General features: G+C 39.8%; 1 protein-coding gene across 1 annotated transcript; it reads left to right on the top strand.

Moving 5' to 3' along the window:
* Positions 1-13,279: 13,279 nt before the first annotated feature.
* Positions 13,280-69,137, top strand: LOC134349902 (nuclear factor NF-kappa-B p105 subunit-like). The gene is made up of 13 exons (XM_063054864.1): positions 13,280-13,521; positions 23,646-23,727; positions 30,712-30,802; positions 31,414-31,454; positions 38,436-38,534; positions 39,638-39,786; positions 45,759-45,913; positions 51,009-51,167; positions 54,346-54,450; positions 54,973-55,064; positions 63,259-63,397; positions 64,322-64,432; positions 68,995-69,137. The coding sequence occupies exons 1-13, from the start codon at positions 13,280-13,282 to the stop codon at positions 69,135-69,137; spliced, it is 1,608 nt and encodes a 535-aa protein (XP_062910934.1).
* The last annotated feature ends 2,952 nt before the right edge of the window (positions 69,138-72,089 follow it).

The raw sequence follows: 72,089 nt of genomic DNA, 5'->3' as shown, positions 1-72,089 counted from the left end.
ATTTGCTGGAATTCAGAAGAATGAGGGGTAACACCATTGAAACCTATCAAATAATGAAAGGCCTTGATAGAATGGCTATGGAGAGGATGTTTCCTATGGTGGGAGAGTCTAAGACCACAGACACAAATAGAGTGGTGTCCTTTTAGAACAGAGATGAGGAGGAATTTCTTTAGCCAGAGGGTGGTGAATCTGTGGAATTCTTTGCCACAGGCAGCTGTGGAGGTGAAGTCTTTATGTGTATTTAAGGCAGAGGTTGATAGATTCTTGATTAGTCAGAGCAGGAAAGGGTATGAGGAGAAAGCACGAGATAGGGGCTGAAAGGAAAACTGGATCAGCCATGATGAAATGGCAGAGCAGACACAATGGGCTAAATGGCCTAATTCTGCTCCTATGTCTTATGGTCTTATTAGTGGCCCAAATCTGCTCACAATGTTCCAAATGAGGTCTCACCAGTGCCTTATAAAGCATCAACATTACATTCTTGCTTTTATATTCTAGTCCTCTTGGAAATGAACACTGATGTCACATTTGTCTTCCTCATCACCAACTCAATGTGCAAAGCTACCTTTAGGGAATTCTGCAGAAAGACTCCCAAGTCCCTCTGTACCTCAGATTTTTGAATTTTCTGCCCATTTAGAGAATAGTCCAAGTAATTAAAATATAACATAAAAAGAAGTTGTCCCAACACTGACCACTGCCGAAACACCACTAGTCGCCAGCAGTCAGTCAGAAAAGGTTCCCCTTATTTCCAATCTTTGCTTCCTGCCAATCACCCAGTGCTCTCTCCATGCGAGCATTTTTTCTGTAATACCATGGACTCTTGCTAAGCAGGCTCACGTGTGGCGTCTTGTCAAAGGGCTTCTGAAAATCAAAGTACACGACTTCTACCAATTCTCGTCTACCTTACTTGTTATTTCAAAGTTCAAAGCTTCAAATTTCAAAGTACATTTACTATTAAAGTATATATCCTATATACAACCTTGAGATTTGTCAGGCAGCCACAAAACAAGAAAGCCAATATAACCCATTAAAAAAAAGAAGACTAGCAAACACCCAATGTGCAGAAAAAATGTGCAAACAATAGAAGTAGCATTCATTACACAACATCCAATCCAGAATAACTGATCCCTCGGTGGGCTTAACTACAAGCTGCTTTAAAAAGCCATCTCTAGGCATTCTACAGATTCTCTCTCTTAGGATCCAGCACCAACCTGATTATTCTAATCTACTTGCATCTTAAAATCCCCCATAACTATTGTAACATTGCTCTTTTGATGTGCCTTTTCTATCTCCTGTTGTAATTTGTGGCCAACACCCTGACCACTCTATATAACTCCCATCAGGATCTTTTTATTCCTGCAGTTTCGTGGCTTTACCACAAGGATTCGACATCTTCAGATCTTATGTCACCCCCTTGTGAAGGATTTGATTTCATTTTTTTCCAACAGAACCATGCCACCCTGTATGCCTACTGCCTGTCCTTTCATTACATTGTGTATCCTTGGATGTTAAGCTCCCAAATATGATCTTCTCTCAGCCATGACTTAGTGATGCCCACTATGTCATACCTGCCAATCTCTAACTGCGTTACAAGATCATTTACCTTATTCTGTATACTGTATGCATTCAAATATAACACCTTCAATCCTGTAATCATCACCCTGTTCAGCATTTTCCCCCTGTTACTCTGCAATTCATCGCACTGACTGCTACTTTGTCCTAGCATCTGCCTGTTCTACCTGACAGTCTCACTACACTCTGCCTCTGCTTCACACCAACCACCCCATCCTCACCCCTATCACTCCAGATCCCATTCCCCTGCCAAAGTTGTTTAATTCCTCCCCAGTAGTTCTAGCAAACCTGCTCACAAAGACACTGTGTCCCCTCATGTTTTGGTGTAACTTGTCCCTTTTGTACAGATCATACCTTCCCTAGAAGTTGTGGTAACTTCTACTTTGAAAAAGGCACCCTCAACAACTTCAAAGTTGCTGGTGAACGCAGCAGGCCAGGCAGCATCTCTAGGAAGAGGTACAGTTGACGTTGACCCTGACGAAGGGTCTCGGCCTGAAACAGCGACTGTATCTCTTCCTAGAGATGCTGCCTGGCCTGCTGCGTTCACCAGCAACTTTGATGTGTGTTGCTTGAATTTCCAGCATCTGCATAATTCCTGTTGTTTACACTCAACAACTTCATGCCCAAAGAAACAACTTTATCTCAAACCTCAAAATTGCTATGTATATACAGAGGCTTTCACAACCCGTACGGCATGGCAAGATCACTATATACAAAGCACACCGGAAGTAAAAAGAATGGAAGTGACCCCCCCACCCCAATTATATTAATTAGTATTAACTTACTTTTAATAATGCTCACATTACAACAGAAGTGATTCCAATGATTAAGAAATCTGAAGCCTTGCCCCCTGCACCAGTTTCCCAGTCATTCTTACTCTGACTGGTGTGTTGCACAGGCTGCAAGACAGAGATTACTACCCTGGAGGTCCTGCTTTCCAGCTGTCCACCTAGCTCCCTAAATTCTCCCTTCAGGCCCTCCTCCGTTTTCCTAGCTATGTCATCAGTGCTGATATGTACCAAGGCTGCTCCCCCTGCCGTGGACCCGATCCAAGCCAGACAACATACTATCTGGTTGTCTCTTTTGCGCCCATAGAATCTTGTATCTACTCTCCTAACTCTGGATTCCCCAGTCACTACCGCAGTCCTCTTCGCCCCCCCCCCGCTCCCCCGCTTCCCTTCACAGACACAGCATCAGACTTAGTGCCAGAGACCCAGTTGATGTGCCCGGTAGGTCACTCCCCATCAACAGTATACAAAACAGTACACTTATTATTGAGCGAAAGGTGCCCCATACTGGCTGCCCCTTTCCTTTCCCTCTCCCGACAGTCACCCTGCTGAGGACCTTGTGAACCCCATAGATTCTGCCACAGGTGGGCAGGAGGTGCCCCTTGGGCAAGGTGGGTGCTCATTTGAGAGGTGGCGAGCTCTTTGCCCCACTTACATTAATCCTGTTGTTCTCATTGCCATTCTGAATGCTCTTCCTCCATTTTGATGATCTTGGGTCAGTTATTCCCATGAACTAGTGGAGATATTAGAGCTTTTCAAGGAGGGCTTGAGATCCTTAAATCTTTGCCTCTGCCCACCTGGCAGTGATGGCCATGGCAAACCTCGCTGTAGGGTGTCTGTTTTGGAAATCTGGTATCAAGATGTGAATGAAGTAGCCTGCTATCATCAACATATTTACACCAAACCTGAAGGTACAAATGTGGCCCAGAAGCTATTTCACACTGACTTTAAAAAGCTCTGTCCCGCATCACACAGAGAAATAGACGAGTCTCGTGGGCAACTTCAATGTGAGGATTAGAAAGCACACAATGGTGTGATTGGCAACGATGGGAAATGGGAAGCTCACTCTTACAGAAATCACCTTGTTAGAAGCTGCACTCTGCTTTGACAAATAGGCCAATTACAGCAAAATCACTGTGCAGTTCCAATTCCAGTTTTCACGTGGACTTCAACACTTTGGCTAATGCCTCTCTTGACCTTGTACAGCTAAGTATATTGGATGCTTTCATCATTGCTAGGTACACTAACTATTCACGCATTAGTTAATTGATTTTTATTATCATAATCGAATAGCCCTCCACACACTAGGTGGCACTCTTCCAAACTTAAGGGTCAGCCAGACAGTGTTGACGAGACACGTGCTGTGAGAAGGGAAGTGGAGTGGGAGCAGGGGGAAGAGACAGAAAGAGGAGGAGGACCGACTGTCCGTGACCAATCTCTCTAACAACAGTCAGAACAAATACAATTCTGGTTCCCAATCCATCAACAATAACTTCCCTCGGTTGCAATGACAAACAAATCCATCAAGTACTGAGAAACATCAGCAAATTAGCCTTGTGTATTTTTAGTACCTGCTCTGCGCTTGCCTTTGCCTCTCCTCTATCCTGCTGTTGCAGTGGCTGCAGCGTGGGTGGTAGAACACTGTTAGCTTTCAGTGGCAGGACTGCAGATGGCCCTGTGATGCTGCTGTAAGCAAGCTTTGTCATGGCACGTGAACCTCAGCATACCAGACTACAGTTGTATGCAGGTGATGGGGTTAGTACGCAGAGCAGGGTGCAACAATGCTGATAGTTTTGCGGTATTATATCAGTCACTGTCTTTAATCACCCAAGTCATTGAAATTCAGTGCTTTAGTTCCTGATCTCTACTGTCTTCTCTCAGCACTTTCTGAGGGTGTCTAGAGAATGTTCTGGTCCATGCAGAAACCAGATTTTCACCTCTCCATTCCCTGTAGCAAGGCACCAAAACTCATGGTCTCTTGTGCATGATCATTTTTTGATTTTGCCCTGGTCAATATCAGCTGATGGACCCCTTTCAGAACCTGCAGTCATAGTTCCTACAGAAGGGTGCAGACTGATTTAAGCAGCATGGGCTAGTCTCTGCTCATGAAGTAGAAGCCCCTGTGGCGATGTCAAGCCCAAGAGGTTAAGTAGGATGACCCAACTCAGAGAACAGTTAATTTTGAACACTGACTCATTACCAGGAAGTCAGCAGCAGAAATTTCTATGTGCTGTTTGCATTGGGTCAACAGGGCACAGAGTAATCATGCATTGAAATCCTCACACTAGTTTTGTGATGCTCATTAGTGTGTATGTGGAACTCATAAAGCTTTTGAAATAGATTTGAACCTCTGCAGATCCTGCCATGTCACTCGCTGCTGGACTTACGACTTCAAATCTGGGCTGTGGAGTTTAGGGGCAGACAGTCTGAGTTTATGTATGGTCTTAGTTTGTTCACATAGTCCCAAGTGTTGCCAACAACATTCTTTTTGATATTCATTGCAATGGTGTGTCTTTAGGGGCTGGCAAACTAGAGCTCACCAACACTACTTAAAGGCAACACTGCAGGTCGGGCAGCATCTGTGGAAACGATCAGTCAACGTTTCGGGCCGGAACCCTTCGTCAGGACGTGTTGCTTTGATCCCAGCATCTGCCCAGTATTTTGTGTTAACTACTTTAAGGCAGCCAGTAATACCTAAAAGGAGCTGTACTTTGGCCATGACTTTTTGAAAAATTTGGAGGACCACCGTCCAGCTTCACTGGCATCTTGAACAAATACATAAATGCTGGTAGAACTCAGCCAATTAAGCAGAATCTGTGGGAAGACAAACCAGTTAGCACTTCAGGCTGAAAACCTTTTTATCAGAACTAAGAAAGCGAAAATGCAAGTTGACCTAAGTAGCAGAGAAAGCACCTTAGTGGCACTTTAGTCTTCCTGGTTTAACAGAATGATTCTGCTCATCCAGGTAGCCAGAAAAACTCCAAGGCAACATTACGTTGCCAGTGAGAGGAGGTTATGAAAGAAGTTGCTTCTGATTGGTTGATTCCAAGTCAAATCGTGTTTACTCTCATGTACTCTACAGTGAGGTACAGGTGCAATGAGAAAACTTGCTGTCAGCAGCATAGCAGGCATAGAGGCTCAGACAATACACTGAACATTAATTATACTAGACAGTGAAAAAAATATGCAAAGCCAGGCATTAGTATCATGGTGTGCTGGCAATGACTGAACCCAGGTGTGGAGGAACAACAGACTTTCACGTAGAGACAGAAACAAGAGCTTATACATCAGAATTCCAACAGAATATCAGTGACTCAACCAAGCGACACTGCAAGACAAGTCATTCTCAGAACAAAGACCCCACATTAAGCTCTTAGTGGGAGTCCACTTTAAATAATCACAGATTATGGAAAACCCGCGCCAGTTGAAATAAAATTTGCATGATTGAACAGAAAGCACAAGGGCTTAACGACTCTAGTTAACCCAATGATTAACGAGTTCAGGTACTCTAGAAAACTCAGAGCCCACACTCTACAGCAGGCCCACAGATCTCATGACACGTTATTGCAAGAAGTGGTCTATGGTGTTCTCTTGCTGAAGTGGGATTTGGGTTGTGCATGTCAATTCAAGAACCTAATGACTTGAGGAAAGTTCATAGACCTGGTGGTGTGGAAGTTCAGGCTCTGTACCTCCTAGCTGATTATAGCAGCAAGAAAAATGCCACCTTCTTGGGGCAGTACTTCCTCCTGATGCTTTAAATGGTGGGAGGGCTGTGCCCAAATATTTCCCTGAACATTACTACAAAACTAAAAGAAATTCAATGACCTCAACTGTTTTCCTCATAAAAACCAAAACTCTCAGCTTTTCTCCTTTCCACTGACACCATTACCACCTCCAGTCACATTATCTCAAAAGTTTTGTTAGAGACCCTGTGCCATATTTTACTCCAATAGCTTCTCCTTATGTATCCAGAATCAGGATCAGGATCAGGATTAATATCATTGATATATATCGTGGCATTTGATGTTTTGTGGCAGCAGTACATTGCAATACATAATAATAAAATTATAATTTACAATAAGGAGTATATATATTTTAAAAATTAAAATAAGTAATGCATTAAAGATAGATAAAAATTTCTGAGGTAGTGTTCCAGGCTTCATTGTCCATTCAGAAATCTTATGGTGGAGGAGAAGAAGCTATTCCTGAAACACTGAGTGTATGTCTTCATGCTGCTGTACCTCTCCTTGATGTTAGTGATGAGAAGAGGGCATGTCCTATTTGATGGGGGTCCTAAATGATGGATGCCATCTTTTTGAACCATCGCCTTTGAAGGTGTCATTAATGTTGTGGAAGCTGGTACCCATGATCACTGAGTTTACAACTTTCTGCAGCTTTTTTCAATCCTGTACAGTGACCCCTCCATACCAGAAGGTGATACAACAAGTTAGAATACTCTCAACAGTACATCTGTAGCATTCTACGAGTGTCTTTGGTGACATATTAATTCTCCTCAAACTCCTTATGAAATATTACTCCTAATGAAATCCTTCTTTGTAATTGCACCAATAAGTTGGGCTCAGGGTAGATCCTCAGAGATGCTGACATCCAGTAACTTGAAACTGCTCACCCTTTCCACTTCTGATCCCTCGGTGAGGACTGGTGTGTGTTCCCTCGACTTCTCTTTCCTGAAATGCACACACCCCATCTCCTAACTTCCAGCGCTTCTTATCTTACACACAAGGTATGGACTATTTGACCATTACATGCAAACTCACTAGACAGCTCAAAGGATGTCATGTACACATTTCTTGCATGAGAAGTTTGCTTGAATTGTGATGAGAAAGGGCAAGTTCAGCTTCCAAGAGAGGAAAATGGACTAATGATGGACAGAATGGATTCATCCTATATGAGTGACAATGCCAGAGGGTGTGTTGTATAGTTCTTTTTTCATGCTTCTGGTCTCTTGGAGAAGATGTGTTTGAGGTGTAAAACAAGGATTTAATATATTAAAATAGTGTACTTATAGACCTTTTTTTAAGTGTCTCAGATGTGTTTCAATACCAATAGAATTAATTACAATGGAATAATCTTGTTAAGATTGCTGAAGCAACTGCATTAAGGCCAAGAACCAAAGCACAAAGGCGATTTAAGTCAGAAATAATACTAACTGCAAAGAATGTGCTTGAACAAAATTATGTTTAAAGCATGCACAACATAAAAGTCAGGGTGCTGACTGATTCTATGGGATGGTGGTGTGATTTTGGAATCTGACAGATAGCCTGGATTCAGAACAAGCATATTGCATCTATCACAAACATGTTATTGAGGATTGGATTTGAAACAATTGGGGCAAGAACTCTGATTAGGGGATAGACAGAACAAAGAGGCATTTGAAATATCCAAAGAGCTAAACTGTTGACATTTGTGACAGAATTCTGAACATTAGTACAAAGGTACTATTCAAGGAGTAGAGGTGATATGAGAGAATAAACAAAAACCATGAACAATAGATCAATTGGCAAAAAGGGCTGATAATAAATTAAACATATTAAGTTTTTTTGGAAGTGGAAGCAACTGGGAGTTGGGAATTGGCAGTGAAAATTAGAGGACTATATGGCATACCCATAGTAGTTTGTTATAGCTGCAAGCAAGTCTCCTGCGTTAAGAATAAATAGACAAATTGTACAATGCATCCGAGTTGGGACTTGCATAATACTTCAAACTAGGTTATTCTGTGCATAAGACAAAAGCCACAGGAGACATCACTGTGGATCATTAGTTATATTTAATGGTGAATTCTCTTTAATGTGCTGCAAGATGTCAACCAGAGATGTCTGAGGAGATTTTAAAGTTAAGGTGAGTAAAATATAACTGTGTATACACAAACATTTTGAATAGTGTCCAAATTAATGCCTGAAATCATCTCTCCAGGATGCAGTAGTGTTTCTGGGAGGCAGGTTAAGGATAAGATGCAAAAGTCAGGTGGGTAATGAGTTTGATTACTTAAGCTTCTGTGCCAAAAGGGTTATGAGGTTACCCTTGCCTTGAATAAAGATATCACAGGTACAGGATCAGATTGAGCTTCTGCTGTGAAGTAATTGAAATTGGAATTGGTTTATTATTGTCACATGTACTGAGATACAGTGAAAAGCTGGTCTTGCATACGGTTCATATACAACAGATCAGACCATTACGTAATGCATTGAGGAGGAACAAGGTAAAACAACACACACAAAATACTGGATCAGCTCAGCAGATCAGGCAGCACCTATGGAGAGGAATAAAGGGTTGATGTTTCGTGCCGAGACCCTTCAACAGGACTGGAAAAGAAGGGGGAAGAAGTCACAATAAGAATGTGGGGGGTGGAGGGAGAGGGAAGGATACAAGGTGATAGGTGAAACCAGGTGAGGGGGTAGTTAGGTGGGTGGGAGAGGGAGAATGAAGTGAGAAACTGGGAGGTGATTAGTGGAGAAGGTTAAGGACTGAAGAAAAATGAATCTGATAGGAGAGGAGTGTGGACCATGGGAGAACTGGAAGGAGAAGGGGCACCAAATGGAGGTGATGCATTCGAGGAGAAGAGAAGGGGTATGAGGAGAGACAGAATGGGGAATGGAAAAAGAAAGCATAGGGAGGAAAGCTAGAACAATGCAGAATAAAGTATAACAGCTACAGAGAAAGTGCAGTGCAAGTAAACAATAAAATGCAATATCATAATGAGATAATTTATGTGATGAAGTTCAATTTATCATTCTAGGGAACTAACTAAAAAGTCCTATAAAAGCAGAATAGAAACCATCCTTGAGCCTGGTGGTATGTGCTTTCAGGCTTTTATAGCTTCAGTCCGATGGAAGAGAGGAGAGGAAGTATGTAGCAACAGTCTTAGGTTGACTTGGTGATTTGGAACCTGGAAGAAACGGGGTGTTGAGTATTTACCTTGACTGCAGATAATGACGACCTCACTCAGCAATAAAAAGACTGATGGCAACTTTATGAGAAGCTGTCCAATGATTCTCCCACCTCCCCCAAGGCAAGCAGGTCACAGGCAGTGGCATGCGTTATGTGGAAGATAGAATGGCAACTGGGAAAACATGGCAGCAATGACCATATGGGATCCTCATGTGGATTATGACATCAATAAATCAGATGGAAATGTACCTCCCTCTGTGAAAAGTCTACAGTTTCCTGAAAGTGGCAACAAAGGTAAATAGGGTGGTGCAGGAATCATATGGCACGTTTGCCTTCATAGATCAGGGCAGAAAATATAAGAACTGGAATGTTATGTTTCACTCTACTTTATCCAAACTTCTGCAGTTCTGGTCACCACATTAAGAAAAGAATGAGATTGCACTGGGGAGAGGTCAGAGCAAGTTCATCAGGGTGCTGCTTGAATTGGAGGACTTTAGTTATAGAGAGAGAATGGATAGACTGTGCTTGTTTTTCTCAGAGCAACGGAGTCTGAGCGGTGACATGATAGAGGTACAGTATATAAGATTATAAGAGGCACAACTAACGTAGATGATCAAAATTTTTTCCCACTGTGGGGCATCAAAACAAGAGGGAATGTGGTTAAGGTAAGTGGAGGAGTTTTAAAGAGGATTTGAGGGGTAAATGTTTTACAAGGTGAGAGGTTGATAACTGGAATTCGCTGCCAGTGGAGGTGATGGAATCAAATACAATCACTGGTTAATAAATATTCAGAGAAACACTTAAGGTAGAGGAGGATATGGCCTTTAAGGCAGACTAAAGGTAAGGGGGTCAGCATTGACACAGTGAGCTGATGGCCCTGTTCCTGAACAGAACAGAGTACTGATCAGCACTCAACTAGTTTCTAATGTTTAGATATGAGATCGGGAAGGGAAGCCGTAAACCTGCCCTCCATCTCCCCCACCCCCCGCCCCCACTGCTTTCAGTAGCATGAGCTGTTTCCTCAAGAGCTTCACAGACAAGTGCACACATGCAATCTGACCTTGCAGGGCATTTTCCGGCCTGTGTCCAACAGCTAGGATTTCTAGCGAACTAGAATTGTTGACTACAGGCATTTCAATGTTGTCTTCATTATTTGAAAGATAGTGATATAAAGCTTGTAAATTTACCTCTGCTTTCCCCAGTGTTACAAAACCACTTTTCTCTTGTTTAACTAACAATCTACTAGATGTAGATATAATTATTGCCATACAAATTCTTTTGGCAATAGATGGTGCAGACTAGACACAGAGACATAGATTCATAGAATTGTACAGCAGAGACGAGGGCCATTAGGCAGCTTGTTCCATAATTTCACAACCCTCTGAGTGAAGAAGTTTCCTCTCATGTTCCCCTTAAACTTATCAGCTTTTATCTTTAACTCATGACCTCTAGTTGTAGTTCCATCCAATCTCAGTCTACCCTAGCTATACCCCTCATAATTTTGTATATCTCGGTCAAACCTCCCCTCAATCTTCTATGTTCCAATACATAAAGTCCCATTTTTTCCACATTACATACGTATATTTCCTTGCCTTGCCTATTTGGGCAGCACAATAGTGTAGCAGTTGGCACAATGCTTTTCAGTGCCAGCTGTACGATCGAGGTTCAATTCCCACCGCTGTCTGTAAGGAGTTTGTACGTTCTCTCCATGACTCCGTGGGCTTCTTCCAGGTGCTCTGATTTCTTCCCACATTCTAAAGATGTACAGTTAGACAGTGAGTTGTGGGCGACAGTAGTGGGCTGCCCGGCATAATCCTTGTTGATTTTATTGGCCTCATCAGCGATGATGATGAGATGGTGGAGGTAGAGTGGCTTGTAAAACGGTGCAGACATATCGATGCAATTACAAAGCACGCGTGACAGTGGCTATATCTCATGAGGAGTTCGAGGAGAATTCGTACGTCACCAAAGACCCTCACAAATTTCTACGGATGTACCATGTAGAGCATTCTAACTGGCTGCATGGCCATCTGGTATGGAGGGCCTACTGCACAGGATCTAGAAAAGCTGCGGAAAGTTGTAAACTCAGCCATCTCCATCATGGGTAATAGCTTCATCAGCATCCAGTACACTTTCAAAAAGAGATTCCTGAAAACGGTGGCATCCATTATTATGGACCTCCAGCAGCCAGGACATGCCCTCTTCTCATTGTTACCATCAAGGAGGTACAGGAGCCTGAAGACACACAGTCAATGTTTCATGAAGCTTCTTACCCTCCACCATCAGATTTCTGAATGGACAATGAACCCATGTACACTTCCTCAGTATGTTTCCCTCTCTTTTATTTCAAAAGTTTCAAAAGTACAATTTAATGTCAGAAAAATGTATACAATATACATCCTGAAATGCTTTTTCTTTGCGGCCATCCACAAAAACAGAGGAGTGCCCCAAAGAATGAATGACAGTTAAATGTTAGAACCCCAAAGTCCCCTCCCTCCCACGCGTAAGTGCCAGCAAGTACAATCCCACCTCTCCCCACCAGCAAAAAAAAAAGCATCAGCACCCATCACCAAGCACTCAAACGTGAGTAAAAGCAACAGTAAAGACTACTGCAAAGACTGCATTGTTCACCTGGCATTCCATATACCACAGGCTCTCTCTCTCTCTCCCTAATAAGGGAGAAAGGGATGTGTCCATTTCACAGCGAGATGGGAGTCATAACAAACAACTCTCTGGTTTACGATGTTAAAAGTTCATTGATCTCAAGTCTCTGGGCACATAGCCAAAGATGTTCCAGTTCCCACAACTCACCCATCCATGACACTGATCTTCGATCCGCCGGTCTCCGGAGCCCCGAGATCCTAGGCCTCCAAACGTGAGCCGAACCCCTTGGCATGCTGAACAATGGCCAGCTGTGAAACCATGAAAGCAGGACCTATTTCAGCAAAGAACCGAAGTCTGCGTGTAACTCTAGGTCAAGGTCTTCAAAATACCCTGAAAGGGAAAAGTAGGGATATTAAAGATGGAAATAGAGCTGTTTCTGAAGATGCAAGCAAAGAGGTCACCGTTTAGCACCACCATCACTTCGCTCCGCCTCTGCCTTTGCACTACATACTTAATTTATTATTATATATTTTTCTCCTTGTAACTTATTTTTATTACCATGTATTGAAATATACTGCAGCCAAAAAACAACAAATATTTTGACACATGCTGATGATATTAAACCTGAATCTGATTCTCTGAAACTCAACAAACTACCCATCAAAAACCTTGCAGCATTCTGGGAAAAATTCTACATAATTCCTGCCATGGTCCAGAGATATGTAGTAAAACTATTTTACGGAGAAAAAATAAGCTTAGAGGCTACTGGTACTTTGAATGATGTGTGTTTAAATCAAAAGTTCACTTGAATCAATAACTTCCAGCATTTCCTTGCTCCCGAGCCTTAAAGTTTAAAAGTTTCCTTGAAGTGGCTCTGATTGTATTTAGTTCTCCTGCCCATTCAGCCCTTAACAGGAAGTCTTATTTTATGTATGAACTAATTTGAAGTGTTTGAATGCTCTAAGTCTTAACATGTTGGATGAGATTTCATAGCTTTGAGTTTGCTTTGATTTACACATAGGCAAAGGGAGAGAAAGAGAGATTTGAGTGGTTACATAAAAGCTACTATATCTACGTTGGGAGAAAGTGTATATTGGTCCCATGTTCTTTTGTAAAACCTCCAGGATCTGCAAGTTTGTCTTACAACATCAGACTTCACCACAGCGTGACAACCACTGGAAGTAGGCATTATGGCAGGGTGCACCATCTCCCCATTGGCCTTTACTATGGCAATGGAGCTCATTATCAGAGCCTCAAAATGGGTTGCAGGAGGAAAAGGGCTACGGGTTGGTTAATGGTTACCACCGATACGAGCCCATATGGACGATATAGCGATACTGACGACAACTGTCCCCTGCACCAAGAGACTTCTGGAAAAGCTTCATCAAAACATCACATGGGCGAGAATGAAGATCAAGCCCAGTAAATGCAGAAGCATCTCCATTGTCAAAGGTCAAGTCACGGATAAAAGATTTCATATTGACGGAACACCTGTCCCAACTGTTTCAGAAATGCCAGTGAAGAGCTTGGGCCGATGGTATGATGCTGAGCTCAAGGACACCGAGCAGTTTAAACAATTGAAAAAGGATACCATCATGTACATAGCTCGCATCAACAAGTCCTGGCTTCCAGGAAAACTCAAGCTGTGGTGCTTCCAGTTCGGCATACTCCCAAGACTCATGTGGCCTCTAACAGTGTATGAAATCCCCATCAGCAAAGCTGAATTCTCGAATGAATGATCAGCACACATGTAAAACAGTGGCTTGGACTTCCACGATGCTTAAGTCCTGTTGGACTGTATGGGAATGGCAAATTGGAATTACCAATTGCAAGTCTTGTGGAAGAATTCAAATGCACCAAAGCAAGATTGGTCATGATCCTCAATGAATTTCGGCCTGAAACGTCGACTGTACCTCTTCCTAGAGATGCTGCCTGGCCTGCTGCGTTCACCAGCAACTTTGATGTGTGTTGCTTGAATTTCCAGCATCTGCAGAATTCCTGTTGTTGTGACAAAGTCTGGTGGTATTAATGTGAAGGAAAGTTGCAGAATTGTATATTTTAATGTTTAGTGTCTCTTTAAGAAGGCCATGTTATCGTGAGAGCTCTCCAAGACTCCATATTCTTTATCTTTTATTCTTTTGCATGTGCTTTAATGTTCTCATTTACTGTGGCTATTACTTTAATTTTACAATTCTACAAAGAAGGAATGCAGAAACCTGTATTTAGTCTTTCTCCCTTCTGTGAAAAGCATGTACTCCTTAGTTCCTGAAAATGATCCCTCAGTTTAAAAATATGGCACTTTAATTAATAACATTTGTTATCTGAATTAGTTTTGGAAGAGATAAAAGAGATAAAAATCAGTAACTGGATTCAACAATGGCCATGTGCAGTTCAGGTTAATGTTGTGAACTCTATGAGATTCCCATGCATAAAAATTGGCACCTAATTAACAACTTGAATAGACATATTAGGAAATAATTTGGGAACAACAGGGATTTAATCTTAAACATTGTCTTCCAGAACAGGAATATTTCCTTGTCTTAGATTAACAAAGGTATTAACTTTGGCTCCTGATGTTTGTATTTAGATCATTACTAAAGGCTTTATGTAAATTTGGAAGGTTGAAAATCAGTATAAAAGAATGATTTTATTGCATTGTAGTGATAATCTACAAGATAAAATGCTGCTAATATGATACTCCTGTAAAGAAGTTAACTCTTTCCATTAGAAGTTTTTTTTGTTCAAGTTTAAACAATATTCTCCCAAAAGTGACAAATTCTATTTCTTGGGCAATCCTTCAGGACTGAGGATGATTTATCTACTTCCATTCCAATTTTATGGGATCAGAGATGACTGATGATGCCAGTGAAAGGACCACAAATTCTTCTATATGTGGGGCAGGTGCTGGCCTAAAAGACAGTTAGCTGGGTAGTTTGTGTTCCCAATAGTTGATCTCAAGCTTCTCAATACCATCCAGAACTTTGCTGCTCCATTTCTAGCATCCAGAAGTCAGTGGAGATATTGTATTTCTTTAAGTTAATCTATGGGTTTTGAAGAAACGATCGTAACGGATTGTAAGCTTCTGAAATGCAAGTGTTGCAAAGGAATCAAGCAGCTTTAAGGCTTGAAGATCTTTTCTGCAAATTAAAGTAGGGCAAATTATGAGGGTATTAGGCAGGAACTATGAGGTGTTAACTGGGAGCATCTTTTCTCTAACGAATCCACATCAGACGTGTGGAGGGTGTTTAAAGGAAGGTATGTTCCTGTTAGAATAAAAGATGAGAATGGAAAGATAAGAGAACCTAGGATGTCCAGAGAGGTGATGAATTTGGTCAAGAAGAAGAAGGAAAAATATGCAAAGCTTCAGAAGTTACAATCAAACAAAGCACATGATGAGTATAAAAAAGCCAGGAAAACACTAAAGAAGAGAATTAGGAAAGCCAGGAAGGGCCATGAAAAGTCCTTGGCAAGTAGGAATAAGGGGAATTCCAAGGAATTCTATATATGCATCAAGCAAGGGTTTCTTGGAATGTATGCAGGATGGTTTTTTGAACCAACATATCGAGGAACCAACTAAAGAACAGGCCATTCTAGACTGGGTATTGAGCAATGAGGAAGGGTTAATTAGCAATCTTGTCGTGAGAGGCCCCTTGGGTAAGAGTGACCATAATATGGTGGAATTCTTCATTAAGATGGAGAGTGACATAGTTAATTCAGAAACAAAGGATCTGAACTTAAAGAAGGGTAACTTTGAAGGTATGAGACGTGAATTAGCTAAGATAGACTGGCAAATGATACTTAAATGGTTGACGGTGGATATGCAATGGCAAGCATTTAAAGATCGCATGTATGAACTACAACAATTGTTCATCCCAGTTTGGCAAAAGAATAAATCAGGGAAGGTAGTGCACCCATGGCTGACAAGGGAAATTAGGGATAGTATCAATTCCAAAGAAGAAACTTACAAATTAGCCAGAAAAAGCGGCTCAGCTGAGGACTGGGAGAAATTCAGAGTCCAGCAGAGGAGAACAAAGGGCTTAATTAGGAAAGGGAAAAAATATCATGAGAGAAAACTGGCAGGGAACATAAAAACTGACAGTCAAAGCTATTATAGATATGTAAAAAGAAAAAGATTGGTTAAGACAAATGTAGGTCCCCTACAGAAAGAAACAGGTGAATTGATTATGGGGAACAAGGACATGGCAGACCAATTGAATAATTTCTTTGGTTCTGTCTTCACTAAGGAGGACATAAATAATCTTCTGGAAATAGTAGGGGACAGAGGGTCTAGTGAGATGGAGGAACTGAGTGAAATACATGTTAGTAGGGAAGTGGTGTTAGGTAAATTGAAGGGATTAAAGGCAGATATATCCCCAGGGCCAGATGGTCTGCATCCCAGAGTGCTTAAGGAAGTAACCCAAGAAATAGTGGATGCAATAGTGATAATTTTTCAAAGCTCTTTAGATTCTGGACTAGTTTCTGACGATTGGAGGGTGGCTAATGTAACCCCGCTTTTTAAAAAAGGGGGGAGAGAGAAACCAGGGAATTATAGACCGGTTAGCCTAATGTCGGTGGTGGGGAAAATGCTAGAGTCAGTTATCAAAGATGTGATAACAGCACATTTGGAAAGCGGTGAAATCATCGGACAAAGTCAGCATGGATTTGTGAAAGGAAAATCATGTCTGACGAATCTCATAGAATTTTTTGAGGATGTAACTAGTAGAGTGGATAGGGGAGAACCAGTGGATGTGGTATATTTGGATTTTCAAAAGGCTTTTGACAAGGTCCCACATAGAAGATTAGTGTGCAATCTTAAAGCACAATGTATTGGGGGTAAGGTATTGATGTGGGTGGAGAATTGGTTGGCAGACAGGAAGCAAAGAGTGGGAATAAACGGGACCTTTTCAGAATGGCAGGCAGTGACTAGTGGGGTACCGCAAGGCTCAGTGCTGGGACCCCAGTTGTTTACAATATATATCAATGACTTAGATGAGGGAATTAAATGCAGCATCTCCAAGTTTGCGGATGACAAGAAGCTGGTTGGTAGTGTTAGCTGTGAGGAGGATGCTAAGAGGATGCAGGGTGACTTGGATAGGTTAGGTGAGTGGTCAAATTCATGGCAGATGCAATTTAATATGGATAAATGTGAGGTTATCCACTTTGGTGGCAAAAACAGGAAAACAGATTATTATCCGAATGGTGGCCGATTAGGAAAAGGGGAGATGCAATCAGGCCTGGGTGTCATTATACACCAGTCATTGAAAGTGGGCATGTAGGTACAGCAGGCAGTGAAAAAGGTGAATGATATGCTGGCATTCATAGCAAGAGGATTCAAGTACAGGAGCAGGGAGGTACTACTGCAGTTGTACAAGGCCTTGGTGAGCCCACACTTGGGGTATTGTGTGCAGTTTTGGTCCCCTAATCTGAGGAAAGACATTCTTGCCATAGAGGGAGTACAAAGAAAGTTCACCAGATTGATTCCTGGGCTGGCAGGACTTTCATATGATGAAAGACTGGATCAACTAGGCTTATACTCGTTGGAATTTAGAAGATTGAGGGGGGATCTTATTGAAACGTATAAAATCCTAAAGGGATTGGACAGGATAGATGCAGGAAGATTGTTCCCGATGTTGGGGAAGTCCAGAAGGAGAGGTCACAGGTTGAGGATAGAGGGGAAGCCTTTTAGGACCGAGATTAGGAAAAACTTCTTACACACAGAGAGTGGTGAATCTGTGGAATTCTCTGCCACAGGAAACAGTTGAGGCCAGTTCATTGGCTATATTTAAGAAGGGAGTTAGATATGGCCCTTGTGGCTAAAGGGGTCAGGGGTTATGGAGGGAAGGCAGGTACAGGGTTCTGAGTTGGATGATCAGCCATGATCATACTGAAGGGCAGTGCAGGCTCGAAGGGCCGAATGGCCTACTCCTGCACCTATTTTCTATGTTTCTATAAGAGGATAACTAGAGAGAGGGTAGGATCAATCAAGGATAAAGGTGGGAACCTTTGCTTAGATGCAGAGAATGTGAGTGAGTACTTTGCTTCAGTACTTACCAAGGAAAAGGATACGGAGCACCAAGAGATCAGTGCTGAGTGTATAAATGCATTGGGGCATTTAGAGGTCAGGGAGGATGAAATGTTGGGTGGGTAAGTCCCCAAGGCCTGATGGGATTTACCCCAGGTTATTAAAGGGGGTAAGAGGTGAGATTGACCAGTATCTTCATGTCCTCACTAGCCATAGGCAAGGCCCAGGAAGTATGGCGAGTGGCTAATGTTCTATCTCTATTTAAGGAGGGAACAAGGGAAGATCCTGGGAACTATAGATTGGTGAGTCTCATGTCAGTTGTAAGGAAATTGCTGGAGAAAATTCTGAGGGATGGGATATATGAGCATTTGGAAACTCACGGCCTAGTTAGGATGAGCCAGCATGGCTTTGTGTGTGGCAGGTTATGCCTTACCAAATTGATTGAGTTTTTTGTCAAGGTGATAAGAGAGGTTGATGAGGGTGGGGTAGTGGATGTTGTCTACATGAATTTTAGTAAGACTTTAGACAAAATCCCTTATGGGAGGCTAAACCAAAAGATTAAGATGCATAGGGTCCGCTATGAATTGGCTGTTTGAATACAGGACTGGCTTATGCACAAAGCACAGAGGGTAGTGGTTCAAGGGTCTTATCTGAGCTGGAGTTCTGTAATTAATAGTATTCTGTAGTGATCTGTGCTGGGACCTCTGCTGTTTGTGATGTATATAAATGATTTTGATGAAAATGTAGATGGGTAGGTTCTTAAAATTGTGGATGATACCTAGATTGGTGGAGTTGTGGATGGTGTAGATGACTGGCAAAGAATGCAGCACGATACAGATCAGTTGCAGATATGGGCTGAGAAATAGTAGATGGAGTTTAACCCTGATGAATGTGAGGTGTTGCACCTCATGAGGAGTTAGTACACTGTATTAACAGTATTGGGATCCAAGTTCATAGCTCTTTGAAAGTGGCTACATAGGTTGACAGGGTGTATAAGAAGGCTTATGGAATGCTTGCTTTTAGTAGTTGAGGCATCGAGTTCAAAAGTGAGGAGGTTGCAACTTTATAAAACTCTGGTTATGCCACATCTAGAGAATTGCGTACAGTTTTGGCTGCCCCACTATAGGAAGGATGTTGAGGCTTTGGAGTGAGTGCAGAAGAGGTTTACCAGGATTCTGCCTGGTTTAGGAGGTATGCGCTATCACAAGAGCCTGGATAAACTTGGATTGCTTTCTCTGGAGCACCGGAGGTGGAGAGGAGATCTGATCGACGTTGACAAGATTATGAGAGGCATAGATAGAGTGGACAGAGATTGTCCGTTTCTCAGGGTTGAAATGTCTAGTACCAGAGGGCATGCATTGAAGGTGAGAGGGGGTAGGTTCAAGGGTGATATGAGGGGTAAGTTTTTGCTCAGAGAGTCATGGATGCCAGGAATGCGCTGCCTAGTATGGTGGTAGAGGCAAATACATTAGAGTCTTTTAAGAGACGTTTGGATAGGCACATGGATGTAAAGAAGTTAGAAGGATATGGACATGGTGTGGGTAGGAAGGATTAGTGTTTGGATGTTTTTGATTCGCTTCTTAGCTGGTTCGGCACAACATTGTGGGCCGAATGGCCTGTTCCTGTGCTGTAATGTTCTACTTCAATGTTCCATACACCATTGTAGCAATTGAACAAGACTGTTTCTACTAGAGACTTGACTTGAGGTTGTTTGGTACTTCCTGGAGTAAGATATACAAAAAAATATATATCTGAAGTGAAAGGGAACAATCAAACCTTGAATGCAATTTTTTAAAGTGCATTCATAGGCTTTCATTGGAGAAGCAAAACAGATGATTAACAAGACTCTTAAATACATTAATAGGTCTTCTGGAATGTAAAAATGAATACTAGTGCAACATATAAGATTTCTTAGATTTAAGTAATCAAATAAGACTTTTATTGCTTTATAGAAATATTGTACTTGATTGCAAAGTTTTTCCAGAGCTCCTGAATATGATAAAATGGCAAATTCAGAATAAAATCAAATGGGAATTTCATTTATTTTTTCAAGAGGAAAGTTAATCCATTAATCAGGAGGTCTTTCAAGTGTTTTTCCATCTGATTAAATTACCTGAATATTGCAGTATATATCACCTACAGAAAATGCATTTAATTTTGAAGTTAACATCAAGAAAAATGAAATTAGATATGATTAATTATTCTCTCTCAGGAAGTCTGTGTCTTTATCAATGAACATTATAAGGGAACAGCATTTGATGACCTGCCACTGCCCGAGATGTGCACTGAAGTCTGAAAAGACTTTTCAGTCATTTGAAGATTGCTTGAAAATTGAAGTTTGACTTTCACTGGATGACACTTGTTTGATGCAACTGGGAGTGCCCATGCTGTGACATATTCCATATACATCACTCTACCTTTATTATCACCCTAGCTAATCTAACCTGCACAAATGCGATTGCAGAATGGTATGCTTGGAGCAGCACCAGACATACCTCAAATTAAAGAGGTACCAGCCTAGTGAAGGAGCAAAAACAGAACTATATACATGCTAAACAAAAACAGAATGCAATAGGCACGCCTAAGAGATTTGCAACCAATTGATCTGATCAAATCTCCTCACTTGCCACACCTAGTCAGGAACAGTGCTGGTGAATTAAAAAGCTATCAGGAGACTCCGCGGCATTCCCATCCTCAACAATGGCAGAACCTAACAGTGGAAGGCTAGATATGGCAGAAGCATTTCCAATCAATAGATTCAATAGGTATATTTAATGTCAGAGAATGGTATACAATATTTATCCTGAAATTCTTTTTCTTTGCAAACATCCACAAAAACATTGCCCCATTTGAAAGAATGACAGTTAAGCTTTAGAACCCCAAAGCCCCTCCAACTCCATCCCCCACGGACAAGCAACAGCAAAGCAACGAGCCCCTCCCACCAGCATAAAAACATCGACATCCTCCATCGAGCACTCAAGCGTGCAGCAAAGCATCAATAAAGACACAGACTTGCAGTGCTCCAAAGACTACTCGTTCACCCAGTCATTCGACATGCCACAGGCTCTCTCTCTCTTCCTAATAAGAGAAAAAAGATGTCTCCATTTCACAGTGAGAGGGGAGACATAACAAACAACTTGCTGATTTATGATGTTAAAAGTCTGTTGAGTTGCTTTTTCCGAGTTCTGCATCCAGAGAGTTGGCACCAGAGCGCAGCTCTCTTGATACACAACCCCCAGCAGCTAACCCCCTGCTCCCGATGTTCCATGTTCTCCCGCGATGCTTCAGTCAGGGGCTCCAGCCTAGAATCAACACATCTCCAGAGCCCTGAAGGTGTGCTTGCCTTCAGGCACATCCTTGGGATATCAAAAAGCAGCTGGTTAAGAGGCCCTGAGCACAGGTCCCATTCCCGCAAAGAGCCAAAGTCAGTGTGTAACTCCAGGTCAGGGTCTTCAAAGGAACCTTGAAAAGGAAAAAAAAGAGATATCAAAGATAGAAATAGAACTGTTTCCAAAGATGCAAGCATCTTTGCGCCATCTTGACTTCACCCCACCCTTTTGAGTCCCTTCAGGATGTGCTGGATAGGTAATCCACCTCAGCCACATCCTGCAGTGAACACCTTCAAAGAAAACAGCCTCCAGCAAATCTGATTTACTCCACATGACATCAAGAAAAGTCTAAGAGCACTTGCTACACTACACAGTGGGACCAGACAACTTTCCAGCTTTAGTCCCAAAGACTTGTGCTTCGGAAGTAGCTGCACATCTAGATAAGCTATTGAAGTTTGTCTACAATACTGGCATTTATATAAAATTGGCCAGGTTGGCCCATTTGCAAAAAAGCAGATGAATCCAATCTGGTAGGTACTGCTCAATATTCAGAAAATGATGGAAACTATTGTTCACAGTGCTGTCCAGTGATACTCTTTCAATTTGTAATCCATTTTTACCAATGCCCAGTTTGTGGTTAGCCAAAACCAATCAAATCTAGATCTCATCATGGCCTCAATCCAAACATGGCTCCACAGAGCAAATACCAAATGGTGGGGAGCCAGATGTTTTTGAGGTCAACATTAAAACTCCTAGTGCAAGCAATGGAGGCTTGAGAGGTGGAACGTGGAGGTTCCCTGGATTAGAATAGTTTCATATTTATTAACTACAACCCAGCTGAGTAATGCAAATGATAAACTAAACCGACAGCACAAAATTTTGAGGAAAAAATATAAATAAAGAAAGTTATAGTTTATTGGAATATTGTTTGAGGGAGCACCTTGTCTTCAGTTTTGGGATTTATTAGGGGTAGCTTAAGCGAGTAGTAAAATATTTTAAATGGATAAGCCTATTTTGAACTGCCCTGAACTATATTAGTACTTTAGTGTCATTGCTATGATGGAACAATATTGTAAAGATGGCTAAAATAAATACAACTGCTGTAAACTCTATTAAAATCGTTTAAGGTCAAGAACCACAGCATGGTTGTCAGTTAAATCAGAAAGATTACTAACTGCAAAGAATTTGCTCAAACAGAAATTGGTTTAAGAGTTTTATAATGTTAAAGTTGGGGGGCACTAATATAGACAGTGATGTTGGAAGTAGACAAATAGCCTGGCTTAGGAGAAATACATTGCATTTACCACAGACATGCTGTGAAGGTTTGATATTTGAAACAAACAGTGCAAGAACACTGTCCAATGGAGGGAAGAAAAGAGGGGTTGAAGCATTAAGGAGCCATCTTGCTGAAATAAGCAATACTTTGTAATTTTGGGATGTAAGTCCATAGCTATCTGACAGTAGCAAGACAATTAGGGTGGTCAAGAAGGCTTTCTCCATACTTGCCTATATTAATCAGGGCTTGGAGTATAAAGGTTGGGAAATCATTTTGCAGCTGTATAAAATTTTTGGTTAGGCCACATTTGGTATATTGGGTGCTTTTCTGGTTGCTGTATTATAGGAAAGATATGGATGCTTTGGAGAGGGTGCAGAACAGTTTCACCAGGAATGTCGCCTGGATTGGAATCTATTAGTGAAAAGGAGAGGTTGGGCAGACACGGATTGTTTTCACTGGACTGTCAGAAGCTGTCAGAATACTTACCTGATTGAAGTACATAAAATGATGATAGGGTTGATAGCTATAGACTTTTTCCCAGAATAGAAAGGTCAAATACTAGGGGCCTTTAAAATGAGAGAGGGAAAGTCTAAAGGAAAATTATGTGGCAGGTTTTTTTCTACACAGAATGTAATAGGTTCCCTTTTGATCGATTAAACAAGGCAGTAGGCAATTAATAAACAATGGCCCAATCTTTAAATGAGATGGAGTTGATAATAAATAAAAAGTTAGAAGTATTTTGAAAGGAGTAGATTAAGATAGTTTGGGAATAGGTGAGTAAGAAATATAATCAGAGAGAAATAACATGAAAGTGGAGTGAGACAGAAAGTGATGTATTGTAGAATTAGAGAGAGAGAGAGAGAGAGAGAGAGAGGGAGAAGGAGATGTCAATAAGTCACAGCAACTGGAAAGAGACTCAAAGGGAAGTCTAAGGTTTTGAATAACACACCTTGTGTTATTCAATTTTGTTGAGTTCGCTTTTTTTACTGGATACAACAAACTTAGTAAATCTATTGTGCTCGTAACCACTACACCTAGACCCATGGCAATTTATTATAGTCATCAACAAATCACTGGAATTAAAAGAACAACTTACAGAGAAAAGCAGTATTTTACACCCAGTAACCTTTCTGTACTTTTAACAGTTTACAACAAACAAGTTACACACCATATATTATACTTGATCCCAATGAGCTTGTTTTATTTCAGTGTCATATTTCTATGCCGGTGAGTTTGTTGTAAAATTTCAAACATTGCACTGATCTCTGTGCAGAAACCATTATCTTCTAATACATATAATTAACCATTTTACGATAGGGAGGAAGAACAAACTCTGCCACCCTTTTGCACAGAAACTCAGCGATTATTTTTAGTTGACTGTAGTATGCAATAGAATGATACTGAGTAAGCGCCCTGCTCTCCAGAATGAAAATATACCTTGAAAGTGAAACTACTAATTTAATAGATACTGGAAAGCAGTGCGTGATAAACTTGCAGTAAGGAAAAAATCATAAACATTCTCAGCTACATAGACAAATGGTATAGAATGTTGTTGTATTTGGTTCTTAAAATATATTTACAAAGGCCTGAGGAGGAGGTAGAAAGAGGATTGGGCAGTTGTGGGAATCAGTGGTTTCGCGAGTATTGCAAGACAGAAAAAACTGTGGGCGAAGAGAGTCAGAAACCCTGGGGGAAATTTATGGGAAGTAGTAGAAAGGCACTGCTAGAGAAATATATGCCCAGACATTAGAAAGTAATGAGATCACATTGGAAATTCATTTGCCACAAATGGGATTGTCACAATGGGAAAAGGCCATTATCAGAAAACTATAGTATTGAGAAAAACAAGGTTTCTACAGAGACAAAGCAAGAGCATTGAAAATTACAAGCTTGGAGATAATATTTGTTTTTAGTTAAGAGATGTTCAATCCTCAAATGTATTTTCTTGTTTTCGTTCTTACAATGACATGTATTTATATATAGATACATTTCTATATGAGCTGAAAGCCATTGCAATCTACAGAAATATCCCTGTTGCTACTGAAGCATATCACCAATGAACTTTCAACCAATCACTTTGCCGAACAGCTAAGTCATTTGTTTAACAGAAAATGTAACGGCTACGTGACCTAAGCGAATAGGATGGACAATGATTCAAAGCTTTACTCAACTGATGATTTCTCCTTCCAGCAACGAAGCCTGAGAATTCCTATATATTACGAAGGACTTAAAGGTATTGTCTATTTTTTTCTGTAGATCTATACACTTGAAGAGACTCTGAAAAGATGTTTTATTAAGTTAGAGTGCTGATAACTACTTTAATTCATATTCATGCATTTTTGAAATATTATATAAAGGATAGCTTCCGGTATTAAATACTTTTCTCAGTGTAATGGGACTAATATTCACTTGGGAAATTTGATATTGATAGGGTGGGACTGGACCGGACAAGAAAATGGGGTCAGCAGACAAAAAAACCTATTAACAACAAAAGTCTGTTCGGCCATTTTAAGGACTGGTCAGTCAAACCATTTTCCTGATTTAATGCTTGAATCAAAGTAATATGATCCAGGAGCCAGATTGTTCTGATAATAACATGGTGTGGTGATATAGAAACAGAAGCCTAGCAAATTAAGTTTGCATTTATTTTGAGTATGCCTCAAGGAATAGAAATGCCCCTACCCCAAACCAGAATATGATCAACACGACCATTGACACAGAACCAGTTCATGTAATCCTAAGTGTCCCTTGCTCTTATTGCTGGCCAGTACAATCTGATGTTAGCCAACCTCAAGTTGATGAATTGTTCTTGGCTGTCCATTTGTCTCTCAGCAGCTTAGGGATTTGGCATGAAAGAGACAAATTCTCAAAATTAAGGACAACACTTCAACAACCAATATTCATTCTTCCAGACAGCTGCCCAAAGTTGGAATTAGTCACTTAAGCATTTGTTAAAAAGTACAGGGCATTCATGTCTTCCATATCTTTGAGTTATAAAAGACAATTATCTGTAAATTGCACAAGATCCCTGATGCCAGGTGGCTTTTTTTATTTTGCTGTTCCAGTTGTGCATCAGAGTTTCACTTCTGCTTTATAACTGCTTTTCAAGTGGTAAACAATACTTAAAGATGTAACTGAATTACTGAGCAGAACCAGCTAACATTAATATAAACTGTGGTTTAGATCTCTTATTTTGAAATATATTATTTGTGTGCCGCCATTTTAAGTATAAAAATTGTGCCTGCTCTTTAATCAAAATATTAATTTATCCAAATGTTTTGAAAAGAGCTGTGAACAACTAATATCTAAAGATGGGTGTTGGATCGGAAGATTGGAATGAATACATTAAACAACATAGAATACATTAATAGCAAGGAAAAATTAGAGTATTTGATTAACTTAGTCAAAAATATACAAAGATGCAATACTATTTAAATATTTAATAAAGAAAATTAATGAGCAATGGTCCCAAAGAAATTGAGTCAGGATCATTAATAATGGAAAATGAGGAGATGATAAATGAATTAAATTGGTATTCAGCAGCAGATTTCATGATAGAAAACATATATCAGAGACATTTCAAGACTAACTGTATTTTGGGAACTACAAGGGAGGGAGGAACTCATGAAAATTACAATTACTGGGGAAATGGTACTGAGCAAATTATCAGAGCTGTGAGCTGATAAGTCTCTACTTCCTGAAGGACTTCATCATTGAGTCTTATTAGATGCTGCTAGGGAGATAGTTGAAGTGTTGGCTTTAATTTTCCAAAATTTCCTAGAATTAAGGAAATTTCACTAGATTGAAAAAAAAAGCAGGTGTTACTTTTTTATTCACACAGGAAGGGTGACAGAAAGCAGGAAACTATAGGCAGTTAACTTAACATCTGCCGCAGCGAAAATGTTAGAAATTATTGCTAAAGACATTACAGGGTACTCAAGTTCATTTAATGAAAAAGAAACCATATTTGATTTCTCTGGAGAAATCTTGAAAGAAATCATGGAGATCTTTGAAGAAGTAATATTTGAAGAGGATATAAGAAGGCTATGAAGGGATATAGACGGGTTAAATGAGTGGGCAATCTGGAAAATGGAATACAATATGGATAAATGTGGAATTATCATTTGATGAGTTCTAAGCTGCATTTGATCAGGGCTTCTTAGTGCATAGGGGTTTTTCACTAAGGCAGGGGTAATGGTACATAAAATAATTACGAACTACAGATTTACTTCAACAGAAATTGTTGTTTATTGACATGGGAATCAAATATAAGAATAGTGAGGTCATGCTTCAGTTGTCTTAGGTAATGTGAGGCCAAATCTGGAGTAATGTGCTCAGAATTGTTTTCCCTATTTAAGAAAGAACTTCAACATATTAGAATAAGTTCAAATGTTTAAGAGCTCAGAGCCTTGTAATAAGCTAGTTGTCTTATGAAAAACATTGGACAGTCTAGGCCTCTTTCTGCTGCTGTTTAAAACTGTACATATATATTAAATCCTGAGGGTGTATGTAGAAAGAATGCTTTCTCTTTCATTGGTATATACGGTATTTCCTATATTTTTTCCTGTGTTTCATTTGGAGTTTGAGGAGATTTGATTTGTCATCTAAAACATGGGAAAACCTCTGCAGATGTACCATGGAGAGCATTCTGACAGGCTGCATCGTCCTCTGATATGGGGGGAGGCTACAGCACAGGATCAAAGTAAGCTGCAGAAAGTTGTAAAATTGGTCAGCTCCATTATGGGTACTAGAATCAGGTTTAATACTTCTGTCATGAAATGTGTTGTTTTGTGGCAGCAGTACATTGCAATGCATAATTTTAAAGAGCTCTAAGTTGCAATAAGAAATATATATTAGAAGATTAAATTTAAAAAGTAATGCAAAAAGAGGAAAAAAAGAAAAGAATAGTGAGGTACAGTGGTGTACGTGAACCCATTGTCCACGCAGAAATCTGATGGTGGTAGGGAAGAAGCTGTTGCCAAAACATTGAGTATGTATCGTCAGACTCCAGTATCTCGTCCTTGATGGTAGCAATGAAAAGAGGGCATGTCCTAGATGATGCGGGTCCTTAATGATGGATACCACCTTTTTGAGGCATCACATTTTAAAGATATCCTCAATTCTGGGGAGGTTAGTACCTACGATGGAGTAGGCTAACTTTGCAACTTTCTGCAGCTTTTCCTGATCCTGTGCAATGGCCCCTCCACACCAGAAAGTGATCCAACTAGTTAGGATGTTCTCCGTGGTACACCTGGAGAAACTTGTGAGAGGTTACAATCAAATCAGCCATAATATTACTATGCGGTGAATGAGGCTTGAGGGACTGAGTGGCCTACTTCTGTACCTCATCTGTATGTTTGAGTAGAATCATAGGATAAAGTCCCCTCAGAAGAAAAATGATTGTGAAAAACATTTTGAAAAATTTAACATTGTTTCTGTCACCCATGGAGACTTAGTTTGTAAAACAAACGTATTCTGGAATGTCTGACCTAATCACTGAACACTGAATAGGTGTAAACTGAATTCATGCAATGAACTGCAAAGATTCTAAGATCTACCAATTTTGGTTGGCTTTTCAGTTGACTGATCTAAATATCACCCATATAATCTTGTTAAGGCCATTTCCTCCATCCAGTGCAGGAAAGTGATACCTAGGTGATATTCTGAGATCGGTGAGAAGAATGAAACGATTTCCAGGAGAAGAGTGATAGAATGAGTAGACAGAATAATAGATGGGAATGGTGGCAGGTGAATTGAACTGGAGGAAAATTGTAGTAGTCAGACCTAATGTGCAAATGAAGCCACAGAGTGAAATGAACCTCAGTTGCATTTGGATGGACTGGTGAAATAACCTCACAGAATTCTGTTTCCATTAAAAGTGAGGAGATATTTTCAACAAGCAACAGTTACGAAGTGTGTATTTTATGCCTTGTCATGGTGTCTCAGACCGGTTTTAACCGATGTTCATCTGTTTTATGAGGACTTTTAGTTCATGTATTCATGTTACATTATATCTTTCATTAAAATATTGCTCATGTAATCCCATTTGTGTTAAATGCATGGCATGCACACAATAAAATCACAACATCTTTGCATTGACCAGTTGAGGTTCCACAGAAGTTTCACCCTGACAAGAATCAATTGATAACATAAGATTACAACAAATTATGAGAGGTTGAATTTAAAGTGCAGAATGGTATGCTGTGAGCAGTACCTTGAAATAATTTGCCTAATTAGCGATTATGAACTAAAAGATAACACATATCCTAAGCAAAAACAGCATACAATGTACAGAGCAAAACATCCAAAATGCTGAAGGAACTCAGCAGGTCAGGCAGCATCTATGGAAAACAGTCGACATTTCAGGCTGAGACTCTTCTTCAGGACTGAGAAAGAAGTGGGAAGATGCTAGATTAAAAAGGTTGGGGTGGTGATGGAAGGAAGGTAGCTAGAAGTGGGAAAAATTGGGCTGGAAAAGAAGTAATCTGATAGGAGAGGAGAGTGGACCACAGAAGAAAGGGAGGTAGGGAGGGACGCAGGAAGAGGTGATAGGTAGGTGAGGAGACACAAAAGGCCAGAGAAGGAAATAGAAGAAGAGGGGAGGGGTGGGAAAAAACTTTTAGCCAGAAGGAGAAATCAATGTTCATGCCATCAGGTTGAAGCTACCCAGACTGAATAGAAGGTGATTCTCCTCTACCCTAATAACAGCCTCATCTTGGCACAAGAGGAGGCCATGGACCGACATATTGGAACGGGAGTGGGAATTGGAATTAAAATGTTTGGTCACTGGAAAGTTACACTTTTGGGAGAGGTGCTCGTACAGACATAATCAGACTCATACTAATGGTCTGGTTAAAACAAAGATACATTTAATTGTAAATAATGATGGATAACAAAATGAGAAGGCACTAAGCATATACCAATCTTCAGCATTGACAGACCCTGCATATGAGTGTTAAGGCAAGAGTGAAACATAAAAATCTATGAATGATTCAGCTGGGGCTTCCTCCTAAAATCCCAAGCATCACAGAAGCTATTTCAATTCCAAATCTAGAAATCAAGAAATAGCTGAGCGCATCACATACTGTGAAAATTATGGGTCTAGAAACCTGGATATTGTATTGGATTGCACAATGTTCAGTTCTATTCACAATTCCTCTGCAAATCACTTTGACTCACTTCCTGACACCACAAAGTCTTACTACTATTTGAAGACAAATGTCAGGAGCAGAACATTCTCTGCTTGCCTGCAGGAGTACAGTTTCTGCTTTCAGGAAGCTTGGCACTCTAGCACCCTATAATCCTTTATTTCCACTGACTTTACCACACAATATCTACATATGAAAGACACCACATTCATTCACCTCACTCTTTCAATGGAAAAATCCACAACAATTACCATGAAATAGGACAAGGGAACAGAACCAACTGCATGGTCAAGTCACATACAAAACTAACTTGGACTTAAACTCTGCATCTTTATTGACGTTGTGTCTAAATCCTGGAACTCTCTATCCACTAAGGAAGTACCTTCATCTAAAGATCTGCATCAGAATAAGATGGCTCATTGCTGCTATTTCAAGGACAAATAGGGGTTGTCATAATTTCTGACCTTATGTTTATATTCCAAAATATAACTACATTTATTGATGCATTTCTTGGGTCCCCGTAACTGCTGTGAACATCCAAGTACAACAGGCCAATTGGAACTGGAGGATTTGTGGATCCCATAGAAATGCTTGGTCATAGATCCACCAGTAAGAGTTCAGTTTAGTCATACATCTTGATATTTCACCTGACTGAACTCATAACATTCATGCCCTGATTGTCAAAAGACTAAAATTAAGTGATTTGCAGAGAGGATTCGATAGCCATAGAATCATCTTGAAAGCAGACCTTCAGCCCAGCTGTTCCGTGACGACCATAGCATCCACTTCACTAGTTCCAATTGCCGCCGTTGGGCCCATCACCCTCCAAGCCCCTACCCTCCGTGTACCTATATGCCTCTTAAATTGTTTGCTGGTTGGCTGGATATTCCCTATTATTACACTGATGTCAATGAAAATTGGTAGAAGAACGTTATTTCAAATGCAAAACATATTTTGTAAAAGAAAGTATTTAAAATTATTAAGTCTGTTCCTTGGTCTAAGATGTCTTCCAAATCATTTCCTTGGAAGAGGAATATTTTTTATGATTGCTATTTTTTATCAGATGGAGAACATAGATCACTACAATAACTTGGACATAGACTATGTCCTCAACTATCAAGATTTAAACTCTGCAGCTCCTGGTTCACACTTCAGTAAGTAGCTATAATTATTATTACTGTACAATAAGGAACAGTTCCCTTTTTGTTTTATATATCAAGTAAAGTTACATCTTTGGTGTTAAGAGCAAGGAGTTCTTACCAAGCTGCTGGCAGAGATAAAGTGTACAGTGCAAACAGCTGATTGTACACAAATCTGCGTGTGAAGCTAACTGAATAATTATGCATACCAGTCTCTGAGCTTTGGACTACGGGCCCATTCCCGTTTGAACGTCTTAGGCTGATATACATCCAATAACAGCAGGCAAGATATGTGTTTGCATGTTCTAGCAGCCGGAACTAGAAAAATGTACCCAGCCCCACTTTCTGGTGCAGGAATGAAAGTAATATTTTATTGAAGCCATACCTGTTACAGTAATTTCAACTGGTTTTCCACGTCAAGGCTCACTCAAAACTTGAAACGACCAGCTACTTACTGCACCTCTGCAGATTTTCTCTTGTTTGTGATTGAGCCACTTACTAAACAGTTTCCTGCCATATTTCAGTGTAAATGATGTGATAAGAAGACAAATATCAGCACCTTCTGATTAATGTGCATCCATTGGCCTCCTGAATAATAACTAATGTTGATATTTTTTCATATTTAGCATGTGAGCCCTACATTGAAATTATTGAACAACCTAAGCAGGTAAGCTACAAAAAAAATCTAATAATCTTTTTGGTTTTACTGGAAACACCAAGATTTATGCTTCAGATGAAGGAGTATATTAGTTATATGGATTGCAGAAGCGATTTTTCAGACGTCAGGTCATATTCTGCATGGAGGTCGGTCACCAGTGGAGTGCCTCAGGGATCTGTTCTGGGACCCTTACTCCATGATTTTTATAAATGACCTGGATGAAGAAGTGGAGGTTGGGTTAGTAAATTTGCTGATGACACAAAGGTTTGGGGTGTTGTGGATAGTGTGGAGGACTGTCAGAGGTTACAGTGGGACAGCGATAGGATGCAAAACTGGGCTGAGAAGTGGCAGATGGAGTTCAACCCACATAGGTGTGAGGTGGTTCATTTTGGTAAGTCAAATATGATGGCGGAATATAGTATTAATGGTAAGACTCTTGGCAGTGTGGAGGGTCAGAGGGATCTTGAGGTCCGAGGCGTAGGACACTCAAACCCGCTGCACAGGTTGACTGTGTGGTTAAGAAAGCATACGGTGCATTGGCATTCATCAACCGTGGAATTGAGTTTAAGAGCTGAGAGGTAATATTCCAGCTATATAGTCCCCTGGTCGGACCCCACTTGGAGTATTGTGCTCAGTTCCGGTCACCCCACTACAGGAAGAATGTGGAAACTATAGAATGGGTTCAGAGGAGACATACAAGGATGTTGTCTGGATTGGAAAGCATGCCTTATGAGAATAGGTTGAGTGAACTTGACCTTTTTTCCTTGGAGCAACGGAGGATGAGAGGTGACCTGATAGAGGTGTATAGGATGATGAGAGCCATTGATCATGTGGATAGTCAGAGGCTTTTGCCCAGGGCTGAAATGGCTAGAACAAGAGGACACAGTTTTAAGGTGCTTGGAAGTAGGTACAGAGGAGATGTCAGGGATAAGTTTTTTACACAGAGAGTGATGAGTGCATGGAATGGGCTGCTGGCGACGGTGGTGGAGGCGGATACAATAGGGTCTTTTAAGAGACTCCTGGACAGGTAGATGGAGCTCAGAAAAATAGAGGACTATGGGTAACCCTATGTAATTTCTAAAGTAAGGACATGTTCAACACAGCTTTGTGGGCCGAAGGGCCTGTATTGTGCTGTAGGTTTTCTATGTTTCTATGTTTCTATATGTCATTTGGCTCAGTTACATTGTAGAAAAATGTGAGTCAATGGAAATAAGAAGACAGCAACTGAAATCACATAAGATCTTTACCTTTTCAGCTAATAACTTGGTAATAGACACTGAAGAAAATCAGGTAGGGAAAGGATTATCAGATATCTTTATCTTTCACCCATCTTTCCACCACTACTAGAAAAGCTTCTTTATTTCTAGTTTTTAATCTTGGCTGCTCGTGAGTGAAAAAAATATAGAGCCCTCTGGGGTAGAATTCATAAGACTGCACTTTGCTTTTATGATTGGGCTAACTCTCAGATGCCTACACTGAATTTATGGAAATCTGCTAGTTTTTAAGGTTATGGAGTAGATCATTGTCTGGTGTGTACAGAATCCAAGTACTCTTCAGGCTTTTAAGTTTTAAGGATAATAACCATTTAGTAAGGATGAAAATTTTTCAGCTTTTATTCTTAATTAAAGTACCAAGCTATAATGAACATCTATATTCCTTCTGAGTTGAGTTCCCAGCACATTTTTGAGATAAGGAGGGGCTGGGTTTGCAGAAGGAAAATGAAGTGCAGGAAGTTGGAGAGTATTTGGAGCAGTTAATCTTGCCCACTGACACATTCTAGCATCATAAGGTATCTAAAACATGTTCAGGAAAGATGTTTTTGAGAGAGTGGCTAAAAGAACTGCTCTAAGATAAAGATAGAAAAATAAAAAGCAAAGTAAAAATTTGTGTCAAGCAAATATAAGGATTGATTCTCTGACTGTTGTTGAAACATGTCAGACATCTGGTCATGTAACATGGTGCGGCAATTCATGATTTTTCAGCCTTTTGAATTAAGTAAGTGCTGCTTCTTGTGAACATTGCCTAAATCGGTAAGGAACAACTTTACTGATGATGATGTCCTTCATTCATACAAGTGCAAAGGCATAAAATTATTAAATATTATAAAGTAAACCAGTGCAAAAACAGGAATAATGAGATAGTGTTCATGGGTTAATTAGCCTTTCAGAAATCAGATGGCAAATGTGAAGAAGACATTTTTAAATCGTTGAGTGTGTATCTTCAGACTCCTGTATCTCCTTCCTATTGAGAAGAGGGCATGTGCTGGATGGTAGGGGTCCTTAATGATGGATGCCACCCAGCTGAATCACTGCTTCTTGAAATGTCCCTGATGGTGGGAAGGGTTGTGCCATTATAGAGCTGACTGAGTCTACAGTCATCTTCAGTCTGTTGTGATCCTGTGCATTGAAGCCTCCATACCAGCCTGTGATGTAACCATTCAGAATGCTTAGACTTATAGAATTTTTAAAAGTCTTTGGGTGACATCCTAAATCTCTTCAAAATCCTAGCTAGAGCACTTGATGATTTCATCAGTGTGTTAAGCCCAGGATAGATCCTTAGAGATCTTGACATCCAGGAATTTGAAGCTGCTAACCTATTCCACTACTGACCCTTCAATGAGGACTGCTGTGTGTTCTCCCGACTTCCACTACCAGAAGTCTGCAATCAGTTCCTTGGTCTTTCTGACATTGACTGCACGGTTGTTACTGTGACATCACTCAACCAGCCAATCTATTTCATTCTTGAACAGCTCCTGTCACCATCTGAGATTTTACCAGCAACAGTTGTATCATCTGCAACGTTATAAATGGTGTTTGAGCTGTGCTTAGCTACATAATCATAAGTTTAGATAAAGTAGTGCAGTGGGCTAAGCACACATCCCTGAGGATCAGTGATAACACCTCCTTGTTGACAATCTAAACATTGTCAACAAGGAGATGTTATCTCTGATCCATGCTCACTATGGTCTCCTGATGAAAAAATCAAGGAGCCAATTGTAGAAGGAAGTATAGAAGCCCAGGTTTAGACGCTTGGTAATTAATACTGAGGGGATGATATTGAACATTGAGCTATAATTAATAAACAGCAAAGTTCAAGTTCAGAATTCAAAGTAAATTTATTATCAAAGTACATATATATCACTATATACAACCCTGAGATTTATTTTCTTGCAGGTATAAACAAATCCATAACAGGATAATAACCATAATTAAATCAAAGAAAAACTGCACCAACTTGGGCATTCCACTAACGTGAAAAAGACAACAAACTGCGCAAATACTAAAATAAATAAATAATAATAATAAATAAATAGGCAATAAAATATCGAGAATATGAGGTGAAGAGTCCTTGAAAGTGAATCCAGGGGATGTGGGAACAATTCAGCGATGGGGCAAATGAAATTGAGTGGTTATCCCCCTTGGTTCAAGAGCCTGCTGATTGAGGAGTAATACCTGTTCCTGCACCTGGTAGTGTGAGCCCTGAGGTCCTTGTACCTTTGTCCTAGTGACAGCAGTGAGAAGAGAGCATGACCTGGATGGTGGGGGTCCCTGATGATGGATGATGCTTTCCTGTGACAATGGTCTGTGTAGATGTGCTCATTGTTGGGGCGGGGAGGGGGGTGGTGTGCTTAATCTGTGACGGACTGGGCCATATCCACTATCTTTTGTAGGATTTCCCATTCAAGGGCATTGGTGTTTCCATACGATGCTATGATGCAGCCAGTCAATGTACTCTCCACCACACGTTTATAGAAGTTTGTCAAAGTTTTAGATGTTATGCTGAATCTTCACAGACTCCTAAGGAAGGAAAGGTGCTGCCATGCTTTCTATGTAATTACACTTAGGTGCTGGGCCCAGGACAGGTCCTCCCAAATGATGAGCAGCAACTAACTTAAGCCAACTAATCCAACCGGATGCTGGCCCTCTTCACTTCTGATCCTCTGACAAGGACTGGTTAATGCACCTCTGGTTTCCTTCGCCTGAAGTCAATAATCAGCTCCTTGGTCTTGCTGACAATAAGTAAAATGGCTGGTGTTGTGGCACCGCTCAGCCACATTTTTAATCGCCCTCCTGCATGCTGATTCATCACCACCTTTGATTTGGCCTATGATAGTGGTTTCATCAGCAAACTTGAATATGGCGTTGGAGTTGTGCTTAGCCTCACAATCATAAGTGTAAGGCGAGGAGAGGGCTAAGCACACAGCCCTGTAGTGCACCTGTGTTGATGGACATTGTGGAGGAGATGTTGTTGCCAATCCAAACTGAGTGGAGTCTGCAAGTGAGGAAACCGTGGATCCAATTGCACAAGTAGATATTGGGGCCAAAGTCTTGAAGCTTATTGATTAGTTTTGAGGGGAATTACAGCATTAAATGCTGAGTTGTATTCAATTAAAAGCATCTTGATGTACGCATCTTTGCTGTCCAGAAGTTGCAGGGTGGAATGAAGTGCCAATGAAATGTCATCTGCTTGGCCTGTTGTGCCAGTAGGCAAATTGGAGCAGATCCAAGTCTCTGCTCAGGTGCGAGTTCATATGGTTCAGCACCAACCTCTGAAAACATTTCATCACTGTGGATGTAAGTGCTACTGGGTGATAGCCACTGAGGTAGGTTACCACCTTCTTCTCGGGCACCGGTATAATTAAAGCAGATGGGTACCTCAGATTGCCGAAGCGAGAGGTTAAAAATCTCAGTGAACACTCCAGCCAGCTGAACAGCACAGGCCAGGTACCCCACTGGGGCCAGATGCTTTTCACAGGTTCACTCTCCACAAGGCTGCACATACGTCGGATCAGAGACTGAAATCACAGGATCAGTGGGGACTGAGAGACATATACAGTCTCACATATATCGAGAAGGCATCAGGGTGCACTGTCTCACGACTGGTGACCACAGTGCACAGCTCCTCCAGTGCCAGCTTGATATTTACCATGGTGGACTGTACACCATGACCAGGATAATTGTGGAGAACACCCCCAGTAGGTAAAGTGGACATCACTTGACTGCCAGATGTTCAGGGTTGGATGAGCAGGACTGAGAGTGATCTGCCATGTTTGTGTTAATCATGAAGTAATATAAAAAGAATCACTGACCCCTACGGAACACCACCAGTCACCAGCACCAATCTGAAAAAGATCCCTTTATCCCCACTCTTTGCCTTCCGCCAGTCAGCCAAACTTGTGTCCATGTTAGTACCTATCCTACAATACCTTAGGCTCTTATCCTGTTTAGAAGTTGCATGTGCAGCAGCTTATCAAACGCCTTCTAAGGTCCAAGTAAACAGCATATCCTGACTCTTGTTTGTCTAACCTGCCAGAATATCTTCAGTAACTGCTCCATAAATTGTTTCCTGGACCTCCTAAAGGAGAAACGAAGTGACTGTCCTATTATTGTCTGCTCTGTGAAGAATCCTTGCCTTCTCTTTTGTTAGAATAGGGAAGGTTAAGATATTAATGGTATCAAATTGAAAAAAAAGGCATCAAATCAAATTAAAAAATGCAAATACTGGAAATCAGAAATAGCAGATTGGGTAGAGATACAGTTGTTCCAAATCAGTTCCTTTCATTAAAACTGAGAAAAGTTAGAATTAACGAGGTTTAGGTTGCTGAGAAATGTTGGAGTGAGCAGATGAGGAGAATAAAGAGAAAGCTTATGATCTTGTGGAGACTGAATGAGACTAAATGACACAAGAGCTGTAGGTGTTGACAGAGAGAAGATGCTGAAGGCTTGTTAATCCAGAAAAGATGTTTGAAAAGCTGTAATTAGAAAGATACAAAAAATAGAACAACATAAAAATGCTGGGTCTGTGAGCTTATAAAGCATTACTTATGCCAGGAAACTGAAATAAAAACAAAATATTGGAAACACTCAGGGAGCAATTTTTTTTTGAAGATGGACAAACTATAAACTTTCACCAGAACTGGCAAATTCTGATTCGGCCCAGGAATGCTGCTTACTTAAAACTGTGGAATATCTATGAGTTGTGAAGCGCTCTGTCAGAAAGTGGAGTTTAAAGTGGAGATGGGAAAAAGAATTAATGAAATGGCAAGCACAATGCTGCAAAGATTATGGCAGGACAAAATATGCTATTTTTTAAAAAACAGCAAAGAATGGTAAAAGAAAAAGGAGAAGGCAAAGAAATGATTGTTTGCCAGCAAGATTTCTGAAATTAAGACAGTACGAGTTTCTAAAAGCATATTGAAAAGTAGACAATAACTGACTCACAGAAGATATACAGTGCTGTCGTACGGCATTCTGTCCATTGACTCCATATGAGTGAACTCTGTGAACTCTGTGCCATCTCTCTGCCTTCACACTATAGACCTGCATGTTATTTGTTTTCAAATATTTATCCAGCTCCATTTTGAATGCCACTATTGCATCTGCCTCTATGAGATTCTGAATGCCAGCCACAGTAGCTGCATTGCATACTCCTGAACTTACTGACTCTTATAAAAATTATTATAAATGTTTATAAATGATTCTTTTATGAAAGTATTTGAATACATTCAGCACCCAGGCCTTAGGTCCCATGGTTTCTGGATAAAAGTTACATGTAGAGTACTAAATATCGAAACAATATCGAGAAATAAAGCAGTACACTTCACTCGTTAACATGCAAATATGGCAGATGGAGTTCAATGTGAGCATTTTCCATATCTTGAGAACTTCAGATATTTTAAGAGCTGAAATATTTTAGAATCCAGTCCTTTAAAGCCTATGGACAATGGCATAAAATAATGCCCTTTTTAATGATCAAGATGTCAGTCTTCATTTCAAAGGAGCTATCTGCAAAGGGCAGAAATTATGCAAGAACGGTATTAAGCTCAAGTTTAAAGGGACACATCACATAAATGCTGAGCACTGTACTTCAGATACATTGGATTGCCAGCTGTGGCTCTTTCTTTGAATATTGAAAATCAAACTGTTATGTAGCTGTAACATTATTCTCTGAGGAACACAATAACTAGTTCATTGTATTTCTGTTTTGAAGAGAGGCTTCCGGTTTCGTTATGGATGTGAGGGACCATCTCATGGTGGTTTACCCGGGGTTTCAAGTGAAAAAAACAAAAAAACATACCCAACAGTGAAGGTAGGTGATGCAAACAAAGCTATGAACTAACCACTGCACAGGAATAACCTTCTAAATCTTTTTAGATATTTTGTTTTCTAACAAAATTAACACCAAGTTGAAATAAAGTTATGTGCAAGAACTTGATCATTATTTGTGACAGGATGGGCCGAATGAACTTTTACACAAGCTGACTATTTCTATCCACATTCATTTGCACTTTAGAAGAATGAAATACGATGTTAATCAGATTTGAAGAGTGTGTTTCTTTTCACGTTGAAATATAGAACCAGAGGCCATAGTTTCAGACTATGGGGTTACTGATATAAACACAAAAATAAGTAGGAATTTCTTCTCTCCAAGGATTGTGAATCTTGGGAATTTTCTATCACAATGAGCTCTGGAGGCTGCATCATGGAATATATTCTAACCTGAAGGGCTAGCATACTAGTATCTCTTCCTTCACTTCACACTCACAGCTTGAAACAGTTGCTGGCCTTTGTTACTTTTTTGAGTTTATTTTTCTTTATTTCAATATTTCAATTAATTGTAATATTTAATGCTTTTATAGCTGAATCTATTTGTTATTATTAAATTATTTTCTAAACTATTAAATTTTTAAGCTAATTAAACATATGTCAATTATTTCCAAATGTCTCTGATGATCAGTTTTGTTTAGAGACAGCTAAAAATGGCTTTCACAGCATGGAGGCAAACAAATGCCATTGGGCAAACCAATAACTGTGGCTCAGCTCTCATCATCTGAGGCCTAGTTATTAGATTGGATTAGATTCAACTTTATTATCGTTGTGCTGAGTACAGATACAAAGCCAATGAAATGCAGTTAGCATCTAACCAGAAATGCAAAGAATAGTGTTATTTATGAAATAACAGCGAATATCATGTGTGAGCATTCCATTTCATGAGACAGGCCAGGCGATGAGGCCTCACGATGCTGAGATCCTCAATAACACAAAATGTTGGTGCAGTTTTGGGATGTGTAGTGAAATGAATTCTATGTTTTTTGCTGCTTTTTAAAAGAGTATCAAATTCCCTCTTCTTTCTTTTATGTTTCCTTGGACTATGGCACTAAATGATCAAAAATCACAACCTTTTCCTTTCAGGTCCATAACTATACAGGCCCTGTCAAAGTCGTGGTGCAATTGGTTACCATTGACGAACCTCCACTTCTGCACGTGCACAGCCTGGTAGGAAGACAATGTAAAAATGGAATCTGTGTGGTTGAGATAGATTCTGAGGACATGACTGCAAGGTAGGAAAATAGAACAAGAAATATAAGAAGGTTATTGTTGATACTGTTTATTTAAACTAAGAATCTGAAACTTACATAAATTTTAACCAATCACCGTGGCATCAGAAATACACGTTGTAACAAATGTTTAAAGGGTAGCATTCAAATTTTAAAAGCTATGGGAAACTTCCATGCCAGGGCTGTAAGCTGTTGCTGCTAATTATTACAAGGAAGCAAGTTTAATCTAACCAATCCTGAGGAAGCCACCTGAGTTTGGGTGTATAACACATTTGATTGTCTGTATTGGCATCAACAGTACATAACAGGAGGCCAAGCCTGTCCAATCAAATTGCCACCCTACATGCTAATGTCAAATGTGAGGCTGAAATAGAAAGACAAGGGAGAGCTCAGTTTTCCATCTCCACCATTCAAAAAACTAACAGTTAGACCAGTCTTTACAAACTGCTTCCCCAGAAAGCATGTGATTTAAAGGCCAACCCTCTTTGTCCTCTCTGACCTCAAATACAACCTCTCGTGTGTTTCACTCTTTCCTCATGGAGATCAGGGTGACAGTCACTCTCAGCTTTCTAGAATTAGGATCATTCCAGGCTGCCCATTTCGATCTCTGCAACACCTCAAAGTTTGTTTCTCCCTTTTGTATTTGGGAAGTCATCCAAGGAGAGGGAGCTTCACACAGAGGAGCAAGCAGAATAAAAAGGGGAATTGCAAGTTTTCCCGAAGTGCAGACATTAAGAAACTCGACTCAAGAACATACTTCCTTGTCAACCGCCTGTCAGGAATACCTAGCTGGAGCCCTGGAGGGTTTCTGTAGCCTCAAGTGCGTAAAGCACATGCCATCTAGGGCACTGTTCTACAAACGTATCTTTACCTCCCACCCTCCACTTTCCACAAGGTTTGCTCCCGCCATGTTTCCTTGGTCCATTTATCCCTCCCCACTAATTTCCCTCCCGACCTTTACCTGCAAGCAGCCAAAGTGCTACACCTGCCCATTCGCCTCTTCCCTCACCTCCATTCAGGGCCCCAATTAGTCCTTCCAGGTGAGGCAACACTTCACCTGTGAATCTGCTGCGGCCATCTATTGTGTCAGTTGCTCCTGAGATGGTCTCACTACATTGGTGAGACCCAACGTAAATTGGGGGATTACTTTGTTGAGCACCTCGGCTCCATCCGCCATAAGTGCAACTTCCCAGTGGTGAAACATTTTAATTCCAATTCCCATTCCTGTTCCAACATGTTGGTCCATGGCCTCCTCTTGCAGTAAGAGGAAGCCACCCTCAGAGTGGAGGAGCATCACCTTGTATTCCATCTGGATGGACTCCAACCCGATGGCATGAATATCGATTTCTCCTTCTCGTAAAAAAGAATTCTCTCCCCTCCCCTCTTCTTCCATTTTACACTCTGGCATCTTAACTCTTGTCACCTGCCTATCGTCTCCCCCAGGTTCCCTCCTCCTTCCCTTTTTCCTGTAGGCCATTCTCCTCTCCTATCAGATTCCTTCCTCCCCAGCCCTTCATTTTTCCCACCCACCTGGCTTCACCCATCACCTTCCAGCTATCCTCCTCCTCCTCCTCCTCCGCCACCTTTTTTACTCTGGTGTCTTCCCCCTTTCTTTCCGATCCTGAAGAAGGGTCTCACCCTGCAACGGTAACTGTTTATTTCCCTAGATGCTGCCCAACCTGCTGAGTTCCTCCAACATTTTGTGTGTGTTGGTTTGGATTTCCAGCATCTGCGGAGTTTCTCATGTTTATGACTTACTGTTCTTCTTTACCTGACCAAGTCCCTGTCATCTGTAGGAGCACTCTCCCATTTCCCTCCCATCTCTGTAACACACATTCACTCAATTGTAACACTGTCTCATACTTCGAAAGAATGTTTCTTGTATTGTAGTATATCTCTATAAAAGCTGGCTGCAGTGATAGCATCTGCCAGCCTACATGTAGAGAACTGTGAGAACTTGTATCACATCAACGGGGTATATCACGCTGAAACCAGCATTGTCTGTATCAGCCTGACTACCACGATCCATGACTTCCTTTTTCTTTGGGTAACTTTCGTGACTATCATTAGGATGACCCCAAATTTACTTTAAAGTCAACTAAATGGCGTGATGCAAATTCCTGGCCAGGACTTGCCGTCTGGTATAAACAAGAGCTTTACTGAAGTACAAAATCAGCTCATGTGCTAAAGAATGTGGGTTAGACAATAATGCTAGGCTCTGGCAGATACTGACCTCTCTGAAAGATGCATGGAAGTAATGGGTAATGTATAAATAGAAATAAGTACCGTTGTAATTTCTATCCCCATCAATGCTCAGAGGTACCATAAAATGACTCCAAAATTCCATGGTGTCTTGAAGCAATAAATTCACAGACTGTTAAGATTAGTGAATGCCTTCTGGAAGCCCAATTAGATATCATATTTTCTCACCTACCTAATCAGCAACCCACTCAAAAATAATATCAGATTAATCATATACCACCAATCCTTGACAAAATCACATTGATTCTGATTAAATTATATTTTTTCCGGATAATCAATCTCTTTTTCTCTAGTGATGGGTTCTAATTCCTCAAGCATATCTGGTCCAAAATCAGTAGGTCGGCAGTACTAGTGGAGCGAGTTAACCGTTCAAGTTGATCTTCTTTCATCAGATGAAGCATCACTGATCTGAATTTTCAGTTCTATTTCTCTCTTTACAGTGCTGCCTGATCTGCTGATTAATTCAAGTATCTTTATTTGTTTTAATTTCCTAAATCTGCTTTGTTTTTGCTTTGTGATTATTGACAAAAGCTCTCCCTTCTCCTTCTTGAATGGCTGCTTTCGGGATTTCTCCAGAGTATGACAATTTAGACTATAGCAACTCCATCCCTGATTGGCTGAAAGAATCTTTATAAACCAATTTACTGACCTATCACGTTCCACCTTTTTCTTCTTTGCTTGATGAAATACTTCCTAATTATATCATGATGACGTGGCCGGTCACTTCGTGTAGTCACACTTTTCCAAGAGTCACTTGTACTTGCTCATTTATCTGCCAACTGAGCGATCCTACTTCAGAGACAAAGGATTATGAGTTCTATCTCTGCTCCAAGACTTAAAAAACTCCTTTACACTGGTTCTTCAAGAAAAGGTTTACTGTCAGAAGTGCGATGTTTCAGTTTTTAAGTTGGAAGTGTTTGCAGGTGCATCTTATGATGTTGTTGGCTGCATGCAACAGCTCCAGTTTTAAGATGGAGCTTTCCTCTGTTGGTGTTTTGGTACATGTAAACAATATGCTCTGGCCTGAAGATAGCCACTATCACAAATCTCTAGTTTCTCAACTATTACATATAGTGGTTTCACCCAGGTGAATTGTGCCAACTGTTTTCTTTGTTGCAGTTTTCCTCTAATACCCTGGAATGAGCTTGTGGCAAATATACTGAAGTATTAACTTTGATGTCATCCAAAAGTTAGTTGTAGCAATAGCCTTGAGGAACATGAAGCAGCATGTTTTGAGACATTCTATAGACACTACTCTATACTACCCACTACTACGGCGCCCATCATTGAGGTCCCCCACCACCCAGGACATACCCTCTTCTCATTGTTACCATCAAGACGGAGGTACAGAAGCCTGAAGGCACACACTCAATGATTCAGGAACAGCTTCTTCCCCTCTGCCATCTGATTTCTAATTGGACATTGAACCCAAGAATACTACCTCACTACTTTTTAAATTTCTGTTTTTGCAATACTTAAAACTATTTTATACACTTTTATATATTCTTTTTATTCTAGAGTTATCATGTAGTAGGTACAGAGGAGATGCCAGGGGTAAGTTTTTTATGCAGTGAGTGGTGATTGCATGGAATGGGCTGCCGGTGGCGGAAAAGATAGGGTCTTTTAAGAGGCTCCTGGAGCTTAAAAAAAATAGAGGGCTATGGGTAAGCCTAGGTAGTTCTAAGGTAAGGGCATGTTTGGCACAGCTTTGTGGGCCAAAGGGCCTGTATTGCGCTGTAGGTTTTCTATGTTTCTATGTTCTATGTATTGCATTGTACTACTGCAATGAAGTTAACAAATTTCATGACATATGCCGGTGATAATAAACCTGATTCTGATTCTTTGGATGGATTTAGGAAGCTCATTGTTGACAAGCAGAGTTGCTCAGTTTTAATACCTTCAAGAAAATTCCTTAATTGTTTTTCTTGCTAAACTCAGCTTCTGCTGGTGTCAATTGCTGAAGCTGCAATTCCTCCTTCTAGTGGTTTTCCTCATATAAAATAAAACAGTAATGAGTTATCAGCAATAAGGTAGAACTCAACAGAGACTCAGTAGTCGAGCCTGAGCCCTAAAATCAGTAGGATGTCAGCTCATCTCCTTGTCCATACCTCAAGATTTAGACTGATTTTCAATGATGTTAATGAGGGAGCACTGTACTGTTAGAGGTGCAGCCTTCAGATGAAAACTATCTCTGTTTTTGCAGGTGTTCATGAATATTCCTAACCCCCTGTTGCATTTACAAATCATTTTTCCCGAATGGCTAAATGTAAAAAGTTTCAATCACTGTAAACCATTCTGGGACATCCTGAGGCTGAGGGAGAGAATGAGTCTATGTGAATTTTATCTCTCTTGTACTGAGAATAATAGGACAAGAAACATTGGAAGCTGAAAAATACCCTGCAGCAAGAATGATTTTATGACCCATTTAATAGTTGCTGAGAGCAGCTTTATATACAAAGCTCATACAGCTTTTTCAACGAATTTTGTAGCAAAGTTTCCCTTGACTTTGAAATTGAACTGGAAAGATACCATCAGAATTTGGTTGTTAAAAATGCCAGAACAGTTTGTAGTGTTGTAATGTAATCCATGGAAACACAATACACTATTCATTCTCCCACTGGGTCTATTGTCAGGAGCAGACAGAGTTAAATCTATTCTTGTTTAATGACCTTTATGTTCATCAGGGCTAAATGTCCATGCTAGCTGATGAATTTTTACAGTTTCTCTCTATCACTATCAAAACTCAAAGTTCAAAGTAAATTTATTATCAAAGTACACATATGACATAAATGAATCAAAAAGACTGTCAGCATTGTCTATGTCACCATATACATATACACTGATTTAGGAAGCTCATTGTTGAGCAGTAGAGTTGCCTTCGAGAGAATCCCTTAATTGTTTCTTTTTAAGCTCAGCTTCTGTTGCTGAAGCTGTGTTGTATATGTTGTTGTCACCATATACAATCCTGGGATGTCTGATGGACATACTCAATAAATCCATGATAGAATAATAACCATAATAGATTCAATGAAGGACTGCATCAACTTGGGAACTCAACCAGTGTGCAAAAGACAACAAACTGTGAAAATGCAGAAAGAAAGAAAGAGAGAAAGAAAGATAGATAGAAAGAAAGAAGCAATAAATATTGAGAACATGAGATGAACAGTCCTTGAAATCCATGGGTTGTGGGAACATTGGAAGTTGAGTGAAGTTATCCCCTTTGGTTCAAAACACTGATGGTTGAGGAGTACAATACTAATAACTGCAGAATAAAACTTCCCCTGCCATGGCTCAGTGATGAAATTCAACTTCATTTTTGTGGTAGTCAGAAACTAAAACTCCAATATATCAGTGAGGTCTGTTCTTCTTATGTAGATTTGCAGTTTTATCAACTTGCTGTTTATTATGCATAGATTTTGTTGAGAAATTATATTCACAAGGAATTAGGTTAAGACTACTTAGATTCATCAAATAGATCTTGTACTGAATGAGAAACCTTTGATCCAGATATTCTGAACATAATTGGACTAAGCGTGTTGGAGAATAAATGGAAGTGTATGCTTTTTGCACTACTCCAGTAAATAATTGCACATGAAGAATAGAGCTATTGTAAATATCCTTTTACTGACTAAAAGTAAGATGTATGAAAATATTAAGTACTGATTTTTTAAACACTTATACGAAGATAGTTGACTAATCTATCATTTGATTAGCTTTCCCAACCTTGGAGTTCTTCATGTTCCAAAGAAGGACGTGGCAGCAATTATAGAAGAACAGCTGATTAAGTCATGGATGTCAGACATCAATGATGGAAATACATCATCTTCTGATGAAGACGGAGTGGAATGGCAAGAGAGACATCTACAAAGTGAGTTAATACTGGAATGTTGCATTCTTCATCTGGCATTCAAATGTAAAATTGAATCTAATACTCTTTCTGCAGTTTACTCATTTACCGGATTGTGGGTGTCACTATCATAACAACACCATTGCCCTTTCTAACTGTTCTTGAGAAGGTGCTGCTGAAGCATTTCCTTGAACTGCCGCAGAATAAATGGTGAAGAAACTCCATCAATCTGTGGAGTAGGGAGTTATGGAACTATTATTTGCTAGAATATGATTTAAGCTGCTAACAGAAGATTTGAGCTTCTCATTTCAGCCCAGTTCTAGTATGCTTCAGAGTTTTATTATGTCATCTACTCTTACTTCTTCTTTGGCTGTCACGCAGGATTCATTATTGTATACTTCTTCTAAAGTTTGACCTGAGGTTTCTGTGATGATGGAGGGAGCTGATGTAAGAACCACAGTCTCTTACACAGAGGTTGTTAATGGGTTGAGAGGGTCCATATTTCAAAAGGGGATTTGTTATGTTCACACTTTATGCTGGACTTCTGACTAGCCCTGCATATTGCTTTGACGTTCACAATGCCAGTTAGAATTTTTCTTTTCCATTTTACATGATGATAGACCATGGATTCCCAGGTTCTGGTGCAGATGTTGCATTTTCAAGTTCCATAAGACCATAAGACAGAGGAGCAGAACTAGGCCATCTGGTCCATCCAGTCTGCTCCACCATTCTATCATGGCTGATCCTGTTTTTTTTTCTCCTCCTTAATTCCAGTTCCCAGCCTTCTCCCCATAACCTTTGATGCCATGTCCAATCAAGAACCTATCAATCTCTGCCTTAAATACACTCAACGACCTGGCTTCCACAGCTGAATGTGGCAACAAATTCCACAAATTCACCATTCAAAGAAGCTTTGAGCACATGTTAATCTCCGCCTATGACTGAGTTCTGATTGTCCATCCTTCCTAAAGGTGCTGACAGAGTGTTATTAGGGCTCATTGCTGAGAATGGCAGTTAGAGAGAAAGCAGTTACGTGGTCCATTCATCCTTCCAGTGGATTTGAGGTAGTTTTTGAGACAGCATTAAGCTGGACTGAATTGATACAGTAGCTATGTTTCTATTTACTGGATAAATACAGTAATATCCTGCCAATCCATGTATTTTATGTGGTGAGATATACAGCAAAAGGCCATTTTCATGAAGACAATGTCAGAGTGGTATACCTTCCCTGTGCCTTGAGGTATCTGTGCATAGGAGCACAGGGTTCTTCTGCTGCTTGGTAGACCATGACTTTTGTGCTTGATTTGAGATCTTGTGGTTAAACATCCTTTTCCTCAGTCAACCAGAGGCTGTGCTGATACACTAAAGGCCATCCCTGGTGAATTTCATCATCAATTTCTGCCACTAGCTTTTACGTAATAGTAAATAGTGAAACAAAGCCCCTAAAAAATATGAGGTTTTACTTCCTGGATAGAATCTCCATTCTGTGGAGTCATGTTGGACAGCCCGAACCTGGTTTAAGTGCTGTAAGTAACTAATTTTCACCACAAATTGTTAATTGTCTGACATGGAAAAGACATACAAATCCTTCATGCTTTAAAATCGTAGAGCATAGTACATTGAACATTACAGCATAAGAACAGGCCTTTCAGATTACTTAGTCTTTGCCAATCATGATGTCAAATTAAGCTAATTCTATCTGTTTGCCCATGATTCATATCCTTCCATTCCATGGCATATGCTAGCCTAAGTGCCTCTTAAACGTGATTATTCTGTTTCCACTACCTTCCCTGCCTCTGAGTTCCAGGCACCTACCATTCTCTGAGTAAAATATCTTACCTCATATCTCCTCTAATATTTGACAATTCTTCCTTGGAAAATACTCTGATTATTTTTCGTTGGTCTGGGCATTTCTTAACTGTACCAAAACCTGCCAAATAACAATCAGAGTTTGTGATGGCAAGGGTTCCCAACACAACAATGTTCCCAATATTCAAGTGCCTATTGACACTAGAAAAGATTTCTTATACTGCCACTCTTAAATTAAGTTTTCGTCCTACTGCTGTTGTAAAAATCAATAGGAAACTCAAGTCAAAATATTCCTAAACTTTACAATGTAGTACAAACGTAATTAACATGTTGGCATGTGAGCCATAATTTTATGCTATATTGTCCTGTTGGGGGTGGGGGGGGAGTGTGCCTTATTCAGATTGTCAGAAGTCACTTCCAGTGTGATTGGTTAGCTTAGAAACTGCAGCTGCTTTTCCCGTTGGATAGCTGACTAGTGTCCAGTTTCAAATATCCTGGGTAAATAAAATAGCACATGGAAGGGGCTTGCTCTCTCTTTCTTTGTTTAAGGCAAAGATGCACATAATGATTGGAAAGGTAAAGGTATGCTCTGTGCGTACTTTTAACTAAGTATGTTTGTTGAATGTACGTAGATTGTTGATTATTCAGCTTTATAGTGTCTGTAACTTGGGAAACATGAATGTTTGCTCGAATTTTTACTGTTTGTAAATAAATGATAAATATATCTATTCAAAGTCAGTGCATTTTCTGTCTCACTTCCTGGACCCACGAACCTGATTCAGCAATAAATATATTCACATTAAAGCTAATGGCATTCTCCACTTATGTTTTGTGCATATTTTCAGCGTTTTCAGGCTAAGGTGGATGTGAAAAACTGAAACATAGCATCATATGTCACTCTGACATTTCCTTCATGAAAATGGTCTTTTGCTGTATATTTCACCAGATAAAATACATGGATTGGTAGGATATTACTTATTTATACAGTAAATAGAAACGAAGTTGCCATTTATATCAGCCTGATTACTTCTTTAACAATATGATCAAAATTGATTAATATCAATTAACTAAAATGAACGAATTGGATGACTGCCTTTTTAATGTTCTTACTGGAGATAGTTGAAAAGTATTTTAATAAACATTTCCCATTTCTTTTTCCTTGCTCAATCTTAATCCAGTTGTACTTTTTCTTCTTCTCTTTGATTTGACATTGAATTCATTCAACCTAATTTACACCACTTTCTTGAGCTAATATCTTCACAATGTTTACATTTTATTGGATTGGATGATGATAATGTTACTTTCTTTGTTTCTGTATTGTAATTTTGGCAGTTCCCACTTGCAGCAACTGCAGTGTAACATGAGACCAGTGTCAGGTGTCCTTTGATTCCTCTTGAGCAACTGAGTTGGTAAAGAAAGACACAGTTTCACAAAATGTTAGATTTAGTGACTATATTTAACTTAACCAAAAAAAATTGTTAATTTTTAAAGCTTTTATCTATAATTCTAATTCAACTTCTAACCACAGCTACAAATCTAGTCTCATTCAACTAGAAGAACAAAACTCAAACTTCTTTATTTGATTCTTCATCAATAAATCAAGTTCAATGTTACAATTATCAGCGATGAACAATTAGCAGTGCTGTTTGAATACTGTTAAACATTCAGCCTTAAGCTGCTGGGGAGCCCCAACAATTTGATGAGATATGAAGAGGTATCAAGGTTGTCAGACTCTAATTACGATCCACCCCATGGAGAAGCTCCAAAAATCCCTTGAAACAACCTTACTATTAAGCTAGTAACACGCACAAAATGCTGGAGGAACTCAGCAGACCAGGCAGCATCTATGGAAAAATGTACAGTTGACGTTTCGGGCTGAAACCCTTTGGCAGTCCTTTTTTTCCATCGATGCTGCCCGGCCTGCTGAGTCCAAGAGCATTTTGTGTGGGTTGCTTGGATTTCCAGCTTCTGCAGATTTTCTCCTACAAATAAATATCAATTCCATATAAGACAAGACACTTGATATGCAATTTACTGAAAGCTACAACATGATTTCCTTAAATCATCTCAGACAAGCATACCTGCATAAACAAAGCCTAAATCTAAACTAGAGTCAGCCATTTTGACAAAATATTCAGCCACTTTATAGAAACATGTAAATCACTAATTCTGTTTCATCTTACCACAGCCAGAACCATATGTCAAGGGCATATCTAACAGAAGTTTTTTTTTATTTCTTTTGAATTGACTTTATTTCTTACATCCTTCACATGCATGAGGAGTAAAATCTTTACGTTACATCTCCACCTAAATGTGCAATGTGCAATCATAGTAATTTATAATAATTTATAATAAATAGAACAGTCAGTGTAATATAGAGTACACTCAAATCAGCGCGAGTTCGTCAGTCTGATGGCCTGGTGGAAGAAGCTGTCCCGGAGTCTGTTGGTCCTCGCTTTTATGCTGTGGTACCACTTCCCAGATGGTAGCAGCTGGATTAGATTGTGGTTGGGTTGGTTTGGGTCCCCAGTGATCCTTTGGGCCCTTTTTACACACCTGTCCTTGTAAGTATCCGGAATCATGGGAAGTTCACAACTACAGATGCGCTGGGCTGTCCGCACCACTCTCTGCAGAGTCCTGCAATTAAAGGAGATACAGTTCCCATACCAGGCAGTGATGCAGCCAGTCAGGATGCTCTCAATTTTGCCCCTGTAGAAAGTTCTTAGGATTTGGTGGCCCAAACAAAACTTCCTCAACAATCTGAGGTGAAAGAGGCGCTGTTGTGTCTTTTTCACCACACAGCTGGTGAGGGCAGACTACATGAGGACCTCGGTGATGTGGATGCTGAGGAACTTAAAGCTGCTTACTCTCTCAACCACAAATCCATTGATGTCAATAGGGGTTAGCCCATCGCCATTCCTCCTGTAATCCACAACCAGATCCTTTGTTTTTGCAACATTGAGGGAGAGGTTATTTTCTTAACACCACTGTGTCAGAGAGGTGACTTCTTCCCTGTAGGCCATCTTGTTATTGTTTGAGATAAGGCCAATCAATGTAGTGTCATCGGCAAATTTAATTAGCAGATTAGAGCTGTGGGTGGCGACACAGTCATAGGTATACAGGGGGTAAAGGAGGGGACTCAGTACACAGCCCTGAGGGGCTCCTGTGTTGAGAGTCAGAGGGTTGGAACTGAAGCCTACGTGGCCCAGCAGCAGCAAATCATCATCTTGTATCTTATAGTAACAGCATTTGTTGAAATCTAACAAATTTAGGTCTTAATGCAATGTCAATCCTTCCTCAATGTTAGAAGAAGACAGAGAGAGAATTCATCAAGAAGCCCAGAAGCAAACCAAATACATGGATCTCAGTGTTGTCCGCCTGATGTTTACACCGTACCTGCCAGGAAGTGATGGCAAGTTCACACATAGACTTAGTTCAGTTATATCGGATCCCATTTACGATAGTAGTGAGTACATTTTCATATCGTCATATTTGGGTAAAATGAAGTAATGCTTTTGCACCTTAAACTATTGCTCTTAAATAGAGTTGTTGAATAATGATTTTTATTTCTCAATTAGCTTGTTAATACCTAAGCAGAACAAGATATTAGCTTTCAGAATGTGTGGGCTTTCATATAAGACAGAAACGGCAGAGCTGTTGCTTTATCTCTGGGAGTGCGCTGGAAAGACACTGCCCGTTACCTGCAATAATGCCATGCCTTCGTGGAGAATTACTCTAGTAGGTAAAATCAGAACCAGAATCAGGTTTATTATCACCGGCATGTGTCATGAAATTTGTTAACTTAGCAGCCACAGTTCAATGCAATACATAATATAGAAGAATAAAAAAAGTAAAAATAAATAAATAAATAAATAAATTACAGTATATGTATATTAAGTAGATTAAAAATTGTGTAGAAACAGAAATAATATATATTTAAAAAGTGAGGTAGTGTTCATGGGTTCAATGTCATTTAGGAATCTGATGGCAGAAGGGAAGAAGCTGTTCCTGAATCACTGAGTGTGTGCCTTCAGGCTTCTGTACCTCCTACCTGATGGTAACAGTGAGAAAAGGGCATGCCCTGGGTGCTGGGGGCCCTTAATAATGGAAGCTGCTTTTCTGAGACAGCTCCCTGAAGATGTCCTGGATACTTTGTAGGCTAGTACCCAAGATGGAGCTGACTAAATGTACGACCCTCTGCAGCTTCTTTAGGTCCTGTGCAGTAGCCCCTCCATACCAGACAATAATGCAGCCTGTCAGAATGCTCACCTCAGGTACACCTATGGAAACTTTGAGTGTTTTTGTTGACATTTCAAATCTCTTCAAACTCCTAAGGAAGTATAGCCACTGCCTTGACTTTTTTATAGTTGCATCGAAATTTTGGGACCAGGTTAGGTCCTCAGAGATCTTGACACCCAGGAATTTGAAACTGTTCACTCCTTGATCCCTCTATGAGGATTGGTATGTGTTCCTTCATCTTACCCTTCCTGAAGTCCACAGTCAGCTCTTTCATCCTACTGATGTTGAGTGCCAGGTTGTTGCTGTGACATCTCGCTCCTGTACGCCCTTTTGCCTCCATCCCAGATTCTACCAACAATGGTTGTATCATCAGCAAATTTATAAATGGAATTTGAGCTATGCCTAGCCACACAGCCATTGGTATAAAGAGAGTAGAGCAGTGGGCTAAGCACACACCCCTGAGATGCACCAGAGTTGATCATCAGTGATGAGGAGATGTTATCACCAATCCGCACAGATTATGGTCTTCCAGTTAGGAAGTCAAGAATCCAAATACTGAGGGAGGTACAGAGGCCCAGTTTTGTAACGTTTCAATCAGGATTGTGGCAATTATGGTGTTAAATGCTGAGCTGTTGTCGATGTATAACATCCTGACATAGGTGTTTGAAACATCCAGATGATTTAAGGCTGTGTGAAGAGCCATTGACATTGTGTCTGCTGTTGACCTATTGTGGCAATAGGCAGATTGCAGTCTGTCCAGATCCTTGCTGAGGCAAGAGTTCAGTCTAATCATGACCAACCTCTCAAAGCATTTCATCACTGTAGGATGTGAGTGCTACCAGGCGATAGTCATTAAGGCAGCTAACATTATTCTTCTTAGGCACAGGTATAACTGTTGCTATTTTGAAGCAAGTGGGAACTTCTGCCCTTAGCAGTGAGAGGTTGAAAATGTTCTTGGATACTCCCACCAATTGATTGGCACAAGTTTTCAGAACCTTGCCAGGTACTTCGCTGGGGACATCCACCTTGCGAAGGTTGACCCTTTTTGAAGGCAGCCTAACATCAGCCTCCAAGTCAGAGATCACAGGGTTACCGGGTGCAGCAGGGATCGTCACAGCTGAAGTTGTATTCTCCCTTTCAAAGCAGGCATAAAAGTCATTGATGATGATGATTATGAAGACACGTAGTCCTCTTTTATTGCCATTTAGTAATACATGCATTAAGAAATGATACATTAGTTCCTCCGGTGTGATATCACAAAACACAGGACAAACCAAGAATGAAGAAACTGACAAAACCACGTAATTATAACATATAGTTACAAACAGTGTAACAATACCATAACTTGATGAAGAAGTCCGTGAGCACAGTAAAGTTCAAAGATTCTCAAATGTCCCACATCTCACCCAGACGGGAGAAGGAAGAAAAACTCTCCCTGCCATGCCGACCACAATCCGACTCTGAGTTATCCGAAAACTTTGAGCTCTGATCACCTCTCCAACACCGAGTACTGAGCGCTATCTCTGTCCGAACAATTCGACCTCCTTCTCGGTCGCCAAAAGCAGGCAAGGCTGAGGATTTTGAGGCCTACCCTCCGAAAGATTCACGACCACACAGGAACGACAGCAGCGAACGGGCGTTTCAGAAATTTCTTCAGATGTTTCTCTGTGCTTTCACGTCCATTCTCCATCAAATCAAAATTTTCCACGGCCCCTATTTAGTGGATACGATATCATTTTCACCGGAGAGCTGTGCACGCGCGGCGCGCTGCCATCTTCTCCTCCCGCCGAGTCATCTGGTAGTGAAGCATTGTTGCCATTCATGCTATTGGGTTTCGCTTTGTAGGAGGCAATGTCTTGCAAACTTTGCCAGAGTTGCCATGCATCTGATGTCACCTCCAACCTTGTTCAAAATAGTCAGGGTATTTTACAGGTGCATGTGTGTAACAGGCACTCCCTTCTCCAACTGGCTTCAGTAAAGCTGGAATAGCTGACTGAGACTGATAAATAGCCAAAGAAGTTCAGCAATTTTTAAGTTATTCAGACTGCTTTGGATAACTTGCTTTTGGTGAGATACTTTCCAGAGTTTCAGCAGGATCAGAACTAAACTGCCTCCAAATTTCATTAAGCATTTTGTGGGCTCGCAAGAATACAGTGGGCGAACTCCCAAAATCTCACATATTCATTAAGCTTCCTGCCAGTGCTGACCCAAATGATATCAGGCCAGACTTCACACAAAACTAAAACAGCCACAGGTTCCACCATTAATTCTAGCTTCATCTGAACTGCTAAAACTAAATTTTGAATGTAATTTAAATATTTTTGCATTAATTTCTTGACATTGAAAAGAATTTACAGGGAGAACTTTCACTGAATGAGTATTGAATGTTGTGTTTCCTTTCATAGAAGCACCCAATGCATCAAGTTTGAGAATAGTAAGAATGGCCAAAACTGCCGGGAGTGTAGTGGGTGGGGATGAAGTCTTTCTGCTGTGTGATAAAGTACAAAAAGGTAAACAATAACAAGGTGTTTATTGACAACGTTTTATGTCATTAAGGAGGAGTAAAGTGGGCATGCATTTATTGTACAGCAAAAATGTGTTTATAAAGAGTGAAAACAATTGATTTATAAGCAGAAGTTACCAGAAATCATAGCAACTTTTCCAAAAAATGGAGGATAATTGCTGTAGAAAAAATGTTATGTGAAGAACAATTACATGCTGTATAAATTATGTGCACAAAGTCAAGCCTAGTCATTTATAATAGCTTAGTTGTTGGGAGAATTGCCCAGACATCTCCATTCCATTTGGTTATAGTTTGGTAATCCTATGGAGCCTTTGATTAACCTTACAAGTTAGTTTTTACCCATCTTCAAAGTGATTTGTAGATTTGTGGTTCTAATAATTATTAGGTAGATCTCTAAAATGCTGTTGCTTAAAAGGCTACTTTTTTAGCATTTACACAATAGTGGAAATCCGTATTAAAAAAAGAATACTTTTTACCAAGTTCTGATTTACTGTATTTCCTTTCTCAGATGATATTCAGGTCCGGTTCTACCAGGAGGATGAAAGTGGTCACATCTGGGAGGCATTTGGAAAATTCAGTGCTGCCGATGTTCATAGACAGGTAGATACTGCAAAGCATTTTACAACAAAGTATTATGCTGACAATCTTATATTGAGAAGAATGTAGTTCAATTTCAGTTCTCGTCGGAAATGAAAGTGAATACTTTCCACTATACATGTTGAAAATGTAGATTTTTATTTTTTGTATCAAGTTGTTAATCACTGGTGATCCTCAATCAATTTGTTCATACACATTAAAAGGAATCAACAGGAAGAAATATCTATTATCAGGAGTCTCAGGTGTATCTGGTTAGGAAACTGACTGTGCAGCAAATGTTCTTACTGGAATTTAGTTCAGAATTAGGGGGGTAGAGCTCCTGCTTCACAACTCCATTAACCTAACAATGACCCTGACCTCCAGAGCCACCATATGGGTTTTCTTTGGTTTCTTTTCCGTGATGATTTCCAGGATATTCATGAGCTCAGAATAGGTATCAGTAATTCCATTGAATAGCAAGAGGAAATGGAAGATGTTTTCTTGTTGCGTGGCAATGGTGTGATGTTATCATAATCTGCAGCATCATTTCAACTCTAAATTGTTTGAAATGTTACTTCAAGCATAAATGGCTTCTCTGCCTGAGCTCACATTAAGATGAATAAATTCTTTATCTAAATCCAGGGGAGATTAGGTGTATCTTGACAGCATGTCCAGAAAAGATATCTCATTGTCATTCCTCCTGCTGCTGCCGTGCAGTGTACAAGGACTACATACCCATGTGATGTATGTCTGTGAGCTGATAAGGAAACTGCAGCATTAAGGTTACTGGTTTGCTCTCACTTTAAGAAACAATGTCCTGTGGAAATCTCTTGATCATACTTGCTTTTGCTTTCAGTTGAAAGTTAGCTATTAAAATCAGCACGTTTCCTTGAAGCCTGTTAAATTATATGAGTTTATTTAACACTTCACTCCGTAGCCTAGTAACAGCCCAATATACCACATTGGCAATGAGGACATGAGGGTTAATGTATTATTAACTGTGCATCTGGACGAGTCCATATCAGTAGCTTATCCAGAAGACAGAAGGGTGGATCCCTACTGTAGGGTGAAAAGTAGCCACACTAAGCACAGCTCAAGAAACATGGAAAACTGGACAAGGTACAATGGATTTCTCTGTTCCAGTGCAAAATATAGAAGACATTTAGTGTCCACTGTAGACAAGTGAAGCTGTTCTTCCTGAGAATGATATAAAATAAATAACAAGAGGTAGTGTTAAGGAACAAAATGAAGGAGAGTAAAAAAGTGAATATTTTGTGGAAATCAGTGCCATTTTGCACAAGTTTATTTGGTAGCAATGCTTGGGAAATAGATATCATTTTAGATCCTCTTGTTGAAATAATATGGAACTATTTGACTCAAAAGAGTGAGTATCCAACCTATGGATGGAGCAAAGTCGATTCCTTTGTTTTCTTCATTGGGACCTGGTTACGTGGGTGAAGAGAGCAGAGGTGGTGTGTTAACAGCAGCCCACATCGACTCACAAAGCAGCAATGCTTGTCAGCATGATAAGGACACAACACAAGGATGTGGAGAATAACAGTCTGGATATTTCAAAGGCATATAGACAAATCTGTGTAGTGATTATTGAGAAATGTTCTGAATCGATTGAAGAAAACAAAGACTGAGAGAAAGATAAATTGTATCGTATTTATGATGGTGTACAGGCTAGAGTTAGACACCTGCTGCTTGGAGGAGAAGCAGAGGTCAAGATTTGGAAGAGGAAGAATAGACCTGAAAATGAGAAAACTGCTTGATATTTCACAATATTTAAAAGATAACAATGGATTTCTTTAAGGATCCGCTCAATTGTTATTCAGAGGAAACTGAAAATGAAAATAGAAGTGCAAAAATTAAAGCAGCGAACAGTGACTGGAACTCCTTAAAATTTAAGATAGCTGTAGATAAGGATAGATATGGACCCTGCGGGAGAGTATTAAATTGGATCAGGGCAGATTACGAGAGTGTTAGGCAGGAACTAGAGAAGGTTAATTGGGAACAGTGGTTTGTGGGCAAGTCCACAACTGACACGTGGAAGGTGTTTAAAGACCAACTGAACCGAGTACCGGACTGGTATTGTACGTTCCAGTTAGAAGGAAGGACAAGGATAGCAAGGTAAGAGAACCTTAGATGTCGAGGGTTGTGATGATTTTAGTCAAGAAGGTAAAGGAAAATGTGTCTGGTGTCTTCTCTGGCCACGGGCGAGGTCCCAGTCTACGAGTGAGTAGCTAATGTTGTTCCATTATTCAAGATAGGATCCAGGGATAATCCTGGAAACTATAGACCAGCAACTCCCACATCAGTCGCAGGGAAGTTACTGGAGAGAATTTTTAGGGATAGGATTTCTGAGTATTTAATAAACTATGGCCTAATCGGGGAAAACCTGCATGGCTTTGTGGAGGGCAAATCATGTCTTACTGACTTGATTGAGTTTTTTGATGAGGTGATGAGAGTGATTAATGAAGTTAGAGCTGTGGAGGTTGTCTACATGGATTTTTAGTACAGTATTTGACAAGGTCCCTCACGGGAGGCTCATCCAGAAGATTAAGATGCATGGGATCCATGGGGAATTGGCCATTTGGATGTAGAACTTGCTTTCCTATGAAAGACAGGGAGGGATGGCTGAGGGATTAATTAGCTGCAAGTTTGGGATTAGGGGTGTTCCGCAGTGATCTATACTGAGACTCCTGATGTTTGTGCTATATATAAATAACCTGGATGAAAATGGAGACAGGTGAGCTAGTAAGCTTTCAGATGATATGAACATTGGTGGTGCTGTGGATAGAAGACTGGCGAAGAATACATCGGAATATGGAGTAGTAGCAATATGGGCAGAGAAATGGCAGGTGGAGTTTACCCCCAGATAAATGAGAAGTGTTGCACCCTGGCAGATCAAATGCAAAGAGACAGTACATTGTTAAGTTCAAGATCCCTAACAGTGTTGATCAGCAGAGGGATGTTAAGGTCCAAGTTCATAGCTCCCTGAAAGAGGCTACAGAGCTTGATAGGGTGATTAAGAAGGAAATGGCACATTTGCCTTTATTAGCAAAGGCATAGACTTCAAAAGTCAGGAGTTATGTTGAGGCTTTATAAAACCCTAGTTAGGATGCATCATACACTTCTGGTTGCACCGTTATAGGAAGAAAGCTGAAGCTTTGGAGAGGATGCAGAAACAGTATACTAGCCTGTCGCCCGGATTAGAGGACAGGAGCTATAATGAGAGGTTGGACAATCTTGGGTTGTTTTCTCTGGAGCGGTGAAGGCTGAGGGGAGATCTGACAGAGGTTTATTGGATTATGAGAAGCATTGATAGAGTAAACAGAGAATATCTTTATCCAAGGTTTAAAATATCTAACCCCAGAGGGCATGCATTTCAGGAGAGTTGGGGTAATTTCAAAGGAGATGTGAGGGGTAGGTTTTTTTACACAGAGAGTGGTGGGTGGGTGGAATGTGCTGCCAGATGTGGTGGTAGAAGAGGATACATTAGAGACTTTAAGAGACATTTATATAGGCAAATGAATGCGTGGAATTTGAAAATACATGTACATTGCGCAAGCAGAAGATTAGTTTAGCTAGCCATTCAATTATGAATTTAATTGGTCTGGCACAATGTGGGCTGAAGGGCTTGTTCCTGTGATATACTGTTCTACGTTCTATGTTCAGTATATGCTAGACGTAGAAAGGAAGTGGTTGGCAGTATTAGGCCAAACTTATCTTATTGAAGAGTTAAACAGTAGAGAATCAAACGAAATTGAAAGATACCAATATAGAAGTCATCAGATGATTCACGACAAGATTCCTGAGTCTTCATCTCAGTGACAATCCAGTGTGAACCATCAGAAACCATGGCATCAAACTCGAAGCAAATAAGTTGCTGAGTTATCGGTCTGGGTTGTAAACAGCGAATCTGCATGATAGACTTAAACTCAATCTGAGAGAAACAAAATGAGAATTTGCATGTCGGCACATGGTAAGTATTACTCAAAAATAACAAAAAGTCTAGCGGATAACATAACACACATTTTCTCTCTCTCACTCTCCATCTTTCATTCACATTCAAATTCTCACCCTCTCCAACACCAAAAGAATACATAATGATAAGTAACCAAGTCTGGGAGTAATTACAAAATTGATGTTGATCATCCAGAGGATTAAGGAACTGTAGACACAGGGTGAAGTTAGGACACATTCCATGAGAAAATCTTCAACATTAAGAAGCTTGTAATATGTTTTAAAGTCATTAAGTTCAAGTTCGATTATCATTCAACCATACATGAATATAGCCAAACAAAGCAGAGTTCCTCCAGGGCCAAGGTGCAAAATACATTACCAACAGTACAGTGCAAATAGCATAGAAACATAGAAAATAGGTGCAGGAGTAGGCCATTCGGCCCTTCGAGCCTGCACCGCCATTTATTGTGATCATGGCTGATCATCCAACTCAGAACCCTGCCCCAGCCTTCCCTCCATACCCCCTGATCCCCGTAGCCACAAGGGCCATATCTAACTCCCTCTTAAATATAGTCAATGAACTGGCCTCAACTGTTTCCTGTGGCAGAGAATTCCACAGATTCACCACTCTCTGTGTGAAGAAGTTTTTCCTAATCTCGGTCCTAAAAGGCTTCCCCTTTATCCTCAAACTGTGACCCCTCGTTCTGGACTTCCCCAACATCGGGAACAATCTTCCTGCATCTAGCCTGTCCAATCCCTTTAGGATTTTATACATTTCAATAAGATCCCCCCTCAATCTTCTAAATTCCAATGAGTATAAGCATAGTCGATCCAGTCTTTCATCATATGAAAGTCCTGCCATCCCAGGAATCAATCTGGTGAACCTTCTTTGTACTCCCTCTATGGCAAGGATGTCTTTCCTCAGATTAGGGGACCAAAACTGCACACAATACTCCAGGTGTGGTCTCACCAAGGCCTTGTACAACTGCAGTAGAACCTCCCTGCTCCTGTACTCGAATCCTCTCGCTATAAATGCCAGCATACCATTCGCCTTTTTCACCGGCTGCTGTACCTGCATGCCCACTTTCAATGACTGGTGTATAATGACACCCAGGTCTCGTTGCACCTCCCCTTTTCCTAATCAGCCACCATTCAGATAATAATCTGTTTTCCTGTTTTTGCCTATTTTAATACAAATGGCACATATGGTTATGATTTCAGAAAAATATACAATCACGAAGAAAAAAAAATATGTAGCCCAAGGCCCTGGGTGGCTTGACTGGCATGTCATGCTAGGTATTACTGGTCCAGCTTGTTCTTCCACTGAGCGAATACTGGAGGCAGCACAGAGCAAACACAGGAGGGCAACACCAAGGGAACACCAGAGGGCAGTACTGAGCAGATACTGACAGGCAGCACTGAGCGAACACTAGAGAGCAGCATCAAGGGAACACCAGAGGGCAGTACTGAGCAAACATTGGAGGCAGCACTGAGCGAACGCTAGAGGGCAGCACCAATGAGAGGGCCAGCCCCCAACCCAGAACGGATTCCATCGCACCCACAGAGGTCTCTCCCACATCGCCTCAGCGTCTCCTCCCCGGGTGACTGCAACAAGTAATTCTGCGGCCTAAGCCTAGTCTTCACCACAACCAAGGCAACGTAGTTCCCCCACCATTGGTCTTTCCAATGAACCAGTGAACCGGACTTGCAGGAGCCTATGCCACCAATGAGCAACAGGGTCCTGCGATCACAATAAAAACGTACAAGGCAATCGCTCACATTTTTTTTGGACCACACGCTATCCAATGATACAAAAGTTCAGGCGACAACACAACAACGGTATGCAATAAGTCCAGCTTCACCACTATTGGGCAACTCAGTGATGGGATAGTCCTGAAGTACTTGATGTTCTTAGTATCCAGCACTGACTTGCGACTATAAAAAAGACAGACAGGGCAAACAAACACACTTTTGATTGGACTCGGTGTGGCCGCAAGGTCTGAGCACACTGCCAACTTTCTGGAATATTACATATATATGTATGTATACACTTATATGTATATATGTGTGTGCATCAGTTGTTGTACTTTACCTTAACCTAAAAATATATGAATGACATCTGGTAACTTACTGGCATTTGTAAGTTGCCTTGCTGGATATGTCTGTATATTTCTTTTAAAGTGCAGGTGATGTGCGGTAAAGTTTGACCATCTGTTAAGGAAACTGCCACCTTTAAGGTTAGCGGCTTCTTACTTCCTTAAAGTAAAATATGTGGTTATCTGTTGTACCATGCTTCCCTTCAGATGAAAACCAGCACAATCAATGGGCATGTTTACGTGGGTGTGTTAAACTGCCTCGTGCCTCCTGATTATACAACTGATACAGGACCTCAATATTGCCTTCATGACATTCAAGGGTATCTGACTGGAGTTTCAGACTGCAGCAAGTAGAAGATCTATGGCCACTTCCTTTTAAAAGCTTAATCTCCAGATAAGTTGCTCCACTATCATACGGCCATAGGAAAATTGGTCCAAGATGGCTTGTGGTGGATGGGAGCTTCTTGCTAGAAGTATCCACACTTCCCTTCTTCAGCCTCGGCTTACAGCAGAGCCCTCTTTTTCAACCCTTTGTCAGGCAGAAGACCAAACAGAGTGACTGACAAAGCTCACATACTGTACATCAACCATTGCAAATATTCACAGTCCACAACAAAGTAACTTTGATTCCCTGTAAATGAACGCAGTCTAGGGGGTTCCTCCAGCTGTTTAATTCAGCTTTCTTCTGCATGGCTCACTTTGCCCACCAGGGGCATGTGTGTGACTCACTTTGTCAGGGCACCATCAATGTGATGGATATTCACTGTCCAGGGCCTGGGGGAGGGGATCGTTTTGCCAAGCTCAGCCTTTGAAACCAGCAGCTGACCCTTCCAGAAGTGAAAGAGTTGTTTTTGAGTAAGTTAAACTTCTAACCAATATTCCCGGCTCAACTTCTTGTTGTAAATGAGAACCAGTCTTCAGTTCTTTGTGTAAGTTACAGGCGATAATCAGTCTGAAGTTAAAAGGACAGCTTTGCAAACAAACAGCACTGTCCATAGAGCACAGGCTGCTGGCTCCATGCACAGGGCTGGCTGCTCATGAGTGTGAAACAAAAGGGTTATGTTAATTGGGCCTGCATCAAACCAGACAACACCGGCTACATTATTTAGTTCAAAGAAACTTGCAGACCAGACTGACACAATTACTTAGCACATTAAATAGCTGTTCTATCAATAGTGGGGAGATTTGTGTGCTCAAAGAGTCAGCCTTCACAGCATTAATTTTGGGTGTTTGGAATCTCTGTCCCCAGAAGCTTTTAGACCATCTGTGTGAATTTCCCAGCAAAGGTATCTGAAAAAATAACACATGCATGTAAAGTCACCAAGTAGTGAAGAAACGTATAAATGTAAGAGAGCAGTCAGGCTTGTTAGAAATAGTCAAGAAACGACAAGAATAATGACACAAAGATGGGTAACTGGAATCCCTTCCTCTGCCTTCGATTTCTCTGACGGTTGACTTGTTCAACTGTAACTTGTTGGTATGTATTTTTAGCTTGCAGGAATTGTAGCTACCCCTGTTTTTGAAATCCTTTGTGTTTTAGGAATTGTTTGTGATTTGAAAATCTTTTATAAGATAGAAATGCTCTGTGAGTTTTAAAACTTTTATCTAAATTTAAATGTGTGTCACTAAAAATAAATTAACTGTGTTTAAACTACTTCATTTGCTGGAAGGATCTCCTCCTTGGGGACCCACCGCTCAAAGAGTAGCTACTGGCAACTAAACTCACTGGGGAGGATAAACAGGGAAGTGGTCTGGCCTTTGAAGTGTAGGTGGCTACAGAATAACCTCGCTTTAGTGAGGGTACCTGTAGCTATCTAATTCGAATAGAGTTTAAGATCTTTGTTTGAGTTCAGAACTTTACAGAGAGCAGACTCGATACCATCACGTCAAATAAGCATTGCACAAGTCTAATGACCTTGCTGCATACTTCGTATGTAGTGGTGATCATGATATTCATTGTTACCATCAGTCTTAATGTTGCAATCACAAATAAAAGTTCCATGCTACATATTGAAGTTTATGCTCTAGAAGTCCTTTAGAATTTAGTATGCTTCACTATCTTCTGATAGCAAATCATTTCACAGGCAAGTGTGCTCTTTCTTACATCAATGTAGTGACAGTACAATAAATTATCAAATTCTGTGTGTTTTCAGTTTGCCATAGTTTTCAAGACACCAAAATACTTTGACATGCACATTACCAAACCGATCTCAGTGTTTGTCCAGCTACGAAGGCGATCAGATGGCGAAACCAGTGAACCCAAACCATTCATATACTACCCACACAAGCAGGGTAAGTGCTTTTTGACTACAATTAAGAAAATTTTTGCATTTTCTAGATAAGCTTGCTTCTAGAACAACTGAAGGGAATTGGTTACAGTAATAATGAAACATGCAAATCAATTTACTTCTAGATTGTCTCTTGTAAGCAAAATATAAAATATATATTTTGTTATTTAAGAATTTTACCAGATGCTTTGATAATTCTGCTCTGGCTATTTTAAATCATGGATTTCTTAGTGTCTTTCATGGATGCCTCATATCTGTCATCAGAAACTTTACAGTCCCAATGCATTTCTCTCTGCCTGATAGACCATCTCACCACTGTGAACTTCTGTAATTAACAGTTCAACTCTGAACAGCCAAAAATTAATCTGCAACTTTATTTGTAAACAAACGGATGATATTTCCATTAGTGTATTGGGAGACAGTTTCAACAAGCATCATAACGTTTATCTTTTAAATTATTACCGATATAGAGAGATTTGGTTTAATTTTTTTCCAGTAAGGGTGGGAAAGGATTTTAATTTCAGATATCTGAATAAACTCCAAATTAATGGATGGGGTAATTTGACTAAAATGTGGACAATACTTGTCATAAATGCAGTTATGAAAATCGTGGATTTATTAAAATGTTTAAGCTAATTAAAATTCCTTAAAATGGTACCTTTTCTTGCAAAATTTATCATCCATCCAAGAATATTTTTAATTTCTCTTGCATAACAATAAGAAGGATAACAGTGAATTAGCCCCTAATTTTCTGTTCCATAAATAAGACCGTCAGATAGAATGGGCAAAGAACAGTCAATTCAATGTTTTAGAACTTTTTCCTTTCTTAATGAGGTTAAGTTTCTACCCCTAATGAGGTTTGAGATCTTATTTTATCCTTTGTTTTTTTTTTTTTTGCTTTGCTTTCTGTATTGTTTTATTTAAATAGCCAAGAAAAAATCTGAGAAGAAATGGCAAAAGACTTTCCCTAACTGTCCAGATAATTACGAGGAGCCAGCGTTAGCTCACAGGGGAATATATGGTGATAATCTTGGAGAGGGTGAGTAAGTATACTACATCAGTTGAAGGGATAAGTCTACAATGACCCAGGTATAAAAACAGCACATTTAGAAATTTTGTATGACTTTTGCACTTGATTTCAAAGAATCCATTCACTATAGGCCATTTTTTGTAAAATGATTCAAATTGAAATCAGCTTCCACTTTAAGATCTTTACTCTTTCAGGACCAATTGTTCATATGAAATGCATAATTCTGGAAATATCCTATTGATCCATACAGAGACTAATTTTTAAAGATGTTATTCATTGTTCATACTATCAAGATGACTTGGGCAGCATTCTTTTAGAAAATTATTCTACCATTGGGTGGCCCCTGCTAGTGACTGCACTAAAAGAGACTGCAGTTTGAAAATTGTCGGTAGAGTTCATATGTAGTTTCCCCTCCATTTAATTTAATGATTGAAAATATTATTTTATTAGCACACATACAGTTTCTCCATATGTACCTCCAGGGAGTGTCATTCCTTCCTGTGAATTCTCAATCATGGAATTATCCCTTCTTTGCATTTGGTATTTGAAACAAAGCTTGTAGGTATAGTCCTGCTTTTCTAGAAATCCTTTGGTGTAACAGTGTAGTTACAGAAAGGTATACCTTCAGAAGAGGTCTTTTGAGCTATTGTTTCCTGCATACACACTGTAGGTACAAAAACACTGGGGGCTCAAATTGGAGAATTGATGTTTATTTTAAATGCTGTGGCCAATTTGCTAACAATTTTGGGAAATTTAAAAAAAATCATGTTACTCATCAGATAAGACTTCATTGTCACAAGTACAGAGAGTAGGCAGATGTCATTGCAGTACAACTTTAATTTGATTTGCAACCTTGCCAAATAGGCTGGGATGCTCCAGATGTCACATATGCTAGTAGTACATGAGAAATCAGGAATTTAGCATTAAAGTGAACCCATATCCAGCAGATGCAGTATATTTAAAGCAACCTTGAATAATTTGCAGCAGTGTTTGAATTTAAGTTAATTCAGTGAGACGTCAGGAGAAAGAGGTATAGATAAGTTAGGTGGATGGGCCAAGGTATGACAAATAAAGTACAATTTGGCAAGATGTGAAATTGTTCACTTTGAAAAATAAAAATGAAGCATGAATTATCTTAATGAGACCCAGAGCATTCCTGGTGTCTGAATGTATGACTCACAAAACAATAATATAAAGGCACAGTGAGTAATTAGGAAAATTAATAGAATCAATTATATTATTTATTTCTGGAATGGAGTATAAAGATAGAGTGATTATCTTTCAGGCAATTGATGAGACAACACATGGAATATTGTGTACAGTACTAATACCATAAATGAAGCAGGACAGAGAAGTTTTATTAAACTTTTACTTGGACTTGAAGGCTGCTTTATGTAGATGGAGAGTTGCTGAAACTGCATTCTCAGAATCAGAATCAGGCTTATTATCACTAGCATACGTAATGATTTTGTTATTTTGCAGCAGCTATGAAGGGCAATATATAAAAAATATTGTAGGTTACAATAAGTTACAAAAACATAAAAAAAAATAAAGACAGCAAAATAGTTAGGGAGTGTTCATGAACTGTTCAGGAATCTGATGGCAGAGGGGAAGAAGCTGTTCCTAACATGCTCCATTTGTATCTTCAGGCTCCTGTACTGCCTCATTGATGGTAGTAAGAGGGCATGTATCAGATGGTGAGGGTCCTTAATAATGGATATCACCTTCTTGAGGCATTGCTTTTTGAAGATGTCCTCAATAGTGGGAAGGTTAGTGCCCATGATGGAGCTGGCTGAGTCTACGAACTTCTGCAGCCTCTTTCGATCCTGTGCATTGGAGCCTCCATGCCAAGCAGTGATGCAACCAGTCAGAACACTATCCATCATTAGTTAAAGTTAAAATCCGTAGGGTGTAACAAATATAAAAGCTTCACATTGAAGAAATGCGGATGAATTTCACTAGTGCCCTGTCCAAAATATCCCTCTCATTCAAAATCACAAAAAGCAAACAGTCTGATCATTGTCCCATAAGTTAGTGAACAAATCGTCCTGCCCTATTTCCCTCACTGGAACTGGAACTATATATCAGAAGTGCTACATTACATTCAGATATTGAAGTTATAAATGGCACTGGTCCATTTTCATAAATAAATTTTTGGAGACTTATTGCCAAACATTACTTTTTACTGAATGATACAATCTAATTCTATGATAACTGCTAGCTTGTATTGTCCTTCAAATTAGAACTTTTTTGAAACTTTCAGATTGGTGTATATATTTTCAAACTAGTACTTGTGATTATATAAGCCATTAAGTAATACTAAAATATCGAATTGGATGGATGCTTTGTATGACTGAACTTGGATTGTTATCATTAGAACACTGAAAATACTCACTATAATTATTCACAAGTTTCATTCCAAAAGCTGTAGTTTACTTGTTCAGAGCAGTTATTAACACAGTTCAAAACAATAAAAACAAGTGCAAATGCCATTCTCAGTCCATCACACCAGTAACTACACTGTTTTACATTATGCAGGTAGGTATGTCAATCAGAGCATTGTAGCATAGGTATCATTTTTATTCCTGTATGGTATCCAAGTTTCCCTGGCATCCCTAACTACCTCGGAACTGCTGCTGTCCTTTTGTGAGGCTATTCCAATAGAATTAATTGATAAAGAATTCCAGATCCTTCACATTTACAGTGAAGGAACAAGGTGGTGAGTAACTCAAAGGGGCAGCTGTTAATGCCGGTAATCCCATGTACCTACTGCTCCAGGCTTTCAAAGTGGTAAAAGTCACAGGTTTAGGAGGTTGCCTTGTCCAATGACAATAATATATTTTGCAGATGACATACACTTCTGTTAATTGCACTAGTGGTGGTGGGGGTGGTGAATGATTAAAGTGGTAAGTGCATGGGCAGCCAAGCATGTTGCTTTGTCGTGGATGATATAGAGTGCTGAGTGTTGCTCGAGCTGTACTTGTCCAGAAAAGTGAGAGAATATGTGAATGTCCGCCCAACTTGTGTTTTATAGACAATAGAGTGAAACCACCAAGCACACAACACTGATCTGCTCATTTAGCCCATGTTTTGATGTTTGTGTCCCAATAAATCCAGTTGCTAGATGGTGATGACCCCGGGTTGTTGATACAGGTTGGATGGAGATTCAGTGATGGTGATCTTTTGAAGTGTAGACTGTGTTATAATGAGAGGCACATCTCACTCAACTTTCACATAACAAGTTCCTTTAAGCAGTAATGTGAAAATCTCCAGCAGTAATGGCGAGTGAGGTGTAAACGTTGATAGGACATGTTAGAACGATTTTTGGGTTTAGGACATATACATTTAGCAATTGACTTTGTCTTCAAATCTGAATATGTATTATACAGCTCTGAACAATGGGTTCCTAAAAGCTGTGAATCCCAGACCAGACAATGTTGATTAAAATTCATTTGGCTGTCTGTGGTGTGGATGTGAATCATGAGGTGTGAAGGTTGTATGTAATTTCAAAGAAAGCAACGTCCATACATTGTAAATATGGAATTGTCCTTTGGTGTTTGGTACATAAAATATCGGGCCCCACTTTGGGCCAGCAGACCTTTCGACCGAAAACCTCTCCATATGATTACCTCCCAAGAGGTATTGTTACAGCTATATAGGACCCTGGTCAGATGCCACTTGGAGTACTGTGCTCAGTTCTGGTCACCTCACTACAGGAAGGATGTGGAAACCATAGAAAGGGTGCAGCGGAGATTTACAAGGATGTTGCCTGGATTGGGAAGCATGCTTTATCAGAATAGGTTGAGTGAAATTGGCCTTTTCTCCTTGGAGCAGCGGAGAATGAGAGATGACCTGATAGAAGTGTATAAGGTGATGAGAGGCATTGATCGTGAGGATAGTCAGAGGCTTTTTCCCAGGGCTGAAATGGCTAACATGAGAGGACACAATTTTAAGGCACTTGGAAGCAGGTACAGAGGAGATGTCAGGGTTAATTTTTTTTTAATGCAGAGAGTGGTGAGTGCATGGAATGGGCTGCCAGCGACTGTGGTGGGGGCAGATACGATAGGATCTTTTAAGAGACTCCTGGATAGGTACATAGAGCTTAGAAAAATAGAGGGCTATGGGTAACCCGAGGTAATTTCTAAAATAAGTACATGTTCGGCACAGCATTGTGGGTCAAAGGGCTTGTATTGTGTTGTAGGTTTTCTGTGTTTCTATGATGTCTGCTGTACTTTGTTTTGTCGAATAAAGAAGCTGCTTTGTATCTACCAGTAATTTTCTATGGTGACTTCACTCACACAACAGGACACCTGCAATAACACATTTTCTTCAAATTAGCCATAGATTTTTTCAAAATTATGCCAGGGTATAATCTAATCCTAATGGTAGGATCTTCAGCTTCCTCCAGACTGTCATCTCAGAGCCATATGTGCTTTCAACTGAGACATACATTGTGTACTTTTTATGAAAAATCTTAAAACAAAATAAATAAATGGAAAGGTTATGCAGCAAATATTATGTTTATATGAGAAGCAGATAATTAATATTAATGATGCCTAAATCTGTTTCAGAAATGACAGTTTTAAGAAGACCTGAATGTTTTATATCACCGTCCTATGCACACAAAGATGACATTACTGGAGGTGAGGATAATGGTTTTAAATATCCCTATGAGATAAATGAAATATCCTCTAACTTCCATTACCATAAATGATAATCATCCTTGAACTTGCATATTCTTTAAGTTGTATTTAACAGTTAGATAGGATAATAAACATCTAAAGATCTCAGGTAATACCCTGCATTAACTGATCACTGTTTCAACAGCTACTGTGCAAAAGCATTTATTTTAATATTGTCAAAGTATGGAATATAAAGTAAGGCAAGTATTAGAATTATCTGAACAGTGTAGGAAGATGTAAGTGTAATGAATCCATGATTAAGCTCTCCCTGTGTGAATAGCTGAAAAATGCTCATCTCCAGTATTTCAAGTTGCTTTTCTTTGTTGGCAGTCAATGAATTTCCTAAACAATTTATTTGCTTTTTGGTGTGTGCGTGCTTCAGATTTTGAGAAAAATAAAAACACAAAACAGCTTATGAAGTGCTAAAACAATACCATTTGATTATGAAATAATAGATTTAAATTGACATCAAGATCAGTACAACATTGTGGGCCAAATTGTCTGTCCAGAGCTGTACTGTGCTTTATTCAATGTTCTAGATGTAATAGTTCATGATTTAATTGAATGGTGGAAAGAGTTGAATTAACATCTCTTGTGGTATCTTCTTCTGAAATGTATATTTTCAGCATTTTTACCTAGAAAATGGAATCCGCAAATTTTCTGGTGTTCTCAACTTCATCGGCATAAAACTGTAAGACTGTTTTGCAAAGAAAGGGTGAAAATTGCCAAAAAGACATATGAAGTCATTCTAGAATAGTTTGCACCTAAAAACCCACATTGCCCGACAGATATCTGGTGACAGTTTTTGCTTGGTAATCATAAAGGGTAATAGCTGGGTATTTGTATGTCGTGGGAGGAGGGATAGAGCTGCTAGATGTCATGATAGAGGTCTGACAGTCTCATTCGTGAGGCAATATTGGGATGGCATTTCTGTGTGTCAGGTGGCCCAGGAAACTCATGAGAGCCAACATTTAAGAGCCTGGTAGGAGATGAACTCAGTTGCCTCAACCCGATGTGAGTATCCCTACCCACTTTCCAATGCAGAGATATATTTTAATCCCTCACAAGAGATGTAAAAGTGAGCTGCTTACTATGCAAACAGTTCCAGAAATCCACTTCAACAACTGACTCAAGAATTTATTAATTGATGGATTGTGATTAGTGCGAGTGGTTTTGCAAATTATTCCATTTGATCTGGGCTCTCTGGATTGATCGCTGATGAACTAAATAGTGTTGGCAGAGTGGGGACAGCATCACTTGGAACCAACACTACTACCTTATTAAACATAAGTAGGGATCAGCAATAGGTGCTGGTCTTGACAGCAGTACCTATTTCCTGAAAGAATGAAAAGAAAAATGAAGAACACCTCAAAGTAACCCAATGCACTAAGACTCTTCAACAATAGTCATCAGAGTATTCTATGCCAATGAAAGTGGAACTAGGTTTTACATAAATAGTGACTTCATTAGATGCAGGTATGAATCCAGAAAGGTGTCAGCCTGACTCGTGATTAGGCATGAAAACTTCCCGATGGGTGTTACCTCATCCTAAAATGATCACTGGATTAACTTAAATGAAGATTTAATCACCTTTATATATGACATGCACATTAAAAATAGATGGCAAATGATCTAGGCTTTGGATTTAGGTTCTGCCCTCCACCATAAATAGTTTCTCTTTTGTTTTTCTACCACCTGATTGTGAATCTTCTCTAAATTTAATGGTAGCCATTTCATAATACTGTACAATGAACATTGTACAGTTACAGCAATTCACACAAGACTGTACATCATACATTTTAGATCATCAATAACTAACATTTTTCAAAAAACATCTGTATGACTTGCATTTATCTACTCAATTATATTACTATGCTTTAAAATTTTAAATCCTTTAACGTTTTCTCAAAGTTCTTGCTTTAGTATTATTAGTAGCTATCGTAGGTTACTTTATCCTTGCAAATTCAAATTGAGCTTACTTTTATGTTTTATCTGCAGGTTTACAATTTTCTCCTATCATCCAATTTTCGAACATTTGAGTTGCCAGGTGATGGGGAAATAAGAAAAGACACTGGTTGTTTTCAATCACATGGCAACAACACAAGATACCAGGAATAATATATAAAAACCGTACAAGGCTAAAAGAGAATTGTTATAGTAATGTTTTACTATATAGTTAAACATGCAGATGAAACCTATGAATTCGAGGATTATTCTCTATTATGTTTCTGAATTTTGAAGAGATATTTATGATTATGTAACAAAATAATAAATAAATGTTATATAAAAAATGAATTATTGTGTAATTAAGATCCAAGACTGATATTACATGTCACTATGGTAAATTGTGATATGTTTCTTTAAAATCATCAATTAAAAAGTGTAGATAAAGTTCTTGAAATCGCTACCTCTGCAAACTCCATTTATTACTCATGGAAAGAACTTGGAATATGGAACATCCACTGCAAATGCTGCTTCTTTATTTTTTGTGTATAATAATCTATGAATTTTCAGTGTAAACTTGATTTGAGGAGCAAATGTACATTTTAATTTCTGATTATGTAATTGCACAAAACTTTTAAGTTCCAATGGTAGAATTTATTAAAAGATAATTTAAGTACATAAAATATTCAATTAATACCTTGTATATCAAACTCGATTTTGACCACCTCATCTATCATAATTTATTGTGCTTCATTTAATTATAATGGTATTATGCTTAGCTGAGTTACATTAATACATGTAAACTAGACCTAGCGTGCAAAAGATTTTAATCTGAAAACTATTGCAAAAAAGTAGACATTTATTGTATATTAATACACATGTATCATAAATTATGTCAATCATCAAAAAATAAAAGCATTAGTTCCCTGAAATTGTTGGATTTCCCTATCTCCTACTTTATTTACTATCAGTTGCAAAGCATTCAATTGATCAGGATCCGAACACTTGCATTGTTCATGTGATATTTAGATTGAAAATGA

Source organism: Mobula hypostoma, chromosome 7 (assembly GCF_963921235.1).
Source record: "Mobula hypostoma chromosome 7, sMobHyp1.1, whole genome shotgun sequence".
NCBI classification, from domain to species: Eukaryota; Metazoa; Chordata; class Chondrichthyes; order Myliobatiformes; family Myliobatidae; genus Mobula; species Mobula hypostoma.
The sequence above is the reverse complement of the archived record's forward strand: the minus strand, read 5'-3'. Positions and strand labels throughout refer to the sequence as shown.

Excerpts from the sequence above, each read along its gene's own strand:
- LOC134349902 (XM_063054864.1), top strand. The coding sequence starts at position 13,280 with ATGAAGATCAAGCCCAGTAAATGCAGAAGCATCTCCATTGTCAAAGGT. Across the intron at positions 30,803-31,413 it reads AGCTCCTGGTTCACACTTCA|CATGTGAGCCCTACATTGAA; the intron begins GTAAGTAGCTAT and ends TTTCATATTTAG. Across the intron at positions 38,535-39,637 it reads AAACATACCCAACAGTGAAG|GTCCATAACTATACAGGCCC; the intron begins GTAGGTGATGCA and ends TTTTCCTTTCAG.